The 72,089-nt window shown below is 39.2% G+C and overlaps 2 protein-coding genes across 2 annotated transcripts; one reads left to right on the top strand and one right to left on the bottom strand.

Annotated features, from left to right (window-relative positions):
* Positions 1–22,515: 22,515 nt before the first annotated feature.
* LOC142150380 (olfactory receptor 5G9-like) lies at positions 22,516–42,930 on the bottom strand. The gene is made up of 3 exons (XM_075205576.1): positions 42,826–42,930; positions 34,160–34,211; positions 22,516–23,453 (listed from the first exon to the last, which is right to left on the bottom strand). Exons 1-3 carry the CDS (start codon positions 42,928–42,930, stop codon positions 22,516–22,518), a joined length of 1,095 nt encoding a protein of 364 aa, XP_075061677.1.
* A 12,473-nt stretch (positions 42,931–55,403) lies between these two features.
* Positions 55,404–56,749, top strand: LOC142150379 (natural cytotoxicity triggering receptor 3-like). Its single transcript, XM_075205575.1, has 2 exons — positions 55,404–55,446; positions 56,346–56,749. The coding sequence occupies exons 1-2, from the start codon at positions 55,404–55,406 to the stop codon at positions 56,747–56,749; spliced, it is 447 nt and encodes a 148-aa protein (XP_075061676.1).
* Positions 56,750–72,089: the final 15,340 nt, after the last annotated feature.

The raw sequence follows: 72,089 nt of genomic DNA, 5'->3' as shown, positions 1-72,089 counted from the left end.
ACCAAAACCATCATACACGCACTCATCATCTCCCGCCTGGATTACTGCAACCTACTCCTCACCGGCCTCCCCCACTCTCGTCTCTCCCCCCTCCGCTCTATACTCAACGCGGCCGCAAGACTCATCTACCTCTCACGCCGCTCCTCCTCTGCCTCCCCTCTCTGCCTTGCCCTTCACTGGCTCCCCTTCCCCTACAGAATTCTTTTTAAACTCCTCACCACCACTTACAAGGCTCTCTCCCACTCTACTGCCCCTTATATCTCCAACCTCCTCTCCATTCACACTCCCGCCCGCTCCCTGCGCTCGGCCAATGACCGTCGCCTCTCCTCCACTCTGATCACCTCTTCCCATTCCAGAATCCAAGACTTTTCCCGTGCAGCCCCCCTTCACTGGAATGACCTCCCTCGCTCCATCCGCCTCTCTCCCACTCTGTGCTCCTTCAAACGTGCACTCAAAACTCACCTCTTTCTCAAAGCCTACCACCCATTCACTTAACCCCCATCTCCTCCGCTCATTCTCCCCTCTCTCCCTTTGCCTCAACCGACTCCTCTTGTGCCTGGTCTGTCAACCCTCCCTTAGGATGTAAGCTCGAATGAGCAGGGCCCTCTTCCCTTCTGCTCCGTGTCTATTGCATCTGCCTGCCTGTAGTTTCTGAAGTATTGGTACTTTTTGTTTATTGTTCTGTACTGTTATACCCTGTATAGTCTACTGTTTGTACTATGTGCGGCGCTGCGGAAACCTTGTGGGGCCTAACAAGTAAATGATAATAATAATAATAATAAATGTTCATCTTACACAGAATAACTTTCCCCATGTGAATTTACACCATGACCTACTAGTACTGAATTAAGATAAAATCACAACGCAGTTGATGTAAATTGTATCAACATAACTAAACAAAAAAATCTTATCATCTGATGCTAATGGGTCTTTATGTAAAATGAAAGGTCCAGCTTAAATATCGGTGACCTTCTGAATATTGTGGTTCTCTCCTGAATGACCTGAGATTGGGGACATTTAGTTCCTAATTGGGATACCTAGATCATTTATATTCCTATACCATACTATATCAATTGATTTATTATTAATATTATTATTATTATTATTACTATTATATGTAGATGTAACTTTTGGACAACTTATAAATATACTGCATTAAACTAATTTTCAGCTGTCTTTTATCAAGAGTACTATAGCGCTGCCCTCTATCCACTTTTGCTGATGTAAATCTAATACCTATAACTATAAAAACACAAAGACAATGGGGTCCCACAGATATAAAAGGCTAAAAAGATATAAATGCCCAATCATGTAAAAGGACAGTGAGTATATTGTCCTCCAGGTGATAATACACACATATAATATACAAGTTAACCTGTGCATGATACTCATGCATTCTAGTCAAATCAAGCAACTTAAGGTGTTAAAAAGGTTCTTGTCATGCATTTGGGCCATAGCCCAGGCCTCCTCAGGGGAAGAGCGTTACTTCCCGACGTAAGCGCCCTTTTTTAACGTGGTTTTGTCCACATGTCACCACCTCATCATTCTTCTCCATCACCTCATCCTTCATCTTTATCGCCACATCTATCCAGACACAGGGATCTCTCTCAGCGGTCCTGAGTATCACACTCCTCTCGCTCTGTCACCCCTGGCAACCACCAACCACTCCCCACTGTCACCCCCGGCAACCACCAACCACTCCCAACTGTCACTTCTCCTTCAAGAAATATATATATACTTTTTTTAGATCTTTATAAACACTTTTAACAATGAACAAATTAAATTAACAAATTAAAAACATCTTAGTATACCAAATCTCAGCCCTTTCTGAATTTTTTTTTTCACACACACTAAGAATTTAGTAGGTCAGTGTATAACTCCGCCCAGTAGGTGGCGCTGCAGCTTGGTTTTATTTTTTCCACACACACAGACAGACTAACACACGCCACTAAGCATTTATATTATAGATGGATACACCAATTGAATTCTTTAAGTACAGGAGAGAATGAAGCATTAGAATTACTCTCTTAATAATTGGATTCAGAGAAAGTGAAATGCTAAAATTTCCCTTTTCCCAAATTTTTTTGTAAATGAGGTGTGACTCATTTATGTATAAGAAGGAATATAAATTATGACCATATACTGTATATTAAAGATCTAGCTAACAATTCACGGGTTCAGAAAGAAATTGGTATCTGGATTTGAGATTAGTAATTAATTCTTAATATTTAAGATCTGCATAGAATATAGAAATAATAATAGTATGAACTGGTGGTGAAACTAATTAAGGATAAAGTAAAAACAATGTAGAATGATATGTTTTTATTTTATTTCATTTAATATTAGATTTTTCATTTTTAATTTTACTATTGTCATTTAATTATGATTTTTTTATGCTCATTATTATTGGGGGGTTTTCTATGAAACTACTAAGGAAGGAACTAATAGGAAGTTAGAAAAATATTTATTTACAATTATCATACATGCAAGATGAAAAATCTATCTGAATGTTCCCTTTAAATTAAGAAATGATAATAGTGAATATATTGTTCAATCCTTTCACAATTAGAGACACCCGAGTGCCATCTGAGAGGTGCTTATTTCGTTTGGTGTTATACTGAGAACTGCTGAGGTTTCATTATCATTGCTAGTTTTATTTATAGCTGTATTTGTATTTTTATTTATTCGTTTCTTTTAATTTAATTTAGCGAAATGTACTTAACAGGAATCTCTAATAATAGGTTATGCTATTACATTTTTGTGTAATACAATTTATGAAATCTACTCTCTAAGGTTATATATAAAATATTCAAATAAAGTTTTATTAAAATTCATTATAAATTGGCACATGAGTTCATGGAAAAGCTTTATAATAATGTATAGGTGTACATGTTTGTATTAGAAACGTATAAATCTTTAGAATGCTAGCGTTTTAAAAAAGTATTTTGAAAATCAGTCCAATAGAGTAATGTACACCTGTGAGCTAATTAATTACAGGAGACAGACCTTTAAAAAAGAGCCGGTGGTTAGCTGAATCATCATTATTTCGATCTTTCCTCTGATGGAATTGTAACCATACGATGAAATGCGTTAGTATAATTTGATTTAACGAAGATTATCATACAGCACATATATATCATGGACATTACAAGGTGGCACTCTGCTCTAAAGGCAGCTTTCGAGGTGAGCAAGAATTATTACAGAGACTGAATATCAAATCCACACCCAGAGAGTCTGCTAAGTCATTGTTGGGAAACATATCTCTATATATGTTACATCTCTATCCCTGGCTTATTGGATTGAGCAGAGTGTGCTTTGTATTATTTCTGCACAGAAATTTAAACTACATATTATTGTGAACATCGTGTACTATGCTGTTGTTTCATACATTAGGAAAGGAACATCATATACAATTCAACAGATCAGTGAACAGATCAGGATCTATTAGTTCTATAACAGCTGCACCAGTTCATTAATGAATAGAATGTGCAATGTTTTATTAACATATTAATTAACATGTTTAGTTTAGTTTTAATAAAGTCATTTACGTATTAATTTTTGAGAACTCATTAGGATGTGGATTGTGTCAATTGATTCTTCAGTGCTGTGTTATATAGAATATTTTATCTTGAAGGTAAAAAGCTGGGTGACTTGAAATAGAAACTGTGTAAGTGTTTTTCACATTTAAGTCTTGATAGTGCCTCCACATGAAGCTGAATTCCTTCTCTGGGTTGTGCTTCTGGAATTTGAACACTGGGGGTCGATTCAGGAGTATCACTGCCCTATACAAGACTTGGTTCCCTTCCAAAGAACACTCAAACAATATAATAGTGTAATATGCAACCCTTTGGCATGATATTTATGAAATAGGGTACTAATTTCTCCAAATGTTCTGGTGATATCAAGAGGTACTTCAAAGATACTTAATAACATTAACTTATTATTTTTGTCAGCTGAAATAATACCCAATCACTTTTCTCTGAATGCCGTTGAACAAGTAATAAAGTTGTAGATGTCTACCCAGGTTTGTTCCACCATAAATGAATTGTACAAAATAGCTTATTGTATCTACTCCATCACACTACATATTCCTCTGTAGAGCACATACGTAACTCACAAGGAAGTATGAAACTATATACATTGCTAGCAGCTAATAAATGCTTTACAAACTAAGTTTTAAGCGAATATTATAACATGCTCATAAGTTATTAATTACACTGCATCATACACTCTATAACTATGAATAGTCCTCCTCTCTGCTAATAGTAAACCTATGTATACATGGTGAAGGTTTTATCACTGTCCTATCTTTACTTCTGTCAGTGTATTTAGTATACTCTGTTGACATCTATACTTATCCTTATACACAATACAAAGCTTCTCTGTCCTCACTGAAACTGCTCATCTTCCCTTCCCATCACATCAACTGTTAGCTGACAACAACTGAGCTTTGCATAATCAATAATTGTCCTTGCTAATGCCACCTCCTTCCTTCTCTTCTCCATCAAAGCATCCTGGGAGTTGTAGTTCTCCAGTGCCTGGCTTTGCATGCGCAGTCAAAGTGCTTCCTCCGGGTTACATATATGTAAACACTACACATAGCACAACCTGCTTCAGTCACTATACTATATATATGTAAATCTTACACATAGCAAAACCTGCTCCTGTCATTATATTAGAGACGCACCTGTATGTCTATTGTCAGCTTGTTTTGCTGGTTGCAATTGTTTACAAGCAAAACTTCTACAACTTATTTCTCTCTGTCTCCTTCTTAGCTCTCCAACAGGGACATAATCATCGCCTTTGGTCTATCCCATGGTCTATCCATCTCAGTATTACAGGAGTGGTCTTCATTGGTCTCTCAGTGGTTGGATACTGGTATCACACTAGATAAGGTCAGTATTCTCTGTACTCCGAGAGCTGGTTTATCACTTGGAGTAAATGCAGGAACGATGTGCTGGTTGTATTCTAATTTATACTAGTTAGTTATACGAGGTGAAAATACAACCAGCGCAGTGTCCCAGCAGCGATTGGACAGGAAAGATGTCTGATATATCTCAGAGTGTGATATACATTACACTGGACACATAGACTGCTCTACTATCTTCTCATTGCCGCTACAATCTATTTTGCACGCTGCGGCAAGACTGATTTTCCTTGCAAATCGCTATTCCTCTGTTGAATCACTCTGTATGTCTCTACACTGGCTGCCTGTCTTCTAACGAATCCAATATAAAATACTTTTACTAACCTACAAGGCCATCAACAAAGCTGCACCAACATACCTCTCCTCTCTTACCTCAAAATATCTCCCAACTCGGCAACTCCGTTCTGCACAAGATCTGCGTCTCTCATCCACCCTCATTATATCCTTCCATTCCCGGTTACAGGACTTTTTTCGGGCTGCACCCACTCTATGGAACTCTCTCCCTCGCACAATAAGACTCTCCTCTGGTCTACAAACCTTCAAGCGTTCTCTGAAAACCTACCTATTCAGACAAGTTTATAATATTCCTCAACCACCCTCTTAACCTCACTACCTTTAGCCTGTTAATGCATGTTACACAATTTCACACAAGACAACTACCCCCTGACCAACATTGTTGTGTGACAGGATCATTTAGCTTATGAGTCACTTTTACCTTTGCAGTCTGGCTGGGCCAAGATGCAAAATGTATAATTAACCTCATGTGTCAATCTCCCATTGTCCCATAGATTGTAAGCTTGCGAGCAGGGCCTTCTCACCTCTTTGTCTGTTTTACCCAGTTTATTTATTAGTTTATTATGTTTGTCCCCAATTGTAAAGCGCTACGGAATATGTTGGCGCTATATAAATAAATGATGATGATGATGATGATGATGATTGCCCTTCTCTATAGTCAAAGGGCTAGATTTACTAAGCTGGGGGTTTGAAAAAGTGGAGATGTTGCCTATAGCAACCAATCAGATTCTAGCTTTCATTTATTTAGTACTTTCTACAAAATGACAGCTAGAATCTGATTGGTTGCTATAGGCAACATCCCCACTTTTTCAAACCCGCAGCCTAGTAAATCTAGCCCAAAGTGTCCAGCAATGAAGTCTAAGGTGAACAGACCTGTCGTATATACATATATATATATATATATATATATATATATATATATATATATATATATATATATATATAATAATATATATATACATACATACATACATACATAGAGAGAAAAAAGCTTGCCAAATACATTGCTCCTCACATAGGTTTTGCTGAACCACTATGCTGTTTATTTTCCTGTCAGGATGGATAATACAGCCTCTGGAGTGTTTCAGCAATTACACCAGACATATTCAAAATATTTACAAAGTCCCATAGCCCTAACGCTGGCTATTACAGTTAAATCCCTAGCTGGACACTGGACACTTGTTGGCACCAGTCTTCCACCCCTAGCTATTTAAGCTTACTGTAAAAGCATTGCTCTAGCTGATTCCTTACTTGATTAGGCCCAGGTGCTACACATATATTCCTGTACTGTGTGTGTGTGATGGTTTACAAAGATAGCCCTGTCTGCATCCTCAACCTGCAGATTCCCAGGGAAGCTACCCTACTTTCCTCAATTAGTATGTGGCAAAGTACCCCTATTGCCACAATATATATGTGTATATAAGTCAATATATATAATTTGTATATTAGCAATATTGGTACTTTCTTTAAGAATTCTAAAAATATAATTTTATAAATACACATAATTATAAATACATGCATAGTATATTATATTATAACATTATATTTAGTGCTTGCTCTGATACCTCCATCTTTTATTATTTGTGGACAGATTCTAGTCACTGACTAAACCTCTTCATTTGTCCAGCGACCACAGTGGCAAACCCGTGCTCCTCATTACATATATGACTGGGGATTGGCGGGAATCTCTGTTTTTGTTGTTTCTTTAGGATGGACTCATTGTAAGAAGAACAGTATTCGCCTTACTTGAGATCAAAGATCCAGAGCACTGTGTTGTCAACCTTCTATTCCCTTTGATTAAAGTCTTACAAATACAAAAAAATGCACCAAACAGTTGTCAAATACAAAGATTGAAATCAGTTGTAAAATTAAATCTTAAAATGGTATAAGATCAGTATTTAGAATGTGAACTAAATTAGTGGGACAATCATATGGATTCCATGGTGTCAGGATAAAGCTGAACTATACAATTTTGATAGTAAAATGGCTGCAGTCTACATCATCTCCAGTTTGGTTTATGTTTGTGGAATCACAGCAGACCTAGCAAAACTTCCAACTGTCAAGAAAGAAATGACACACCCGAAACTCCTGGGATTAACCATTTCTTCAGGGATATCCTGGAAGACCTAATATGAATAGGTTCCTCTGAGCTTAAAGCTTCAGCCACTTGAACTGGTTTCCTATTAATGTTTTACATTGTTAGAGTTAACTTTCCTCATTGCAAACTTCTTTCCCTTATCTCTGATTCACTTTAATATCCAGCTGTGTAGCATTTCCAAGGTGTCCAGAACTGGATATATGTCACAATTCTACTGGATACAGTCGATTCTCTGCACTGCCTCCAGTTGTGGTGAGCTGTATCAACAGCAAAAGAGTCTGGTTAACGTATCCAGGACACAAACAGACTGCTGAGTGCCATATCAGAAAATGGAAGAAGTGTCAGAACAAGCTGGATCAGCAACAATCAGAAGCATAAACTGGACCAAACAACAGGCAGAGGAGAAGTCAGGAACAGTCCAGGTTAGAATTCACTGAAATCAGCCACAAGATGTACAGGAACACCGGAGGAAAGGGTTGGAGCCTAATACTCTGGCACTGGCCTGTGCACTGAGCAGATATAAATAGTCGAGCTGATAAGTAGGGTGGGTTTCAGATCAGCACACATGACCACAGGTTCAGAGCTCTTAAAGGGCCATGCGCCCCTTGTTGTACAGAGAAGGATTGTGGCACAATATTCTGGAGCACAGGTAAAAGCAGAGGGAATGTGCTGGACAGTGCGTTCGAAAAGTAACAGCCAGACTTTGATGTGTGACAATAATGTAGAAGGTAGCACCTAATGGCCTAAAGAACTGGTTCTAATCTGTATGGCCATTTTGTTCAGAATCTGTAGAATAATGGCTGAATTTTTAATAATGTCCCTCCGTGGTCTTACAGCCCTGATGAGAGATTCATTTCAGAAGTGATGAACCAATCTGGGTCATCATAAAATAGACCCACTTATGGGAACCAATGGGATGCTGGCCTGATGATTGACCCTTTCTTGGGCAATTATTCCGGTTGAGGTGTCTTGTACATATGTGATACATGACTTGGATCTGTAAAGCAAGGATCTTGGCTGACCTAATTTCCCTAATATAACGGGGGACCTCAGAACACTAGACGTAGATATATATCATAAAGAATAGATCTTTCAGAAGTACACTGCTTAGATTATAGGGTGAAATATAAGAAGACCAAATAGTAATAATGATAATTATTTATTGGCTTGTGATTTGTTACGTCCGTAGCTATCGTTTAAAATAAAGAGTGTCCGATTCGATCGCTTTGGGTCCTAAACACATAGGTTTTATTTGCGCAGTATATTAAAACAAAGCCTGGTATGCATAAGCATGCGCCTGATAGTAATTACACAAGTTTCTATCAGAATGCTCTCTGGGGTCCAATGCCAGAGCTCAACAATTTATAAACCGTACAGCAACAGTAATGACATCACAGAGATATACAGTTACAGTTGTAAGGTCTTCATTCATTGGTTGAAGGGTCTTGCACTCTCAGGTACTCAACGTGGGATTGGTGGATTCCTCTGGTCATTGCTTAGCTGTGGACCCTCCAAGATGGGTGACTCGATGGGAATTTCACCATATGCTGTGCCCATGCATTCCTTGAGGTGGGGGTCAACTTTCCATTGTGTGACTTGGTGTCCTCATCTAGATTCGAACCTCTAGACCTGTCTAAACCACTTTTTATGATCCCCGTGTGCGGAACATTTAGCGTATGAAAAAGAGATGTTATTTATAACTAGCGTTCGCAAGGTGTGAATGCTACAGTAATAACACTGGAAACGTTCCTATGAAATTGCGAACACAATGATACCAAACTATTTGTAGTTCAAATAATGGAAACATTAATTAGCTTTTTAACCACAATATATTTTATTTTAAAAGATAGAAGATACATTGAACAAACTTATATTTTATAATAAAAGTTACGTTGCATGCAATTCTCATCGCAACTGACTGTAGTGTACAGAGATTAGTAATTTACTACCTTCGTCCAATTATTTATCTTTAACAGTTCCACCCTTTGAGAGCCCACCTAACACTCTCACCTTTCAAGATTCTATTGTAGGATCCTAATAATGCACTTCATTTTCTGTGATATTCGTCCCTCTTAATAGCATCACATTGTCACTTTTCTGGGGTCACCTCAGCTGATCGTTTACCACACTTCAACATAGCAGGAATATATCTGATACATAGGCCAATTACCATAAAGACACCAACTATAAGGATAACGAGCTTGCCTATACCAGTTACCAATTCTTGTGCCCATTATCTTGGCACAACACTTATATGTGTCATCGTACAACTCGGTAATATTGGCAATTTGTTTAGTCAGGGCTTGTATGTATTTATAACTTAGGGTTCCCTGAGTAGTCTTAGTAGGGTCCAATGCAACCATGATCTGGGATCCTTTGCACTCTGTAATTAAATTATAGCTAAGGGTTCTCCTGGAATCATATCTCTTTTGTCTCTGTGTTCATGCTGTGTGTGTAAGTATGGAGGTGACGTTGTTCTGTTAATGTCAGTAATTATATCATGGGAAACAGTCATTATTCCAGGCACTACTCCTCCTAGAAAAACATATACTTTGTACGCCCTTTGTCCACCTATGTAATATACATTATCTGGAAGGATATAAGGCACAATATAATCTGTTATACCAATCCACAATATTGTAGTAAAGTACCCCATGCCTAGCATTTCCATCTGGCAAATCTCAGATTGTATAATATTTAAACAGTATAATAATAAAAAATGTGAATAATGTGTGAAAAATGTGAATAAAAACAAATGTGAGGTCACGGATCGTCAAATGAGTATAGTTTGTTCAATAGTAAACATGGTAATCAGAAACATATAGTACTAACCAATCAAATTGATATACATGACATTAACATATATGGAACTATCCCCATAGAACAAATCACAGTGCACCGTATTATTAGTAGGTAATATTAAAAATCGATAAATGTAAAAGGGGCAATTAAAATGTTGACCCTACACCCCTAACGCGTTTCATCACAAGAAGTAACTTCATCAGAGGGAATAATAAAGTGCAACATAGACTCATGAGAGCCTTATAACTGCTTCACCTTCAATTAACCAATCAATTGCTAATTCGATTCAGACTTTTGACGATACGTGACCACATCACAAAGATGAACAAATTATAACCTTATAACCACACAGAGCTATATATCGATACCAATACTTCATTATCTATCCAGAAGTGTTTCATTACAATTAACCATTGACATTTGTGGCATTTATCAGCACTTTCTCACTAATTTTTTTGGGGACTATTCTAAACACTCTATTGCCATTTCAGCATTGGCTACAATTCAGCCAGCTGTCATATTCTATATGTACTGATTTGCATAAAAAATCTATAGGTATTGTTTTATGTTCATTATATCACAGTGCACTGTAATTTGTTTTATGGGAATAGTCCCATATTTGTTAATGTCATGTATATCAATTTGATTGGTTAGTACTATATGTTTCTTATTACCATGTTTACTATTAAACAAACTATACTCATTTGACGATCCGTGACCTCACATTTGTTTTTATTTGCATTTTTTATTATTAGATATTTTTTAGTCAGCTTAGTCATGAGCGCTGAATATTAGTTTTTGTTACTGTATCTTTACAGGTGGGTGCAGCCACCTTAGTTTTGCAGCAGCCCGACCTCTTGACTTTATTCATTTTTTTCTTTTTTACATATTCTCTATATATATCCTTAACAATTTTTTTATTTTATTTTTATTATTTTTTGCTTGTCTACTATTCATTTTTATCTTTATCTTGGTGCTGTATCAGGGGTTGTTGTGTTTTTAGTTGTTATATTTAAACCTCAGGAACTTTCCCAAGTAACATTTTCTTTTGTCTGTTAACATAACCTCGTACATGATGTCCTTCAGCCTCTTTGGTTAACAGTACTTTAATAATATTGGTGGGTCTTTCATCAATACTTGTGGGGCGGGCTATTGTCTGATCATTCCGTTCAGCTTCCCAATATTCAAGTTGCTTTGCCTGTGACGCACTTAAAGACTGCAGAGATCTGTCTACTGAGTATTGGCGAAGTTTCAAACTAGGGGATAATATTATATCTCCCTTCTATTGGCTTCTGCCCCTGTAATTCAAGTAACTCAGAGATGTTTAATGAATAATGTATTAGGCCTACATTATTTTATTCAACATACCCAGCATTCAGTTTGGTTTAAGACCTTACCAGCCAATGAATGATAATTATCTAATGGATGTCTGCTCAGGTTCAAATTATTATTAGACTGACATCGCTGGATGAACTTCCCTTCAATTATGTGGTCACAGTATGTACAGACACACTATTCTTCACACAATAGCCCCTCACACTGTCTTCGAGCTCCAAGGCTAGCAGACTTTTTCTTTACCCCTGAATTGAAAGATGTTTTAGGTTTAACTGATTGTGCTAACATATTCTCTTTCATTTCCACAACATCAGCATCACCACCCGAACCAATCTTCATCTCCTGATCACTGCAGCAAAAATAGATTGCTCTACCAAAAATAAGGATAAGAAAAATACTAGTAAAAAGAAATAACAGAAAGACTGTATCTCCATGATGGGAGTTGTTTTTAGTATTACGGAACAGCCTTCCAGTCTCATGCCTAAACTCCCACCGGTCGGCTACCTCTCTTTCTCATCCCTTCTTCCCTTCTCCCCCTTCCTCGACTCCGTCTCCGTTTCTCCCATCTCTCCGTCTCATCCATGTGTCTGTCTGTCTAACCCTCCCTTTAGATTGTTCGCTCCTTTGAGCAGGGCTCTCCTACCTCCTGTTTCCATCACTTTTAACTGCGCTCTCCAGCTACTCATCTCACCTCCTCTCGGTCCCTCTGCCCTCTGTCTCCTCTCGCTTCTCTCCGCTCCCCTCAGTGACTCTCAACCTGTCATCTGTGCCCATTCTCTTGGGCCATAGTTACCTGCCTATACTCACTTTTCCCCTCCCTCCCTCTCTTTCATGCTGTGCCTGAGCCCCCAGAGTTATAGTGCTTACTGTTACTTGTACTGTGCTGTTTCACCTTGTACTGTGCCATTGTTTGTCCCTGCTACGGATACTTTGTGGCGCCCTATAAATAAAAATTAATAATAATAATAATAATAATAATAATAATAATAATAATAATAATAATAATTCATGAGTGACAGGGTTGTAGCATCTGCCTCGGCCTTGTCTTGAACCTTCTCCAGATTGTAGACTTTTCTGCAGTGGGTGGAATGGATCCAAGTGTCTCTTTCTGCTACTTTCAGAGATGCAGTGGTGGTCAATACTTGGTACAGGAATTCCCACCTGTCTGTTAAACAACTGGAGTGTAGGAAATTGCAGTTCACAACATATTCCCAGATTCAACGTGACGACAGTTATTGTCTGGCCTATCAGGAAACAGTATTCTGAAATCCCTTTGCTACTGTCTCAACTGTTTGCCCCTCTTTAAAAGATATTGAACAGTCATTTTCTTCTTATATTTTAAATCATCTTGGGGATCTACCATTAAGTGAGGTTGTCTGCCAAAAAAAAGTATCTCAAATGGTGACAGGTTAAGAGGTGGTCTAGGAGCGGTTCTGATGCTGTGAATGACTAGTGGCAAAGCTTCCAGCCACTCCAATCTAGTTTCAGCTATCACTCAACTCAATTCATTCTTGATAGTACCATTTATCCTCTCTACTATTTACTGGCTACTTCCTTGGGTAGTTGAATCACTATCAGAAGTCCTTTTATGTGATGTCAGTGCGCTACTGGTGTCCTGCTACACATAAAGCCCCTAAGATGCCATAGAGCCCCAAAGTCACACACTATCCTACAAACATATAGTCAAACACTATCCTACAGTCAGTGTATACATTAACTGATTTACCATCTGCCAACTCACATGCCTTTCTGAGGTGGGCCAAGGGGTTCAGCTTTTATGGCACTTTCGTCACCTATATCAGTAAAACCAGTACATGTCCGTCAGTCTATGACAAATCCCATCCACATAAAACATAACATTTTTACATTTTCTAAAGGGGGTCACGTATGTCAGGTCTTGTGGTAAAAGTCTGATTCAAGTATTCTATACAATTATGCACATCTGTATACCTGCTAAATTTCACCTTCAGCTAGAGTCTCCTCTCCTTCCACCCTTTGTGCATTTCGAGGCACATTTCGCAAAACTTGCTGAGCAGACATGCCTAATTTGGGCAGAGTTTAGAAGGACAGATACTGCATGTGGTGTAAAAACCGTTGAATGGTCCAATATTAACTTTTGCCGGTACATTCAAAGGGATAATGGTGCACTTCTCCTGTACCACCACAGTTGGAACTGTTCCCCTAGATAAAAACAAATTTAAAACAGAATTTAATACACATCTGGCCATCCCTGTATGTGAGAAAAAGAAGTTTAATTAGTACCAGATATAAAACACATTTCGTTTTCTTTTATTTTTAGTTCTTATCACTAGTCAATTTAAGAATCCGGATAAGATCACAAGTGCAGCCCAGATTTCAGGCATATATTGTTCTTACAGGGTTTAATTCTATAGTATCAGTGCACTCAGGGTCAATTAGCTAGAACCATTGTCACTGTTTTCTTTTCTTTACTGCTATGTGAGGGGGTTTAATTGATGCCTGTAGTAGTAAATGTCAGTGGGACAGTTTCCCCCCCTCTATGACCTTTGAAATTATATAAGCCATTGCTGGGATTAAAACAATGTATTACCACCCCTCTTCACTAAAATTAATACATTTAAAAGGCTCACTATTTTCCCTGGCTGCACTTTGGCTACTATTCACATAAGGTGGGGGTGTCACTGTTGCTTGTTCAGATTTTAAACAATTGTCTTTATTCTCCTACGCTAATTTCTTGCCTATGAAACTTTGCCTTCACACCGCCACAAATTTAAACACGTGATATGTTTAATCCTTAATTTTCTTGAACTTAGCATTCAAATCTTATCTTTAACTGTATTCAAGCCTCGTTCATCACGCTGTGTTTCCTTCATCCCACTACACCCTCCATCATCACACTGTGCCCCCTCCTCCATCATCACACTGCACCCTCCATCATCACACTGTGCCCCCTCCTCCATCATCACACTGCACCCTCCATCATCACAATGTGCCCCCTCCTCCATCATCACACTGCACCCTCCATCATCACACTGTGCCCCCTCCTTCATCATTACACAGCAGCCTCTTTCATCACACTGTGCCCCCTCCTTCATCATTACACAGCAGCCTCTTTCATCACAGTGCACCCTCCTTCATCACACTGCACCTTCCTTCATCACACTGTGCCCCCTCCTTCATCATTACACAGCAGCCTCTTTCATCACACTGTGCACCCTCCTTCATCACACTGCTCCTTCCTTCATCACACTGTGCCCTCTCCTCCATCATCACACTGTGCCCCCTCCTTCATCATTACACAGCAGCCTCTTTCATCACACTGTGCCCCCTCCTTCATCCCACTACACCCTCCATCATCACACTGTGCCCCCTCCTCCATCATCACACAGCAGACTCTTTCATCTCATTGCAACCTCCTTCATGACACTGCAGCCTCGTTCATCACGCTGTGTTTCCTTCATCCCACTACACCCTCCATCATCACACTGTGCCCCCTCCTCCATCATCACACTGCACCCTCCATCATCACACTGTGCCCCCTCCTCCATCATCACACTGCACCCTCCATCATCACACTGTGCCCCCTCCTTCATCATTACACAGCAGCCTCTTTCATCACACTGTGCCCCCTCCTCCATCATCACACTGCACCCTCCATCATCACACTGTGCCCCCTCCTTCATCATTACACAGCAGCCTCTTTCATCACACTGTGCACCCTCCTTCATCACACTGCACCTTCCTTCATCACACTGTGCCCTCTCCTCCATCATCACACTGTGCCCCCTCCTTCATCATCACACTGCACCCTCCATCATCACACTGTGCCCCCTCCTTCATCATTACACAGCAGCCTCTTTCATCACAGTGCACCCTCCTTCATCACACTGCACCTTCCTTCATCACACTGTGCCCCCTCCATTATCACACAGCACCCTCCATCATCACACAGCATCCTCCTTCATTACACTGCACCCTCCATCATCACACTGTGCCCCATCCTTCATCATCACACAGTAGCCTCCTTCATCACACTGTGCTTCATTCATAACACTGCACCTTCCTTCATCATACTGTATTCCCTCCTTCGTCACACTGTATCCCCCTCCATTCTTTGATATAAATTCAACAATGTGCATATTTTGGGCGTATATAAACTGAAGCTCTCTTTAGATGACATAGTGTAAATCATAAGATATAAAACATATCATTCAAATTAAATACACAGGTAAAATGTCCCGAAATGTCTGAAACATTGAAAAAGGGGATCAATATTCTCAGTGTACCCAATGTCCTGTATAGACAAGCGTGTCTCGCAAGGAGCTTCTCCGATATTGTCCACAGATATAGGCGTGTTAAATAAAGAGAGAAAGAGAGACATATATGTAACCACTCTCAATATAAATGAACCCAAAGTGGAAAACCTTTAAAGAATGAGTATGTGCAGTTAGAAGGCAATATCAATATTTCTGGGGTTTGAACCCCTTACAAGCTGTTTACTTTTGATTCTTATAAGTGCTCAATCAGAATCATTCATTGTTTCTTGATTCTCAGACATCAATAAAATAAAAGATAAGGGTGCCGCCACTGGCACCAAGTATGTATTTACTGGGCTGGTGGACAAGCGGAGAAGGCAGGCATAGTGGAGCTCCTCTCAGGCATGGCGTCCCCGCCTTGCTTACCCAGCATTCCATCGGCCCTGGATGCCTGTAAGGAAGTGGGGTGAAAAAGTGCCGGAATGTTATACTGGCACATAACTCCCCACTTCGAGTACTGCACTCACATAATATCTCTGAGTGGAATTTAGTTCTCAACTTAATTAATAAATGTAGAATCAAATTAAATGTTATAATGCAGAAACAGAGGTGAGGGAAAGATGGTACATTCCACCAAATACCCCATTTAGAGGTTTGTATATTCCACTGTTGTGAAACTGCCCAGGTCACCCATGAACATCTATAGATAAAAATCCTACTCAATCTTCACGTAATGACATGATAAAATGATTTCCAAAATATTAAACATGGACTCAGAAGGTGGACACATTTTTTTTTCTTTCTTGAGAAAATAATTAACACCTTTAAGATCTGATAGAATGTCAAAATTTGTATGCAATGTAGAAATATTCATAGATTCTAACACCAATAATTCATCTTACATGGGTCATTTGTGTTGTTGTTTTTCTTGCAGGACATCTGAAGTACTCCATTGAAATAATGGAAGGTTGTTCCCCAGTGATTGCAAATTAGAGTCCACTAATTGAGGAAATGCTAATGTGACAGAGCCACTCACCTAGAACTAGATTTGTTCTGTAAACATAGAATCTGATGGGTGGATGGGTCTTACAGATCAGTCTAATCTGTCTTTGTGTGTTCTTTTATCATTTAGATCTAAGTGTTGACAATAGAAATATGTTAGTTCCATGCATTCTAGAATTCTTTTACTATATGAGTTCCCACCACAACTACTGGGAGAAGATTCCATGGATCTATTATCCTTTATGTAAGAATAAGTTATTCCTTATGTTACATTTCAATTTTACAATTTCTATCCTTAAAATCCTCTGAATTCATTTATTGAGCATATTGTATCAAATGTCATGTTAAAATCTAAATAGGTTATGTCCACTGATCTACCCTGCATTATTCCTAGACATCTGGAGACATTGACTATCTACTTTTAATTTTACAAGATCATTATGAATCTATAGAAAACAGTTAATAGAAATGGGAGGAAGAGTCACTAAGGACTGTGAATAATATGTCTGTGTATTTGTCATTACAAATGCCTTCTCTTGTAAAAATGGGTCATGGCGTTCCCAGAATGTTGACATGAATAAATGCATTTTAAGTGTATTTTAGATCGGTGTGCAACAGTATTTTTCTACATGCAGTTTGCAACATTATGTGTCTGGATCACGTAGAAATAACTTATTGAAGATATTTATTTTAATTAGGAGTGCAATGCACCTCTGCATATTATTGCAAATGTACTTATCCTTTTATATTGGTATGTGTTTTGTTTGGAAATGTATGTACTTCTAAGACAGTATGTCATGTTTGGGTTTTGCAACTGTCTCGAGACAGGCAATCTTGTGTTAAATAGACCTTTTCATAGCTCAGTGACCAAAACGTCTTTTGAGCCTGAAAGACAGGAGGAAGTAATTATATTTGCTGGTAGACTCCCTATGCAAGAGATCACAGATGAATATGAATTTTGCAAGTTAAAATGAGTTTAAAGCAAGATTATAGAAATGTTATATCCTGATGGTAAACATTCAATAGAAAACCTCAGACATAGTGGTGCCGCTAGCAGCAATGTAAAATGGTGTTAAACCCTTCCATGGGCAAGCTACGTGACACACCTGGATTGTTCACAGCGGCAGGAGGCTGGATTACATCCTGCCAGGGAATCTGTGTAAATCTGTATAAAGAGTCCACTGTTTGACCATGTATTATTATACCATCTGTATTTCTGGATATCACTAGTACCTCAAACTAGTGTATGTAACTGTACTTATTAGGACACTTGAGCTAATAAAACATCACTGCTTCAAGAATCTGCTTTGATGACTACTTACCCTGCTGTAATTCCTGTTACCTGCAGATTAGACCAAATCTAATTCGTAATCCAGCTGTTCTGAGGTTGGGACCCTGCATCCAGTACCAATGCTCTGCCCGCTACCCTGCAGCTCTGGCGAGTGTGATAGGTCAGAAGGAACCATCCACAGCAACCCTGATCTAAAGTCAAGAGATCAAGGGTACCAGTTCAGGTGTACCAGCAAGGGGTATACTAGCAGCGAGTGTTACCCAGAAGGTAGCGGTACTAAGTGCCGCTAAGGAGCCTAGTGGTGGCAGTAGCAATATCCTCTCCTACTGCGGTTCTCAATGGGTTCTGGGATTTCAAAACACTATCAACCACGTTGAAATGATCATGCAGGTAAAATAATCAGCCCCTTTATAGGCGTGTACTCTCTGTTTCTCGGGTAATTGACACTGGCTCCTTTGGGGTGTAGGGACTAATGGTCCATCTGGTTTTCACCGGAGGATCTTGCGAGGAAATTTGGACCACATGTTGTGGCCTTGAAACCAGTCTACACTAATGGCTAACAAAAGCACCAAATAACAACTGAAAAACAACCAAAGACAACTCAAAGGTCAGGGGTTGGCAGCAGTAAAGTGAATACACAAAGGACAGAACATCATAATCATCATAAACCTTTGTTTATATAACGCCAGCAAATTCTGTAGCGATTTACAATTGGGAACAAACATTAATAAAATAATACTGGGTGATACATACATACAGAGAGGTAAGAGGGCCCTGCTTGCAAGCTTACAATCTATGGGACAACGGGAGATTAAAACACAAGGGCACATGCTGCATCATATTGCACAATGGATCAGCTAGAATAGTAGTTAGGTAAAAAATATTGAGTGGGCTGTGTGATCAGTCACAGGGTAATGTTGGTCAGAGGGTTGTTGTCTTGTGTTAGCTGTGTAGAGGGTGGTAAAAGGGTAACCTAGGGAGATTAAGATGCTGGTTGAGGAATATCATAAGCTTGTCTGAAGAGGTGGGTTTTCAGAGAGCGCTTGAAGGTTTGAAGACTAGAGGAGAGTCTTACTGTGCGAGGGAGGGAATTCTGAAAAAGTCCTGCAACAGGGATTGTGAGGATGTGATGAGAGTTGAAGAGAGAGAGCAGATCTTGTGCATAATGGAGGTGTCGGGTCGGGAGATATTTTGAGACAAGTGAGGAGAAGTATGTTGATGAAATTTTGTTGACGGCCTTGTATGTTAGTAGAAGAGTTTTATATTGGATTCATTGAAAAACAGGCAACCAATGTAGAGACTGACAGAGTGGCTCAGCAGAGGAAGATCGGTTTGCAAGGAAAATCAATCTAGCTGCTGCATGCAAAATAGATTGTAAGGGTTTAAGTCTGATTTTTGGAAGACCAGTAAGGAGGGAATTGCAATAGTCGATGCGGGAGATGATGAGTGCATGAATTAAGGTTTTTGCAGTGCCTTGTAGGAGATATGTGCATATTCTGGAAATGTTCTTAGATGTATGTAACATGATATAGAAATAGGGTCAATGTGGGGAACAAAGGATAGTTGTGAGTCAAGGATTACACCTAGGCAGTGAGCTTGTGTGGTGTAATTTATGGTCATGTTATCAACAGAAATAGAAATGTCAGGCAGGAAACTTCTGTTTTGTGGGGAACATTATTAATTCAGTTTTTCAAAGATTGAGTTTGATTTGTCGAGATGTCATCCAAGATGAAATGGATAGATAAATTTGTGTATCATAGAGATGATACTGAAATCCAAAGTAGCTTATTAGATTTCCAAGAGAAGTGTTGGAGATAGAGAATAGCAGAGGACCTAGGACTGAGTCTTGTGGTACAACTGATAAAGGAAGCAGAGCATAGGTGGATCCAGAGAAATGAACACTGAAAGAATGATTAGATAGGTACGATGAGAACCAGGATAGGACAGTGCCTTCACGACCTAGGAATTGTAGTGTTTGTATGAGGAGAGAATGGTCAACAGTGTCACATGCAGCAGAGAGATCCAGGAGAATTTAAAGAGAGTAATGGCCTTCAGTTTTTGCAGTGATTAAATCATTGACAACCTTGGTCATCGCAGCAGAGTGTTGAGAGTGAAAACCAGACTGAAGAGAATCCAGTAGGTTGTTTGCTGTAAGAAAGTGTGTGAGGGGAGTGTATGTAATTCTCTTGAGAAGCTTGGAGAGTCATACGAGCTGAAAGATGGGGCAGTAATTTCATAGAGTTTGGGTCAGAATTTTGTCTTTTCAAAATAGGAGTAATCACTGCATGCTTGAATAGTGATGGAAAAATACCAGTAGAGAGAGAAAGAGATTACAGATTTTAGTTAGAAGTGGAATGAGCACAGGAGACAGGGACCTACCAATTTATGAGGGTATGGAATCCAGAGGATAAGAGATAGAGTAGGAAGATGAGAAGAGAGTAGAAACTTCCTCTACATTTGTTGGATCAAATGAAGAGAGAGTGTCAGAGGGTTCTACAAAGGAATTGCGCTGATAGCTTGACGAGGGAGATGATGCCATTTCCAGTCTGATCTAATCTTTTTAGTCCTTGAAATAGGAAGCAAGATTCTGTGCACTGATGTTAGTCAGAGGGTTTGGGGTGGAAGGATTTAGAAGAGATTTAAATGTGTTAAAAAGACGTGTGGGGTTAGAAGCCTGAGCATAAATGCGAGATTGGAAGTATGTCCGTTTTGCAGTGTCCATAGCATTTCCATTGAACTGGTAGATATCAGTGTATGTGATGAAATCATTAGAGGTACAAGATTTATGCCAGTGACGTTCTGATTTATGAGAAAGTTTTTGTAGAGCTTGTGTTAGCTTAGTGTGCCACGGTTGGCAACAAAGTCTACGAAGAGTATGTAGAGCTGCTGGAGCCACTTGATTAAGGGCAGTTGCTAGGGTTTTGTGAAAATGAGGTACTGCCGTATCAGGGGAGAAAAATGCAGAAATTTGAGGAGAGAAGTGTTCAAGAGAAAATCAATAGAGTTAATATTTCTGCGGGTTTGAACAGATAGCAAGCGAGGGTTCAAGACAGGAAGTGTAGCCGAAGTCAGCATCCATGGAACAGCAGTCTAATATATATGCACTTTTGCACAGCAAGTAACCCATTAGATAAATGAGGTTTAAGAAAACCAAACCATAACAACCTTCCGGCTATTGGTTATGATAAACCGGAAACTTGTAAATGTTGATTCCATATGAGTAAACAAAATTATATTGTTTTAATCACTGAAGAAAAATTTAAAGGTTTAGCTGTGTAAACTAAATCGTAGGACTGGCATTGGAAAACCAATCCAATGAACAGGAATAGAAGCATAAACCCACCAAAAGAACAAAACAAGAAAATAGATAATTCAATTAAATATGGAAACAATAATTCTCTGAATCCTGTCACAGTTCATATTTCTTCTAGGACTTTAACTAACCGAGAGTTTCCTGTTGTTTCCAGCGATTCTTTCATCTTGTCGTAATACTGTGTTTAACGACTTTTAAAACCTTTCAATTGAATAAATTGAAACTTAGCACTTCTATAAGGATCCTGAATCCAATATAATTCCATCTATACAGTTATATCTTAAAAGTGAACTAAATTCACCTGGATCAGTTCCTAGCATTGATACTTTTACTAGACTGAGGAATCTGGACAAACCAGTATTATCAAGTTTTCTCAAAAGGGGGGAATGGACTATACTTAAATAATCGAAATATTACAAAGAATAATTATCTCAAAACAATTTATTAGTTCTTTGATGAAATAAACATGGCCATATTCAGAGAAATGTACACAAATTGGCACCGATAGTACCATGTTATTAGTTCAAATTTATGTAAAATTTCTCTTTGTAGATGTTCAGGTCTGTCATGGGAAGTTTACAAACATCAGTATATGCAAATTTCTTGTAGTGTATTGAGTGTAATTTTCCTTCTTTCCCTCATCATTGTATCAGCACCAGCATATTAGTTACTATTATATTTATTTTACATGGATCTCTCAGCATTGACATCATTGAAGACTTAGATTGAAGATTAAAGACTTCCATGCTATCAACATTAGTGAAAGTAAGTTTTTCCTTTGGAAAGATCGTTTGACTGTGTTAGGCCAAACCAGGCTCAAAATACTGTGTGGGAAAAACAACAAAGGCCGTTCTGATCAACATCTCATCAGGATCTATCAATTGAAGTGGAAAATCAATAAAAGCATTCTGTCATTGTGTGCGACAATCAGCCAACCACACCTCTTATCTTCTCAGTTTTGGTTGACAAAGGGCTTCTCTACACAAGAATTTTCTAAAATCAAAAGGAACACAACTTGATAAAATCATGAGGAAATAGATCCATTGATCTCAATGCTATGCTACCCTTGCTGACCACAATGACACCAATGTAACACATGGCTAAGACATTAAAGCAAGAAAATTATGTTTCTTCCAAGCCAATCAATATTTTTCTTTTGTCGTCTTCTGTTTGGAACACACTGTAAAAAAGATGTACGTGGACAAGCTGAATCTTTGGTCATTTACATTTTCGAACTGCATCCATAATGACCATTTTCACCTCTTGGTTCCTCAGACTGTATATGAGTGGATTTAACATTGGTATCACTACTGTGTAGAAGACAGAGACCACCTTGTCTCGTTTATTAAAGACACTGTCAGGAGAGCGTAAGTAAATGAAGAAAATGGTCCCATAGAAGATGAACACACACATGAGATGTGAAGAACACGTACTGAAGGCTTTCTGCCTGCCCCCAGCAGATTTCATACATAAAATGGAAGAAACAATTAGAGAGTATGAGATCAGGATTGTCAACATAGAACCAATACCACATGAACATGTGAAGAATACAGCTATCATGTCACATGGGAGAGTCCTAGAGCAGGACAATCTGAGCAACGGAAGAAGGTCACAATAGAAGTGCTCAATAAGGTTTGAACCACAAAATTGTAGATTGAAAACACAGCTGGTCTGCACTGATGACTGCAAGAAGCCAATAGATGAGGCAAGGAGAACCAGACACAGACATTTTTTCTTGGTCATTACTAAAACATAATGGAGAGGATGGCAGATAGCTATATATCGATCATATGACATGTTTGAGAGTAGGAGAGCCTCAGTGGCTCCCAGGAATTCAAAGAAGAAGAACTGAAGAGCACAACCATTGATGGAGATGGACTTTTTCTTGGACAAAAGGTCAAAAAGCATTTTAGGTGTTATCACTGAGGAGTAGCAGAGGTCCACCATGGAGAGAAAACTGAGGAAATAGTACATTGGAGTGTGCAGTCTCGAGGTCTTATGGACAACAGTGCTCATGCCAACATTGCCAACTATGGTCACCATATAAATAAGCAAGAAGAATACGAAAAGGAATGGGACCAGGTTTTCATTGTCTGTTAGTCTGGAAAACGCAAAGACTCTCACTTGTGTCACATTTATCATGTCCACTGTTTCCTCTGCAGTGGTAAAAAAACCAAAAACTCATTAGTTCACAAGTCTAATACAAACCACAAAGCACATAATGTAAATAACGCCATAAAATACACAAGACAACCTGCAACTAGAAATTATGGGAAGGAAAATTAAAAGGCTGCATTATTTTCCTTTTATATAAAGCCCTCTGATCTGGTTGTAGAGTGGTGTCAGATTTATATTAAGTGTTCAGATGCGGAGTTTACTGGCTAGCATACACAGTGTCATGGTTACTGGTAGTGAAAACTCCTCTAGCAAAATTGTCCAGTGTAAACCCAATGACTAAACCAGAAAGGTGTGTGAGTGCTCACTCACTTGCAGTGTGAGGTTGGAAAAAAGTCATCCAGGTTAACTACAAACTATTAATCAGCTGCTCTCTGTGCTAAATTACATTTGCTCTGTGCCATTTTATAACCACCCCACCTATCACCTACTGCAGTGGGCAGCACGGTGGCTTAGTGGTTAGCACTTCTGCCTCACAGCGCTGGGGTATTGAGTTAAATTCATGCCTATGGCCTTATCTATGTGGAGTTTGTATGTTCTCCGTGTGTTTGCGTGGGTTTCCTCCAGGTGCTCCGGTTTTCTCCCACACTCCAAAAAAACATACTAGTAGGTTAATTGGCTGCTATCAAAATTGATCCTAGTCTCTCTCTCTCTCTCTCTCTCTCTGTATATTAGGGAATTTAGACTGTAAGCTCCAATAGGGCAGGTACTTATGTGAATGAGTTCTCTGTACAGCGCTGCGGAATCAGTGGCACTATATAAATAAATGGTGATGATGATATCTCACCCCAGTGTATCATAACTAGATACAAAATAAATACATTTGAAATAACAGTGGACAATGAATATACAAATAAAAAGAGGTAGTTGAGAGATACCTTTAGTCTCTGCTATACCCTGGCATATAAAACCCCCTCATTATCTTTGAAGACCTATTGCATCCTCATGGACAGAAAGAGGCAGGGTCCCTCCAGATGTGATATGTCAAGGAGCCACTTGGATTAACATGTACACGTTCATTAAGCGGTACAGGCTGGACACACAAACAACTGATGATGACGTTTGTTTTTTTTTGCAAGAAGCCTAGCAGCCCTATAGGGATATATCCACCATCCCCTAAGTTCTGGCTAATGCTGGAATTGCTGGAAAATGGAGAGAAAAATGTATTTAATTTTCAAATCCTTTCATCTGAAGAACAGCACAAGACTCACACCCAACAAAGCAGCAATTAACGTGTGCAACATTTTGCTTTCTGAAAAGCAATAATCTACATGAAGGAGTATTATAGGATCTATAATTAACTGTCATTCTTCCGTGTAGGTCATCCTGTACTGCAGATGAGGAGAGTGGAACTTATCCAATCATATGCTGCTGGTATAACTATATTGTAATATATTATGTAAATAAGTTTGTTTCTTCCTTTCCCAAACCCAGACACATGCACTCTAAGCACATTTAGTCAAAAGCCAATTTACCTTGGTCATTACAGAAAATATATATTGGAATTTGTCTTATAGTCTCTGTCATAGTTCTAGATATTAACAGCTGAACTAACTTTTGTAGTAATTATTAAAGTAATTCTATCGTTTTCAAATAAGCATTGCATAGGCGATTGTATTGTGTTTCCAAGGCACAAAGTATTTTATTTTAGCAGATGTAAAAAGTTAACAGTTCAATACGTGATAATTATATAATACAGTACAGTACAGCCAATACCAAAAGATACATACATACCGCTGCGTTCACAATGCGCTCCCACGGGTACCAGTGAACAGTAGTTCACTCTTGAATACTGTGGTCAGAGAATGACTGAAGCTAGTGGGAGTGCAGCTATGATTATATACATTCAGTGTTGCAGAGAGAACAATGCAGATGACGTGGCTTGCTTCTATAGGTCCAGACTTCAGGTGGGTCCAGGGTAAACAGGTCATAGGCTAGTTCAAACAACCCCCTCAAAGGCTGAGGTCAACATTCCAGATGATTCTCCCTCCTACAAACCAGTTACAACTAGTCCATTAGCATTTTACAGTTTGATATCACTCTGACTATTTATTCCCTAACATCAATAACTAGAGTATGCAATATGCCATCTTTACGGCGAAAGAACCGGACAACTGCTGATGAATAGAGGAATAAAATGATATCACGTATAGCGTGGCATACTGAGTGCAATCCCAAAACAAAACAATGTTAACCAATATACTTTCGTTCATCCAATTATATGACTTTGACAGTTCCACCCTTTGATAGCATAATAAACTATCACCTTAAAGATTTTATATGCAGGATCTCAGTACCACGTTTCATTGCTATGTAATGCACGTCCCCCTTGGTGTATGACCATGCTGTCTGTAGATCTAAACAAGTTATCATAAGAGAGAGTCTTAATCCTAAAAACGATTTCTTCTTTTACTATAGACCGTATACCTCTGGAGCTTGGGGAATGACCTTTTGTATGCCCTTCAAGGGTGCAATAAAACATGTAATACATTATTTGGAAGGGTACAGAGTACAATAGAACATGTATCAGTTATACAGAATACTCTACTACAGTTCTTCAAGTTTAACAGGTTCATCCGTCCAATGTATGTCTTTAAGCTCAGAATATATTTAAACACTTCATGTTCATCAATACCATCATCCTATATCTATCAATAATGTCATATACAATCTCCTTCAGCTTGCGTTAATATACACTTCTAATAATGTCATCAGTCCTTTTCATCAACACTTGTGGGTGGGCTATTGTCTTTTCATTCTTCCCAGTCTCCCAATACTCAGGTTTCTTTGTGCGTGAAATAGCGGTTGGCTTGCCAAACATTGGGAGACTCCAGATTAAGGGACCTAGGTGTTGTACTGTTCCCCTAGTGACCTCCCACCCATAATTTGGGTACCTCAAGAATATTTAGTGGAAAGAGAACTAGTCCTGCTTAATATAATCACTGAGGCACATGAGAGCACGCCCAGCACTTTGTTTGGTCTAAAACCTTACCCACCCAAAAATGATAATCATTATCAAGGATGCCTGCTCAAGTCCGAATATTACTGGACTGGCATCGCTGGGTGTACCTCTCTTCAACTATGGGGTCAACGTACTTACAGACATAATGCTACTAAGACGATAGCCCCTCACACTTTCTCCAAGCTCCAGGGTTTCCAAATTTTCCTTTACCCCTGAATTGAATAGAGTAATTGGCTCAAAGATTGTGCTACTAACTTCTCCTTCATCCCCAATACCTCAATATCATTACCTGAACCAGCCTCTGTCTTCTGTCAACAATCAAAAGAATTGACCGTCCTGAAAAGAGAATGTGATGAGAGAAACACAGAACAGGAAAAACTACAACTTCATGCTGGAAAACTGTCTTAGCCTTTGGCTCAGGTGCTACTAACTGCATTTGAGGTCTCCCAGAACAGATTCATGAGTGCACTTGGACCCTTCTCTAGTGTTGGCCCCTCTGCAGTGGGTGAAATGGGCACCAGTGTGTCTCTGCTAACCTTTGTCGTGATGCTGGTAGCCTACACCTGGTACCTGTCTGTCAAATAACTTGAGCCTAGGAAATTACTGTTCCACAACTTACTCTCCCGGTCCAACATCAAGACAGTTAGTGTGACTTTTTAGGAAACAGTGTTTTGAACGTTCTCAGTTGCTGTCTCACCATTTACCTTCCCTCTCAAGGTCTAAGCTAGCCTCTCAGTTACAAACTCATTCCACGAGGGGTCAAGAACATTTTAAAAATCGACAGGTTAAGAGGCAGCCCATAAGTGATCTTTGGTAGCGGGGAAGAACTAGTGGCCAAAGCTATCAGCCCCTTCAATCAAGTTCCAACTCTTTTTCTATTCAATTCGTTCTACCTAGTACCGTTACTTTATGTTCACACTGGTTTGTGGCTGATCGAAAGTATGTAATTTGATACCACTACTCATACATTATACATTTATTATCAATAACATGAATACCCTTATCACCTATTATAACTCTAGGGCTATCACCTTGAATAACAAAAGCTTTGAGTATGACATAGTAATACATTAGACAAATTTCTATTCACCTTTACCCAGACATATTTCATTGGTACACTAGTGTATACCTGAGGATCCTGCATGGTGGTAATTGGATGACGTGGATTTGTTTTACCTGGAGAAAAACCCATCTGCAGGAGGGATATGGGATGGCTCTATTCGTATCATCTTCCTGACATTCTCTCAATCAAGACAGGACGTTGCCGTCCTACTAGCTTGAGAAGAAATGTCTGGTGCACCCCAATATACTCTTACCAGCTTGCACATACCTTCTGTACCCAGCTGAGCCAGACCATGTGTTGCCTCCACTGGGTCTGGAAGATACCCTCTGGGGGCTACCGGACTACCTTGTCCATCTCTCCAGGGTCCGCCAGACTCCTAGCCACATCTCTTCACTTTCCAGACAGTTTATTCTTCAGGTAACACAAATCTTCATATATTAACCAATATGTGTATGCGTGCATGTGTGTGTGTGTGTGTGTGTTCACATTTTAAAACAAAAACAATACAACGAAAAACAAAACAAAACATTCATTTGTTAGCTGTCACATAAAACCCTGCTGTCTATTTGACAGCTATGTTCTGCCTGGTGTGACAGCCATGTATAGTTGTGTGTGTAAGTGTGGATTTTACTAGCAGCTACTTCAGTTGGTAACTGTGTCACTGTGTAATGTCCTCTATGTAGTGTCCTACTCATGTGCTGGTATTGCTATAAAAAAGATTTTTCATTCAACTCAATGTCGCCCCCTAGACTAGAAAAATGCTGAAGACCAATGTATATCAATTGATTTTCCCTCTGCCAACTCACATGCCATTCTCAGTACCTCACATTCAGCTACTTGACTAAGTGAGAAAGGCAAAGGAGTCTATTTCTAGAACACTTTCTTCAAATATAACAGTATCCAGTGCATGTCAGTCTAACAGTGAAAAATATAAAACACGAAAATTCTACATTTTCTAGGGTTTCACATTATGTCATCTCTTGTGGCAAAAATCCTACTCCAATGTTCTACACAGCGATGCATATCTGTATGTCTAACCTCCAGCAATCTCCTGTCCTCCCCACCCTTTGTGTATGCATATAAAGGCACATTTTTGTACAGGAGGCACGAAACACAAAAAAATCAAAACAGATACGCAATCTATAAAACATGAATCGTATTTCCACACGAAAAACTTTCTGCTTAACATTAGCAGCTTCTATACACATAACACCAAACCACTGACTGTTTCTGTAACTCATGTCAATCTAGTGTGTATATCCCTGAGTTTGTCTTATGTAAAAAAGAATGTCTTAGCCCCATTAATGAGACTGTGTCTATGTCTTTTCGTATCTCTATACAAGAGAAGAGAGAGAGAGAGGAAAAAAGATAGAGAGATACTAGCATAGATGTAAAGAATGAGAAAATAGGAGAGCAACGAATAATAGGAATACAAAGATTTGAATACAAGGGTTTGAAAACAAACAGACATGCAGAAAGGGAGATTTTACAACAAAAATGACAGCTGGATTGGACTCTATGGGAAAATTGCTGTATTCATTCCACTAATCCCCTTAGCTATTTGCTAAACTATGGCCCCCTCCCCATACTTGACTAGGGGGTCTTACATCAACTGTGCAATCCAGTGTCGTCCGTCATTTGTTCATTAAGAACTCGGTATCACATTAACTACATACCTTTGTAACGGACTTCCTCACTTATGACAAAGAAATAGAAAAAATTTACTTTTGGTGACTCATCTGAGATACATAAAACAATATTTTGGAGCAAAGCATGCACATACTTCATTTTTGGATAATGATTCTCAGCCAAACAAATTATCATGAGTCACTGCAGCCTAAAACAAAGAGTGTTCCAATGATCCATTGTTAAGTAGTCTTTCAAAAGAAATTTTCTTATTTCTCTATCCCACCCCTTTCAGCACTAAGTCTATATTTCTTTTGTCTATCCTTATCTGTGAGAAGAAAAACAAGATAGTTATCTTAAAACAGCAAACGAAACAAACATTTCCATTCTTTACCATCGGCCAGCGATCAGAAAAGCAAGCATGTGACAACATAAAACAAACAAGCAAAACCAACAAAGATTACTTTTTCAAATCAGTTTTTCCTAAACTTGCACATTAATACTTACCATTGATTATTACTTGCCTTGCCTGGTCCTAATTTCCTAGCTTTCGCTCTAATATTTTCTTTGCAATCTTTCCTCAAATGTCCCTTCTTAAGACAGTAAAAAACACTTCAAAGATTTCTGTTTCTTTCATCCCTTATAGTGGTTTTTATAATTCTGAGGTTGTGAATGTAATTTTCCTAAAGCCTGGATACCCACCATCATTAGCCTATCACTCTCCGCTTTTTCCTTTTTACATATATTTTTATTATGTTCTATAGCATGCTCTTTAGTTTTGTTTACCGTGAGACCTCTCCAATTAGGAAAAGACGTTTGTATCCAGGTCCTTAGATCCTCCTGGAGGCCGTCCATTAGTACTGCAACAGCTTCCTCCCTATGATGTGGATTTTCCCTTATATCTGGTATCCCTGTGTACTTAATCATGGCCGCTAGAGCCCTAGAAAAATAGTCAGTTGTAATCTCATTACCTTTTTGTTTGATAGTGAATATTTTTCCCCATTCCACTGTCACTGGGAAATATATGGCCAACTGTGTAATTATATGTCCAATATTGTCCTGATTGTCATCCTCAGTTAAGGATTTATCCTTCTCCAACCTACAATCCTTAATGAACTTTTCTATATCAGTATCGAGAGGTAGACAAGCCCTAAACACCACTCGCCACTCTTTATTAGTAGGCTCATGTGCATTACCTAAATGTCTAATGAATTTCTGACACTTGGCCAAATCTTTTCTAGGATCAGGGAAATCAGACATAATTGTAAACAGTTTCGTCCTAGTCCATGGAAAATACATTGCTACATGTTTTATGGGAACTACACCATCTCTGTCCGCCTTCCTATTGGAAACTGCTGTTGTGCAGACAGGATGCAGACTTACTAAGTCGCTACATTCTGAACTAGTTGCTGGAATTGCTGTTGCAGTATAATGAATGTCCCCCTTTCTATTAATTTCTATATTATCCTCACTGATTTCAGCCCCTTGACGGTGGAACCGTTCCCTTTCCTTGTCCGTGTACTGCTTCTTGTATGTTACTGGCATGGGCAATGGCTGAAAGGACTGTGGGTACATCTTCTTCTTTTAAAACATTACATAAGACATCATACAACTTACTCATTACATTTTTAACATTTTTGGTATTGGCTGTACCTACCACCCCAACCGTATTTGGCGGCGAGGTTGCACACGTGCTCAGTTCTCCGCGCTTTGCAATGCTCACTTCCGCTGTGCACGCGATTTGCACCACGCCAACTTCCGCTGAACACGCACTCCCTTTCCACGTGTACCCTTCTTGTTGCCAACATTTTAAACAGTCATCCTGTTCAATTCTCGTTTTTGCTGATTTAATCAACCGTACTTTATCTCTAACATTATTTAACACCTCTGAGTCAAAACTACCTATGTTTGGGAAAGGTTTCACACACTCCCGGGTCATCTTGACCCATTTGTCGCAGTATGCCGTTGCATACGCACCATATTTATTATGCATAACATACTTTGCCGAACCAACCGGCCATTCATTAGGCAGCACACAATTGGCCATGTCTTCTTGGCCCTGGACGATTTCAACAGGTACGTCCCCTCAACTCCACGCTACTGAGTACAACTAAACAATAACACGCGATTGTCAGCGTACTCACTGGAGAAACAACCTAACACAACTGGGATCAGACAAGTACCAACTTCGCAATACCCTGCTTTTCCTAGTTTGAGTACTTTACCACTGCTAGCAACCGATATCAATCAAGAATATCAGTGGTTGCAGCGTATTTCCTGCCACATCTCCCAAGTTACAATCACGGCTGCACTAAATCAACCATGCGGTCCGATCGCACCGCTTACAGATACTAACTATCAGTAAACTTTGCGATTACTAATGGGAATGCCGTGAAAACCTGATATTTTTGCTTCGAGTATACCTGCCATGTATACTCTGTGGTGTCTCTTTATCCCCTGCTCTTTGATAGAACAGAACACCACTCACACAAAGGTTTCTTTATATCCTGTTCACACTTAGAACAGAACCTTTGTTGTCAGGTCACCTTTTTTACCGTGCCCCGTCAGACACACCTGAGCCAAAGCGCTATAAATTTTCAACAGTTCCACACTGCCCTCCCAATACTCAATCACGGCCTTACCGCTCAAACTAGTTATCAATAAACATCGTGATTAGTATTGGGCACATGTGCAAAAACCTATATTACGTTACCAGTATACTTTTGTCTTTATGAGTAACATTCACATACACACACACAACCTTTTGTTTTCTGTACAGAAAATAGATTTCCCAAACAATGGTAATAATTTTCAGAAGCTTTAACAATTGATTATACTATACATATATAACAGACTTTGAAAAACGATTGTTTAACCAAGTGGCAAATCTACCGGAAGTACACATATGCAAGGCAGGACATACCCTATGTAATGCAATACCCTTTAAAACGCAAAACGACAATAAAAAGAAACATTTTTCTTTCTTGTCCCTAGATTCAAGTTAGCGTTCCTTCAGATTATGCAACAACGGACATTCGGTTTCGCAACACAGAGTGAACAACAGGTTTTGAACACATTGCGTTCTTTCCCGTATGTGACGCGTCAATCCACCCTTTGTTGAGGAACCGAAAACCGTAAGCGTTGCATACCTGTCGATAACGTAAACGCCAAACTCAGAGCCCCCAAATTATTAAAGTAATTGTATTGTTTTCAAATAAGCATTGCATAGGCGATTGTATTGTGTTTCCAAGGCACAAAGTAATTTATTTTAGCAGATGTAAAAAGTTAACAGTTCAATACGTAATTATTATATAATACAGTACAGTAGAGCCAATACCAAAAGATACATACATACCGCTGTGTTCGCAATGCGCTTCGCTGCGCTCCCATGTGTACCAGTGAACATTAGTTCACTCTTGAATACTTTGGTCAGAGAATGACTGAAGCTAGTGGGAGCAGAGCTATGATTATATACATTCAGTGTTACAGAGAGCACATTGCAGATGACATGGCTTGCTTCTATAGGTCCAGACTTCAGGTGGGTCCAGGGTAAACAGGTCATAGGCTAGTTCAAACAACCCTCTCAAAGGCTGAGGTCAACATTCCAGATGATTCTCCTGCCCAGAAACCAGTTACCACTAGTCCATTAACATTTTACAGTTTGATATCACTCTGACTATTTATTCCCTAACATCAATAACTAGAGTATGCAATATGCGATCTTTACGGCGAAAGAACCGGACAACTGCTGATGAATAGGGGAATAAAATGATATCAGACATGACACATTTCCTATAACCTGAACCTTAAATAACACTAAAGTGTACATATAATCATAATATATAAACTAATAATAAACTAAATACTATCTGCTCATAAATCACTTGTGGATCGGAATCATTTTATATATGAAATATATAAATAACTAAATGTTGTAGTGTGAGTGTGTGCGTATTTTACCGTGTGATCGCAGAATGCCACATGTAGCGTGGCATACTGAGTGCAATCCCACAACAAAACAAAGTTAACCAATATACTTTCGTTCATCCAATTATACGACTTCGACATGATCTTGAAAATTTATATACATGCTAACCTGGTCACCTCTAATGCCCCTTTTTCAATGATGACATATGCAATTTGACTAGTCTCTTGTTATAATGTAATTCCTTAACTTTATAATGTAACCCCTCCAATCCATTACCCAATATGGTTTTCTATTTTTGAACCCTCTCAAGTTCTGTCATGTCCTTTTTGTAGACAGAGGCCCAAAATTGTACCCCATATTCCAGATGTGGTCTGAAAAGTGACTTATAGAGAGCTAAATTACAATTGCACCTCATGCATCGAAATGTGCCATAATTTGCTTGTGACCAGGATTGTAAAGCTTATTATCCTTGTGCGAGTCATCTGTTCTCTGTAGGATGTTCATGGTTTTGGGGAAGTATTTCTGCATATGTCCAATGTGACATTTTTTGGGTGACAATGGCCAAGGGCTGAACTTTATAGCAGATTTGTGACTATATAGGGGAACTCTACTCAGGCAGCAGTTGATCTCAGTGCCGAAATGGAAATTCTCATACATCAATTATTCATTTATATGGTTTTCAACATTAATCTTTAATATTATTCAAAAATCATGAAACTTTAATAATCAATAATTGATAACAATTGATTCTTTATCGTGTTAGTTGTCAGTGTTGTACACACTATACATTTATATATCCACCACAGAGTTTAGAGCATTATTTCCACAAGTACCTCTGCAAAACAGGTTCTATGACCCCGAGCAGCTGATCAGATGCTGTCATTTTCCTTGTGCGATTATTACAGAGAAAGAAACATCTGACTGGTTGCTATGGGTTACAGCACAGTTTTTGCAGTGATACCTGCAGACCAATTTCCATAAATGCTCTGTAATATGTCATGATTGTAACCACTATATCAGTTGTCACAGTCATGTTTCAGTCTCCAGTTTTCTGGTTGTGGTTTTAAATATAATAAGAAACATGATTCGTGTGTTAAGAGTCTCTTACCTGTCTGACGTGTTAATTGTGAGATATCCGAGACCTGCATGATCTCTTGTCTCTGCAAATAAAGAATTGTTTTATATTAAAATAAAGTGACTCAGGAGTATAAATCTCCTGTGTCCCAAAGCATAAATGATTACTCATTGCACAGTAGAAGTAACTAAATTAATGAGTGATTTCACGTAATTGGTCTAAAAATATTATTCTATAATTAGGAATAGAGCTAGATGGTTTCATAATAATTTCATATATCTTTTACAAGTAATACTTATGTTATGGATCATGTAAAATTGTGCAATAATGACAATGATCATATGAATGGTATAAGAGATATCATCATCATCATCATTTATTATTATCAGATTGGCCAGGCATTTTTGGATAATTAATATGAGTATTACCTAAAAGTTTTTCATCCACCAACTGGAAAACTTTTAGCGTTGGGGGTTGAGGGATTAGAATATTCAGCTTTAATGTTTATTTATTAGTATAGACTTTCTTATGTATCTATTGAAAATATGTCATAAAAAAAAGAATTCTCCAATCCTAAGCGTAAAGCTTCCAACACAATGGCGGATCTGTTTGTGAGCTCCTTTTCTAAATGTTGCAGTACAAATGGTAGACCCCATTATGGTAACTAGTATACACAGCTCAGCTTCATTCTAGTGGCTAGTATACAATACTGATCCCATTCTTGTGAATAGTACCCATAAAATAATCCCATGTTGGTGATTATTGGATTTCTATTCACATTTATTTATATAGCGCCAGCACAATCTGCCTTTATAACTGAATATTATAAACAAGTGATGTAATTGTGGTTATTAGTATACTCAATACAGGGCATTCTTGGGATCCGTTTACTAAGCAGAGTGTACTCTGTAGAGACAATTTTGAAGATAGTTTGATCTAATCCCATCTAGTATCAAGCTTCTGACTTCTGCAGAGCTCAGAATTAGAGTCTAGTGACCAGCATATACAATAAAGTCCAGATATGGTGACCAGTATGCAAAGTAGAGCCTATTCTCATGACTAGTATATACATTAGGGCCAAGTTTGATGTCTTGTATATGCAATTTGCCGTTTTTACCATTCCATTGAAATGTTAAAAAAAGCACTGATAAAAATCAGTGTTACCAAAAGAAGATGGATATGAAAATAGCATAAAATTAATAGAATATGTTCATCTCGAGTGTCCAACTCTTGACAATATTTGGGCTTACACAAGTTTTACCTAGACCAATCTCTACCTGTAGCATACTGATGTGACTAGTGTAAAATACGTAATATTAATCATTTAGAATAGATCATAGGATGTATTTTCAGTAAAGACGGCCCCTGAGAAAAATGAGAAAGTGAAACATTTTTAGTGTAACAATATACATTTTTTTTTATTTTAACAAGGCCTCAATATAAAGTTCTTCCAGCACCGATTCTAATGTATCTGTGTATTCTTGTGTTTGCATTATAATTTGGGCAATATCTTGTAATTCTTTTCATTTTATATATTTTACTTTATCATTGTTACTTAATATGCTTCTGTGTAAAGGCACAAATTAAACCTGTTCTTTAGCAAGGTTATTATTACACTGAAGCATATTATTACGCTTTAAATAAAGATGATGATAATGATAATGATGATTATGTTGATGATGATGATGATAATGATGATGAAGCTTCTAGCCTTCCACATGTGCTTCACTAATCTTTATTGAAGTTTATTTGTAACAAGCATGTAGCTTGCAGAATGTCATGGTTCGATTCATAGTTTTTTTGACAGCAACCGTGCCTGCAAGGTGGTACCTGTCATTGTAGTGAACTTTTAAGATTTGAGAAGTTACTCACTCTCATGCTTACAACTTTCCTAACAACCACCAAAACAGTAAATGGCTGAGATAATTAACAATAGGGTTGTTACTTGCTATGTAATAACGTGCACTAGCCACAGACTAGCTGCTACAGAACCATTAAATCCCTGAACCACCATGGTCGTCAAGATATAGCAACATTTGGGTATTAATGTTTTGCATGGGACAACTTGCTGAGACTTGCTTTACCCCTCCTACAGTTAAAAAATAAATAAATGAAAAACCTGTGGGAAAAAACAGTTGGATCTGTTTCCATATCACCCACTGCTAAACAAATGCCAAACATCACCAAAATAGTTTAGACTGGTTTAAAACTTTAGAATGTCTTCTCCTACGGGCAGGGTCCTCTCTACCTATTGTCTCATGTCTGTCTACTGTCCATCTCCCTACTAGGCCCTGTCATGTCTATTTCTACATTCTGTGTGCAGGGCCGTCTTTCCCATTGGGCACGATGGGCAGGTGCCCGGGGGCTCAGGGGGAAAGGGGGCCCTGGCAGCTCTGCTGTAAAAAATCCTGTAAAGAAAAAAAAAACTTACCTTTTGCGGTCACCTGACCGTTCAGGTCAGGTGACGATCCGGCTCACTCCCTGGTCCTCTCTTCCGTGATGCGCTCGCAGTGAATGTCGGGCGTGATGACGTCATCACGCCCGACATTCACTGCGAGCACAGCATGGAGGAGCATAGCGATGAAGTACAGAAGAGGATTCGATGCAATGCGATTGAAAGATAAGTTAAGAGAAAGATTTGAAGAAAAAAAAAAGTGACTAATTTTATATATAAATATATATATTCATATTTGTTTTTCACACACACACATATTTACATATATATATATATATATATATATATAAAATCCTTTTTTTTTTTTACTTATATATTTTTATATAGGGGCCCGGTGCACTGCTGTGCCCGGGGGCCCATACTGTTGTTAAGGTGGCCCTGTCTGTGTGACTCCCTACAGTTTTACTCACACTATTCTATTACTTATGCCTTCTAGCCTCATGTCTTCTTGATTTTAATTACTATTTTAATTATGTCTGTATTTGCACGATTGTCTGGTGATACGGAATCTGTGGAGCCATACAAATAACTAAATAATAATCTCACACACTGCTAAAAAAAAAAAATGTTGGAAAAATTGGGCTCCTATATTAATCCTGGAGGCAAAATACTTGGCAAATCATTTTTTGGGACAGAGATTGACAATTTGAAATGAAAGACAGCAAGAAAGATGCCAACCAGGCCATAAAAGCCAACCGGCTTCCAAAAAGGACCATCTTTTATTTCATTTTCACATACACCGCTATTATATGTCATGGCAACACTTTCTCATCTGAGTTTATTCACTTGTACACATTTCATTAATTTAAAGGAGCGCACCTTTGTTTCACTGATTTCCAAAAAAAGGCAGGCCAACTTCTCCTTCCAGAAGGTGAAGATCACCGTAAGAAATGTGGTTGACATGCTGCTATGGACTAGAAGGACCATCTCTGAACATGCCAAGGTGGCCATCTGGCAGCAGATCGCTAAATAAGTGAATGCAAGTGTTCCGTTGACCTGATCTGTAGAGGAAGTCATGAAAAGGTGGCAGGACCTCAAGTGAAGGCTGAAGGACACAATCTGAGACCACCAAGGATATGCCAGAGGGACTGAGGGGGGGGGTGTTTTGGCTAGTTGGGCTTGTCATTGGAGCAGGCAGCTATGACCTGCATTGATACACAGCAAATTGATGGAATGGGTGTCATGGACACAGAGAGGCCACAATCAGAATAGCAGGAAAGCAGAGATACAGGTCATTTCTTACACTAACTTAAGCTCCCACTTGCTACACCCTCTCTCGCTCTGTGTTCTTTTCACCTCGCACCTAGTTCACCTTTGCAGACTACTATTATGGTTCATTTATGTGATGTTTTGTGCTTTATTTTACATGCACTTTGCACCCTACAATATTTAAGTAGTATAAAGCACATGGCTCATTTTATTGCCTGCCGCAAAAGTGTGTTTAAAACCCTACCTCTTTTATGTCACAAATGTACATCCTAACCTACGAATACCAATTTGTCACTTTGTATGTCTCCCAAAAGCTACAGTATGTAAGCTCATTTGTGTTACTATTAACACATTATTAAAAAAACCTGACATTTCATATGTTCTATTATGAAAAGCATGTGACCCTTGCTATTGAGGACACATCTGTCTACTGGTGGCCGGAGCTTTGTTGGCTTTTGTAGCAAATGTGTGTGGTAGTAATGTAATATTCTATGTTATGTTTAATTCCTTTATATTCTTATATTTAGGCATCAGGAATGTTCAATGTTTTATCCTTGCTTGTTCTGTTTTGTGTTAGTTTGACCTCTATGTTGAATACTATGCTCTATTACACCAATATAAGGTGTTACCTAATGTTGTGGAGGCTTTACATAAAAAAATAACTATTAAATAAATATATGAAACTCTTATCATCTTCTATGTAGTAAGTGTAAAAGTGCTTAAAACATTAGGTTGATCATTGTCTCATTGTCTTTCACTTTCATAGATGCTGCAAAGAACCCAGTCATTTAGGCCGGGAACACCGACCCAGGATGCAGAGAAGCCACCACCTCCTCCACAACCTCCACACCACTTCAACAAATCTTTTACAAGCTCCAGGGTGACAGTGTTGCAGCTAGAGATAATGCCAAGCAGCAAATTGAGCTATGAAGACAATAAGTTGAGCTGCACCAACAAATTGAGCTGCAGTGACAACACATTGAAATACATGGGCAATAAATTGAGCTGTATTGCCAATGAACTAATGGCGGCATTTCTCAAAAAACTAGTTGCACAAAGCCACCAACCAAATAAGAATTTGACCCTAGGTACTCATCTGACATGGGCTAGCCATAGCTATATTGGCCAGAGGAAACGACAAATTCCATACCTTGGATAACCAATAGCCAGGTGTCCACAGAGGTGTAATCAAATGCCTGGTTATAAAATGTACATAATCAGTCTTTATTAAGCCAGAAAAGTCTATGGGCTAGATTTACTATCAGGCGTGTTTGTAAAGCCGCCGACTTTCGGCGGGTTTGCCGGCGGTTTAGCCATCGCCGGATTTACTAACGCTAAACCCGCCATCCAAACGGCCAGAAATGATGTTTTCAAACCCGCCTCTGTATAAAGCGCCGTGACGGTTTCAACAATGCTCCACATACAAACAGCCAGATTTACTATTAGGGGGTTTATAAAGCCGCCGGAAAACCGCCATTCAAAAGACCAAAATGAAAGCGCTGCTTGTGAGCGGCGAGATTGTTCAAACAGTGTGCTGTTAGAGGTATTTGGTCAATCTGAACAGAAGGGAAAGGGCCATTTCATGTGCAAAGTTTGTCCCTTTGGGATTGTATATGTTAAAAGGCCAGTGTCTTGTAATGGCAGTGTAATTTGGGTTTCTTTTTCTCTTCTGTTTTCCCACGATGCAATTTTTTTACTAAGTTCAACATTTGTTTAATATTGCAACAAATCCCTTAACAGAGTGTAAAAGCAATTTTAACTGTACTCAATAAAGAATGGGTTTCTGGCTGATGACTCCTCTGCTGCATCCTCACACATCTGCACAGCACAAATTCAGGCACAAACCCACTAGTAGAGGTGTGTTATAGCGTACATTTGTACTTTGGTAAACCAGGTTCAGCTTACTAGAATAATCTGGTGGGGTGGTTATGTATGCACCTGAAAAGGGGTCTGATATTATCCTGGCTGGCTGTTTTATACATAATCTAGCATTACATCAATTTACCCCACCGATTAGTGCAGTACACACTGAAGCAGAAGGGGTCTGTGTCACATCTGGTGATGTGCAGAGCACAGAGGGCGGAAGGCAGATTACAAACTACTACACAATAGGAAAAACATTTATTTCTCTAAAATGTGTTTGATGTGAGTGCAATGTTTGTGACAGTCAGAGCGCAATGTGTAAATGATTTGAGTGCCTAGTTTTTTAAAACATCACTATACTCTTGTTTAATTAGCAGAAAATAAACACTGACACCATAGAAATTTAACTGCATTTATTGCAGTACAACACAATAAATAATAAAGGATAATGCTTATACAAAGTAAAAAAAGCATGAGGCAATAGTCATGTGTTAGCGCTAGCGACGCCTTTTTGCTTGCATATCGCTATGTTTTGCCCCACTCTGTCCTCTCCCTGGCCCACCCCTGGTGCGAGCACCTCTCCTTGGAGGAGTACTCTGTGCCGATGTGCTTGGCGTACTAGCGGTACTTGTGGTGGCCGAGGAAAAGGGTGCAGGCAAGCGGGCAATGAGTTCTTGCTGCAGTTGGCCTGCCAGCCGGGTCAGGTTCGCATTCCCCTCGCGAACGGAGGAATTTAATGCCTCCACAGCCCCAGTCATTTGGGCCATCTGCAGATTGGATTGCTCCCAGGCATTAGCCAGACGATTGATTGCAGCAGGAATTTGGCTATTTGTGCGGTGTATCCGCCTCAACTGGGCCGCAATTTGGGAAATGTTGTGAGTTTGGCTCTCCATGAAGACTGATTGCTGCTGCTGGAAAGCACCAATAGACTGCGCCATTTCACGGGCTGGGTCCATACTCTGAGGTGCCGGCTGCTGGTGTGCTGGGGCTTCAGCAGGGCCAGGTGCAACATCCTGGAAACCAGACACAGGGGCATCCACTGTTTCCAGGGTGATTATGGTTTGCTCATCTGGCTCAGGGGACATTTGGAGGGACTCCACCTGAGGTGCCTGGTATGAAGAGGGCCCTGTGTATGAAAATGACGGTAAGTATATAGGATATAATATGTTTGTATATTGCATTCTGAACACTTGATAGGAAAGAATAATCTTTACAAACTACAGATTGTTTCACAATTTTTGCATTAATGATTTATTGTCCTATGCTACCTGCTTAAGGATGCACATATTATCCTTTTAATACCCAGTATCATATGAACTATGTATGGTTGAGGGGGCTAAAAAAGCATAGTATTTGTAACCTACAAATATTGTGATTTATTACGCAATATCTGGCTAGACCGTGCCTTGGGGTACACAAATCCTATTTCAGTCCTCCCTCTGTGTAGTACATGCTGGGTATTTTGACTTAACTGCGTGTGTAAAAAAGTGAAGACGTTGCCTATAGCAACCAATCAGATTTGAGCTCTCTTTTTGTAGAATGCAATAAATAAAGTAAAGGTATATTCAGATTGGTTGCTCTAGCCAACATCTCAGTTTAGTAAATGTAGCCCTAAGGTCGCATAGCACACCATATTTTAATTATAAAAAATTTGCCAGCAACATTTCCACAGAAAAACAATTAACTCCATTATTTAGCACAAAAACATAAATCACACACCTGCTTGCTCTTCTGTGGCCGAATCACTGACTGAAGGTGGAGGTGTAGCTGTAGGAATGGGACTCAACTGTGGTCCAGGTGAATCTGGATGTATTAGAAAAAGCATACAATGTATTTGCAGCAAAAAGCCTTTTACAAATAATAAATCTTTGGAAGACATGTGTTTGCACATTAAAAAACAGTTATAAACAAAATTATTGCCCTTTACATACTGATTGAGTAAAAAAGACACTTTTGCAATAAAAAAACATTTTCAATATTGTTAGCTTAAAAAGGACAAATCACTCACCAACTCCTTGGGCAAACGAGGGCGAATCTGTGTCTTGCACATTAATTCCCTCCACTATTTCACGGGGCATTATCTGCCGCAGCTCCTCCTCATAGCTGGTATATTCAACGCGAAGAGGGGGGCCACCACCCGTGCGTCTTGTGGACCTCCTTTCCTGGGCCATTTTTTCCTTCAACCTCCTCTTAATGTCCGAAAATCTCTTGCGGCAGTGCGCCACTGTCCTCTTTAGTGGGCCCACCGCGTTAACAGCGTCGCACACTCTCCCCCACAATTGGTGGCGCCGCCTTAGCGGAGTCCGGGCTGCCAGGTTCCCCAAGATCACCTCGTAGCAGGGAATGATATTGTGCACCAACACACAATTCTCATCATGTGAGAAGCGCACATTCCTCCCTGTCTTGGTCTTCCTGCTCTGTCCTGTCTCCTCAACCTCTCCCTCTCCCTCCTCTGACCCCTCAACCTCCATCTCCCTCTCCTCAGCCTCTGCTCCCCTCCTATCTCTGGACATTTTTACCCAGAAGACAGAAAAACACAAAACACTGAAGGACTTACAAACACAAAGAACAAACTACACTACCTACAGACACACTCTCCACACAGTCACACACAAGTAACACAGACAGAGGACAAGTCAAATACAAAAAATACAAGACAGAAAATAAATGAGAAAATAAATGTACAAAACAGGAAAAAACCACAGGACTACTCACACTTCAATCAGATATCGCTCCACCAATCCACCAAACACCAACTCTCAGCAAACCACTATCCTCCAAACTCCTCTCACAAAACTCCTCTAAACCCTATCAGAGAAAAAAGTGTCAGGCCAGTGGTTTATATAGGGCTTGTGATGTCAAATCTCCTGAGTTTGAAAATAGCCAATAGTAACAGGCCAGGAGACAGGTGTAATTTTCAAAAAAACCGCCTTTACACAAAAGCGCCGTCATTTAAAGCAAAAGCGCCATGTTCTATTCAAAGCCGCCGGCGGCTTTGAGCATTACATCCCGCCGTTACATCGCCGGCGGCTTCAAATTGAAGCTGAAATGCGCCCATTAGTAAATCCGGCTGTTTGCAATGCAAACACGCCGGAAAACCGCCGCGATGCATGGCGGTTTGAAGCCGCCATGCATCACGCCTGATAGTAAATCTAGCCCTATGAATACATACCCTTTTGCTTTCTTCCATGGGCAAAGATTCAGGAGTATGATCATCTGGTTCCACCAACAAAATCTCTATATCCTCCGCTATAGGTACCCCGTTCTTAATGACCATGTTGTGAAATATGTCACACAGAGAAATGATGGCGCACACAACTCCAGATTGGTCAAGATACAAAAAATGGGAATGTTTCTGTTTCAGACAATATTCAGTCCACTGGCAGAATTATTGTACAGGTTATTAAGAAGTTGATGGAGTTTGACTGGTGCATCTTTCTTACTGTTCAGTGGTTTTACATATATTTTTTTACTTTAGGAAATGTGACTTTGGCTTTGTTTGATGCTGTTACCTTGTATTATTTAATTTGCGACAGAGCTATTTTCCAAATTTTAACTGAAATAGTAGCATAATTTAATTCTAAGCAATCATAGGTACTGACTATTTAGAAATAGTTATAGATAGTTCTATATAGGAATTTTGCCAATGTAAGGGCACGCCTATGGGGTTTGGTGTGGCCCCTACATATGCCAATCTCTACATGGTACAATTTAAATAGTGTTACATATACACCTCTACTCATTTAAAGACTCATGACATAAATTGGTGGAGGTATACTACTGATATTTTTCTTGGGTTATGATACTAATATGTACACTTTCACAATAAGTTCATTAGCTGAACTAATCTACCATCCACCATGATGTCCTCAAATAACAAGTTACAATTCCTGGATTTTCTGGTAAAGGTTTATGATGTAAATTGCTACTTTTGCAACTTTTTTTATTAAATCAATTTATAGGAAAAGGCCAAGAACTTAAATAAAAAATAAAAAAAAATTCCCACCCAAGAGGCAAAATGCACCAGTGTACTGACTGTGATAACTGCTATCTTGTTACAAGCGAAGGTATTCAATTGGGAGCTGCACTGTGGAAATGGAAGGATGGAAGTGATATAAGAATAAGAGTTCCAGCAGTGAGACCAGTAATAATATGTAAATTGGAGCTGCAGTGATAAGATGTCATCGATCTGTAGGTGGCCAACAACAGTGGAAGCCACTATACAGCTACTTAAATTTAAATTTATTATGAACCTGACGGTGAGTGTAACTTGCTAATAATGGGAGTCAGCTAAAGATCCAAAGGTCTGGAAGCAGTTGGAGTTCTTTTCTGTGGGGCCATGGTGTTCCTAATTAGACTGTTCATTTAAATGGAGATTCTAGCTACCTGTGAGATATCAGCTCTTATATTTTGCATGCAATATATTATAAGAGGTTGCTGTGGATTGTAGATTACTAATTGAAGTCTTAGGGCCTAATGCAAATTTGCACATAACTGAGTCACAATTTACAACTCAAAAACATTTATGCAAAAATAATGGATTTCAGCTCATACATGTCCTTTAAGATACATCCAGCTCTGCATCTGTAGTAAATGCAGCAGCTTTATGAACGGGGTACTTATATCCAGGTACGCACACTCAGAACCAGGTTGTAAGTGCACATAAAATCTTATAACATATGCATGAGTAATGAGGAAAGTAACTGGCAACTTCAGAGGTGAATTCCCCATCAGCCACCATCATCAGGTTGTATTTGCACCAGTACTTAGGCCCTACAAGATGTTGTTTTATCAGCTTTATTCTCCTATCAAAAACTAATTTTGAGTAACTCACTAAGCAAATAAAATGTATTTTCTCTTAAACTGTCAATTTACAGCCCCAACCCCACTTAAAGAATAAATTCCACTTCTCTCTTCATTACTGATGCTTGGAGAGAAATCAGTCAGCCTGGTCCCGGTACCTCTATCTTGGAAAGTTTTGTAATTAGTTTTAGTGGTTAGTGAGGCTGCAGCTATCTCAAGGTGAATAGGAACTAAAACTTTTTATTCTCATGAGAAACAACTTGAGACTTTAGTCATAGTGTAATTCTGATTGTTACTAAACTTTGCAAGGCTTTGGAGTTTTTATGTTGTGGTTGTATAACAAAAACCTTAATGTTTCACTGAAAGCTCTTCAGCTTTGTAGACAGCCTGTAAAATAGCTTCTCAATACTCTACTAGCTCCACCTGACATCCAAGACGAAGAAGTTGATCAAATCCTGGCAATGCTCTGTGAAAGTAAGGACCACTGGCAACATTGAGAGCTTGAAGTAACTAAGGGGGTGAGATGCTCTGCACAGGGATTGGAAGGAAACATCCACATGCGATATATAACAAGATATAAACCTTTAACATGTAGCATGTGGGGGTGCTGGTCCTGTTATATTAGGACAAAAAAATGATGAAATGGGGTTCATATTAGAAGGACAAATTAGCACTCCTTATGTTGATTAAAATATAACTTTTAATGATTATTGTTTAATAATGACATCCTCCCGGAAGACAAGGTGAAATATATTAAAATTACTTTCAAATACACACATACACACGTGTGATAAAAACAAAGACATCAACTGATAGGGATCTATTATATAAAGGAATAGTCTTGTGGATACAGAGAATTATCTGTATAAATCCTTGGTAGCAGACCATTTACTAGTAAGTAGTGGTTAGTAGGAAGACAGAATGATGTAAAGAGTGAGTGAGAACCGTGTCTCTTATGGTGTTGGTATTGTAAGCCTTCTAGTCACCACTGTAACAGCTGTAGCAGGCGGATAACGGAGTGAGATACTTAATCTCAGTGGATTTAATGAGGGGAAACCCCTAGCTCAAGATAGTGTTAGCTTGTATGGTGATATTTGTAGACTTAGGATACAAGGCTTGTTCTGGGTTAATAACAGTATAAAGCACTACACAATAGTGCATCTATACTGAGGCTGGTATAATTCCTGCAATGAGTGACATTGTCAGCTATAATAAATGCAGTTGACTCATTGCCAGTAACAGCTCTGTGGTACTGAAAGTTGTCCCTGATATGGGCAAATTTATATATAGTCTCCGTGGTGGACAATATTCACAGCAGCTATACATATTAGTGCATCTATAATGAGGCTGATGTAATTCCTGCAATGTGTGACCTTGTCAGCTATAATAAATGCAGTTGACTCATTGCCAGTAACAGCTCTGTGGTACTAAAAGAGGTCCCTGATAGGAGTAAACTTATGTATAGTCTCCGTGGAGGACAATAATCACAGCAGCTAAGCTCGTTTTATCTAAATGATAGAATCCCATAATATTGTGAAAACTCCATCTGTATCTATGCCTGCTACTAAATAGAAACTACTGCTCCATCCCTATTTGCAATTGGTGTTGGCGCCAAACATTGAGAGCTTACAAAGTGCAGGAATCTAATTGTCAGAGTCCAAGTATGCAAACAATGGAGAGTTGTTGAGAATGAAAACAGAGTTCTTTATTGAAAGCAAGAATCACGCAGGTAAACAACCTTATGCAGGTAATGGTTAATACTGATAGCAAATGTCCATAAGAACTACAGGTAACAGATGCAGAGTTCAATGAAAACAATAATACAATGGCAGAAGTAATTTTAACACTAGGCAGTGGATATTGGTAGTAGTAGATACAACACTAGGCAGCGGATATTGGTAGTAGTAGATGCAACACTAGGCAGCGGATATTGGCAGTAGTAGATGCAACACTAGGCAGCGGATATTGGTGGAAGTAGATACAACACTAGGCAGCGGATATTGGCAGTAGTAGATACAACACTAGGCAGGGGATATTGGCAGTAGTAGATGCAACACTAGGCAGCGGATATTGGTGGAAGTAGATACAACACTAGGCAGCGGATATTGGTGGAAGTAGATACAACACTAGGCAGCGGATATTGGTAGTAGTAGATACAACACTAGGCAGTGGATATTGGTAGTAGTAGATGCAACACTAGGCAGCGGATATTGGTGGAAGTAGATACAACACTAGGCAGTGGATATTGGCAGTAGTAGATACAACACTAGGCAGCGGATATTTTGCAGTAGTAGATACAACACTAGGCAGGGGATTTTGGCAGTAGTAGATACAACACTAGGCAGCGGATATTGGCAGTAGTAGATACAACACTAGGCAGTGGATATTGGCAGTAGTAGATACAACACTAGGCAGCGGATATTGGCAGTAGTAGATACAACACTAGGCAGTGGATATTGGCAGTAGTAGATGCAACACTAGGCAGTGGATATTGGCAGTAGTAGATACAACACTAGGCAGCGGATATTGGCAGTAGTAGATACAACACTAGGCAGTGGATATTGGCAGTAGTAGATGCAACAATAGGCAGCGGATATTGGCAGTAGTAGTTGCAACCATTAGGCAGCGGATATTGGCAGTAGTAGATACAACACTAGGTAGTGGATATTGGCAGTAGTAGATACAACACTAGGCAGTGGATATTGGCAGTAGTAGATACAACACTAGGCAGTGGATATTGGCAGTAGTAGATAGAACACTAGGCAGCGGATATTGGCACTAGTAGATAGAACACTAGGCAGCGGATATTGGCAGTAGTAGATACAACACTAGGCAGTGGATATTGGTAGTAGTAGATACAACACTAGGTAGTGGATATTGGCAGTAGTAGATACAACACTAGGCAGTGGATATTGGCAGTAGTAGATACAACACTAGGCAGTGGATATTGGCAGTAGTAGATACAACACTAGGCAGCGGATATTGGCAGTAGTAGATACAACACTAGGCAGTGGATATTGGCAGTAGTAGATGCAACACTAGGCAGCGGATATTGGCAGTAGTAGATACAACACTAGGCAGTGGATATTGGCAGTAGTAGATACAACACTAGGCAGTGGATATTGGTAGTAGTAGATGCAACACTAGGCAGCGGATATTAGCAGTAGTAAATGCAACACTAGGCAGTGGATATTGGCAGTAGTAGATACAACACTAGGCAGTGGATATTGGTAGTAGTAGATGCAACACTAGGCAGCGGATATTGGCAGTAGTAGATACAACACTAGGCAGCGGATATTGGCAGTAGTAGATACAACACTAGGCAGTGGATATTGGTAGTAGTAGATACAACACTAGGTAGTGGATATTGGCAGTAGTAGATACAACACTAGGCAGTGGATATTGGCAGTAGTAGATACAACACTAGGCAGTGGATATTGGCAGTAGTAGATACAACACTAGGCAGCGGATATTGGCAGTAGTAGATACAACACTAGGCAGTGGATATTGGCAGTAGTAGATGCAACACTAGGCAGCGGATATTGGCAGTAGTAGATACAACACTAGGCAGCGGATATTGGCAGTAGTAGATACAACACTAGGCAGTGGATATTGGTAGTAGTAGATGCAACACTAGGCAGCGGATATTGGCAGTAGTAAATGCAACACTAGGCAGTGGATATTGGCAGTAGTAGATACAACAATAGGCAGCGGATATTGGCAGTAGTAGATGCAACAATAGGCAGTGGATATTGGCAGTAGTAGATGCAACAATAGGCAGTGGATATTGGCAGTAGTAGATGCAACAATAGGCAGCGGATATTGGCAGTAGTAGATACAACACTAGGCAGTGGATATTGGCAGTAGTAGATACAACACTAGGCAGTGGATATTGGCAGTAGTAGATACAACAATAGGCAGTGGATATTGGCAGTAGTAATTGCAACCATCAGGCAGCGGATATTGGCACTAGTAGATACAACACTAGGCAGTGGATATTGGCAGTAGTAGATGCAACACTAGGCAGGGGATATTGGCAGTAGTAGATACAACAATAGGCAGCGGATATTGGCAGTAGTAGATGCAACACTAGGCAGTGGATATTGGCAGTAGTAGATACAACACTAGGCAGGGGATATTGGCAGTAGTAGATGCAACAATAGGCAGCGGATATTGGCAGTAGTAGATGCAACACTAGGCAGCGGATATTGGCAGTAGTAGATGCAACAATAGGCAGCGGATATTGGCAGTAGTAGATGCAACACTAGGTAGCGGATATTGGCAGTAGTAGATGCAACAATAGGCAGCGGATATTGGCAGTAGTAGATACAACACTAGGCAGTGGATATTGGCAGTAGTAGATGCAACAATAGGCAGCGGATATTGGCAGTAGTAGATGCAACACTAGGTAGCGGATATTGGCAGTAGTAGATGCAACAATAGGCAGCGGATATTGGCAGTAGTAGATGCAACAATAGGCAGCGGATATTGGCAGTAGTAGATGCAACACTAGGTAGCGGATATTGGCAGTAGTAGATGCAACAATAGGCAGTGGATATTGGCAGTAGTAGATGCAACAATAGGCAGCGGATATTGGCAGTAGTAGATGCAACAATAGGCAGTGGATATTGGCAGTAGTAGATGCAACAATAGGCAGCGGATATTGGCAGTAGTAGATGCAACACTAGGTAGCGGATATTGGCAGTAGTAGATGCAACAATAGGCAGTGGATATTGGCAGTAGTAGATGCAACAATAGGCAGCGGATATTGGCAGTAGTAGATGCAACACTAGGTAGCGGATATTGTCAGTAGTAGATGCAAAACTAGGCAACAAATATTGGCAATAGTAGATGCAACACTAGGTAGCGGATATTGGCAGTAGTAGATGCAAAACTAGGCAACAAATATTGGCAATAGTAGATGCAACACTAGGCAGTGGATATTGGCAGTAGTAGATGCAACACTAGGCAGTGGATATTGGCAGTAGTAGATGCAAAACTAGGCAGCAAATATTGGCAGTAGTAGATACAACACTAGGCAGCGGATATTGGCAGTAGTAGATACAACCATAGGTAATGTATGCAGTACTGAATAAATGTCAGGAATTGCTGTACGAGTAGCAGCTACAGCAGACAATGGATATAGCAAAATCCTCAGAGGGCACAGTCTATAAGTGACAGGAGCTGAGGGCTTAGAAATGTGTTTTCTGCAACTGAAGCTGCATAAAGGAAAATCCGCAGGATATAGCAGGAGACTCCACAGAAGGAGTACACAAAAGGATGGTCAGCAAGCCAGGGTAATAAACTGGGAGATCCATCAGTAACAGGTCACAGGAGTACAGAGTGTGAGACCAGGAATAGTAAACAATTGATGAACTGGCATCAGTCTGCTGGAAAAGGCAGATTATAAAGACCATTGTGAAGATACTGGGTTTTCTGGCCCAATTCCACCCATTTCATGCTGTCTGGTCACCCGTGGGTGCCTTACTATGCCAGGAATGTCTACCCAGTTCCTTCTAGGGTTCTCAGTCACTAAGGCAAATGCAGTTAGAAAGTAAAACAATACATTTATTGTAACAAAAACAATCACTAGATTATTATATACACACAGTAAATAAATGCCAGGCAGATCTGTTCAGGTTCTAACAAACAAACTTCCCTGGATTTTCCTCCCATACCCACTCCAGAGATTGTTATACTTCAAGCTCCTGTTCTAGTGGTGCCTGTACCTCCAGTTCTTGCTCCACAGATTGTTGTATTCCTTCAGCGAGCCCTGGTACCATCCTTCCAACTGGATCCAGAGGGATTGCTACCATCTTTGTCAAACACTGCTCCACTACCCAAGGAACCACTTTCTGACTCATGTTCTGAGGTGTCATTACCTGTTTCCAGTCCTGAGATGCCAGTAACTGTTTCAAGGTCCTGAGGACATTTCTGCCCTTGGCACTGGGCCCGAGGAAAATTCTGTCTAGTTTACAGTAACACAGGTGACTGTCCGGCCAAAAATGCCTTACAAGATTGCATAGTCCACAGTGCCAGAGATAACTGCCCAGTTCACAGTGACTGAGTTGATTGTCTCCAGTCCTGAGATTTAAGTCATTGCCTCCAGTCCCGAGGTTCAAGTCGCTGCCTCCAATCTCAAGGTTCAAGTCACTGCCTCTGGTCCTGAGGTTCAAGTCACTGCTTTCTTTCTTGAGATCAGTCATACCACAGATGGCTCCTACCAAGTGTGAGCTGCTACAGATGACCGCTGCTCAGTGGGGGTCCCAGAGATGACTGCTGCTTCATCAGGGTACCCAGAGATGACTTTTGCCCAGTCCATGTCCATGTTGCATGGACACCTTTAACAAAAGACTTGCTCTGGAAAGGATTCTCTATCTTACCTTCTCCACATTATCCCTGTTCCCTCTGCCCACTTTTGGCAAAGTCAGGAGTAGCTGAAAGTCTTCAACTGAGCTGTTCCCATTTCTCCTACTTATTCCTCTCCATTCTTTTTCCCCTCATTCAAAATCACTCTCACCACAGTTGGGAGAGGCAAGTTTGAATTTACAGAATCTATATATTTATTGAATGTTTTTCTTTGTTAAGTATTACTAATTATGTATCCTGTAAATGTTTATTCCTTATAATTTGCGTTTTGTTTTTTGTATGCCTATAGTATTTGCTAATTTTAGTAAAAATTTAGGTTCATATTTGTAAATGATTAATTGATAGGTAGGTTTTAAAGTATTTTGGCTGATGTTCTCCTTTATTGTTGTTACAGATAATAACAGGTGTTTTTTTTAATTATATAACAAGAATCACCTTTCACAGTGAGGAGAGCCCCATCATGTGACCTGATATTACACCATCATTTGAAACTGAACTTGTATATGTGTATTGATAATGGCTGATCAATCACTCATGAAACCTCTCTGACTCATTTTGAAGATTCTGTCCTTGAACATTCTTTCTACAGTTAATTAATTAAATCATCTTGATCACTCACCATATGTCTGTACCATGTGTACCAGCCAACACTAACTATTTATGATATCGAAGCTACAGGTACAATATAAAGTAACTGCTTGTGGTTGCTTGGGGCATTTACCATGTGTGGACACTGAGCAACAGAAATCCTGATACATAAGAAGACATAGAAACAAACATCACAGCAGAAAGATCAGCACATGATTATTTTCCACTTTGTGAACTCATAACATCTTGATAAAAGATCTGATACAATGAAGTACTTAGAGGAAAACTAAGAAATCTGAGCAGAATAAGTAGAAACCACAGTTGGCTATTTTATCTTCTAACTGTAAGAATACAAAAAGGGGAAAACAAATCACAAACTTTAGAAAAGTTAAATAATGGAAATTATCCTTGCAGGTCACTCTGCATTTCAGTACAATAATGGAAGAGTCAGACACGCTTTACACTGGATATACTTTTCAATGTCCATAGATTCCAAAATGGGCCTTGGTGTAATCAGTGATTATTAGTTTTGCAATAAAGTTTGTGATTTTAATGACTATTTGTTCCTACTTCTCTATTCATATTTAATGGCCATTGAATCGACATAGCTTCCTAGTGTAGGCCCAGCTTATGGGGGATACTGACTTGAGACTACAATATTTGTGAACCTACAAATTTATATGCCACTTCAAAGTCTAATAATAAACAAAATGCATGTTAATATGCTAAATGTAATGGGAGACATTTTGGAGCAATTAAATGGGTACATTATATCCATAAAGAGTTATATAGTAAACTGAACGAAACACTGGACTGTAAAAGAGGCACAGGGGATTTGGCTATGGATGCTTTTAGTGCCTGTGTATCACACTCTATTTCCCTGCACATACCAGGTAGTATCAATGAGTTCCTGACACATGGGTACAGGCAGCACTCATAAGGGTAGATTTATTAAACTGCAGGTTTGAAAAAGTGGAGATGTTGCCTATAGCAACCAATCAGATTCTAGCTAGAATTTGTTTAGTACATTCTAAAAAATGACATCTAGAATCTGATTGGCTGCTATAGGCAACATCTACACTTTTTCAAACCTGCAGTTTAGTAAATATACCCCATAAAGTTTACATGCACTTGTGTACCAGGAACTCAGCATACACACTGTCTGCAATGTACAGACAAAAATGTTAGTGACGCGTTTCACTTGTGGGCATTCATGTGGTACTAGTCTTAGGAGGTTTGGGTCTGAGTAATCATATGAAAATACACACATGAAACAGCACGGTGCCCATGTCAGATAACTGTCACAAACATTTTTATTTCATTGCTAACTTTGAGTAACTTACCAAGTAAATAAAATATATTTTCTGTTAAGCTGACAACTTGTTGTTCCCCTATTACATTCTCTCTTCATTGCTGAGGCTTGGAGTGAAATCAGTCAGCGTGGTCCTGGTACCAGGGCCGTCTTTTCCATTGGGCACATTGGGCAAGGGCCCCCATGGGCAAGGGGGCCCCTATAGGCGTGGCTCTGAAGAAAGCTCTGAAAAAAATAAAAAAAACAGGGAGGGATCGGGATCACCACCGCGGTCATGCAGTGGCGATCCAGCTGCTTCCCTCTTCCGTGCTGCGCTCGCACTGAATGTCGGGCATGATGACATTTTCACATTATCAGTGAGGAGCGCAGCACGGAGGAGCCACAATGCGACGGACAAGCAAGCGAGGAAGAAATAAAACAGAAAAGAAGAAAAAAAGAAGAGAAGAAGGTGATAGAAAGGTAAGTGAAGGGGGGACAAAAAGAAGACTAATGGAGGGTACAGACACAGTATCTGATATAGGGGTGGGGGTGAGACCAGAAGGTGCATGATGAAAGGGCAAATAGAAGAATAATGGAGGGCACAGGCACAGTATCTGATACAGGCGCAGGGGGGGAGACAAGAAGCATGATGAAGGGGCAAATTTACATTTTTATTCTTGTGAGTGGTTGTGTAGGTAGGGGCTCCAGTGCACTGATTTGCCCTGGGGCCCATAATGTTGTTAAGATGGCCCTGCCTGGTACCTCTGTCTCGGGAGGTCTTGTAGTTAGTGCTATGGGTTAGTGAGGCAGCAGCTATCTGAAGGTGAATATTAGAGAAAGAACTAAAACTTTTTTAATTCTCATGAAAACCAACTGAAACTCCAGTCACAGCATAAATTGTAATTTTACTAAACGTTCCTTGAAGGCTTTGGATATTATCTTTGTATGAATATGAGTACCTGTGGATTTTTAAATATATATGAATATATGACCTTGTCATGATAAGGGGGTATTCATAGTTTTATATGGTGCACGTATAACAAACATCTTGCTGTTTTCTGTGCTCCCCTCCCCATTGCCTTGGAGACAGCCCATAAAATAGCTGTTCCTCACACCACTAGCTCAACTGGCTACTGGCTTCCAGAAGGAAGATGCTGAGCAACACCTGGGAAAATACCTGGAAATTAGGGTAAGTTGGAAACTATGTGTGATAAGGGCACATTATCTAATGAGACAGTTCCAGACATATTCTCTATTTACCCAGCTGACATTCAAACTCTGGACTAGTGTCATCAGAAGAGCCAAAAATATTTAGTATCACCATTTAGTATCAGGGGGGAAAAAAATGTAAATTCAGGTCAGATAAAACCACTCCTGTATCTCTTTGTTCCTCCCCATAGAATATCTCATCCACCACTATACAATATACTGTGTTGTATATATTGCTTCCCTGCTGAACAAACATTACTCGGATTTTTCTGCGGCTCAGTTTCCATTAATTTCTTATATTATTGCACAACCTCCTATTTTACAATCAGTAGTTAGTGAGTTTTGAAAATACACAAATGCATTAAGTGGAACCTTTTAAATTGTTGATCCAGAGGAAGGAGACCAATGCCACCAGCAAGGCAGCCAAAATGTTCTCACAGTGTGAAAAAATATCCTCTCTTTATACTGGAAATCAGTTTAATTATCTGAATCAATCTCACTAATAATAGTGGTTTGTCAAATCTATCCTAATCATCGGTAGAAGAATACGTTCACACCTCACCTCAATAGCTTAAGACCATAGGTCGGCAATGTTCATACAAGACCCAGATTTGCCATCCTTAATGATCAGTGTCCAGTAATTGAGTTCTGGACAGTTGATGCCCAGGAACTAGGTCCTAGGTATGAAGGTAGCTCTGTGATTAGTCATTGGGTTCTGGGTATGTGTACAACTCAGTGTTCGGTTGCTGGGTTTTGGTATGCAGTTAGCTTGGTGCTCAGTAGTTGCATTCTATGTGATTTCTAGCCAATAATGTCTACATATAAAAACTTATAAAATAGTGATAAAATATTGATCACTTTCATCTAAGATCTATGCATCATAGATCTTAGATGAAAATATAGGAGTCCTTAGTTTGTCATGGGAAATTGGTATAGGTGTGATATTTGCAACACTTTTGTGTACTTCAATTAGCAAATAACGTTGTGTGACTCTCTATTTTAGATCATTTAGAAATTGTTATGCTGGAATTTGAAGTGGCTGCTCAAAAAAAGAGGAATGATTGGTCAACATATCCTGATTTTGCTCTTTATTACAGTTCTGCGTGTTTTGCTTAGTTTTCTTATAAAACAGAATCCTTTTTAGAAAAAAATCTCTCTGCCCGGACTGTCAAATGTTACTCTCAATATTACTCTTCATTGACCGTCTCCCGCAGCTGCAGCATCACTTTCTGAGGGGAGTGCAGTCAGTGCACAGTCACCATATCACAGTGACAGGATGGGAGCTGTGCAACTACTGCTGATCCTGGGGACCCTGCAAGGTGAGAACTGAGGAGAGTGCACCCTGGTGCAGTCAGTGCACAGTAACCATATCACAGTGACAGGATGGGAGGTGTGCAAATACTGCTGATCCTGGGGACCCTGCAAGGTAAGAACTGAGGAGAGTGCACCCTGGTGCAGTCAGTGCACAGTCACCATATCACAGTGACAGGATGGGAGGTGTGCACATACTGCTGCTCCTGGGGACCCTGCAAGGTGAGAACTGAGGAGAGTGCACCCTGGAGCAGTCAGTGCACAGTCACCATATCACAGTGACAGGGTGGGAGGTGTGCAAATACTGCTGATCCTGGGGACCCTGAAAGGTGAGAACTGAGGAGAGTGCACCCTGGTGCAGTCAGTGCACAGTCACCATATCACAGTGACAGAATGGGAGGTGTGCAAATACTGCTGATCCTGGGGACCCTACAAGGTGAGAACTGAGGAGAGTGCACCCTGGTGCAGTCAGTGCACAGTCACCATATCACAGTGACAGGATGGGAGGTGTGCAAATACTGCTGATCCTGGGGACCCTGCAAGGTGAGAACTTAGGAGAGTGCACCCTGGTGCAGTCAGTGCACAGTCACCATATCACAGTGACAGGATGGGAGGTGTGCAAATACTGCTGATCCTGGGGACCCTGCAAGGTGAGAACTGAGGAGAGTGCACCCTGGTGCAGTCAGTGCACAGTCACCATATCACAGTGACAGGGTGGGAGGTGTGCAAATACTGCTGATCCTGGGGACCCTGCAAGGTGAGAACTGAGGAGAGTGCACCCTGGTGCAGTCAGTGCACAGTCACCATATCACAGTGACAGGATGGGAGGTGTGCAAATACTGCTGATCCTGGGGACCCTGCAAGGTGAGAACTGAGGATCAGTACTGTATAGAGCGCAGCTACTGTTTTTACATCTGCAGGATACATCTGCTGGTTATTGTATGTAATAAGATCAGAATGTGGGAAGTAATAAAAATCCTTCATGTAATAACCTAGTGTATGTGACCCTATAATCACACGGTGACTATAGAATTTACCTTATTGTAAAACCTACAGATGACCTATATGTATAACTGATATTATGTTACTGACTAATCCTTATTTCACACTCTATTTATCAGGATTTCAGTCCCAGACAATCCACGTATCCCAGATCCCTGTAATAGTCACCCCAGAGGGCAGCTCGGTCACCTTACCATGTAACTACAGCATCAGTGGTGCAGAGGATATAACAATCGGCTCCTACAGGTGGTACAGACATCTGGTGAGGACTGGACCTGAGGTCTCTGATAGTAATAAGGATTTCACAGGCAGAATCTCCAGAGAGGACTTCGACGAATTCATCTATAACAGATCAGCCAGTATCACCCTGCACAGAGTACATGTCTCAGACACTGGGATGTATTACTGTGAAGTTACTTTCCAGCACGGTGGAGAAATATCAGGACACGGCACTGGGACAAACCTCAATGTGACAGGTGAGAGTCTGACTCCGGGGTTATCTTTTATAAAACCTAATATCTGAAATGTGAGAATCTCACTACAGTAAATCACTTGAAAATACAAAACCAAAGTTACCGACAGTTATTAGATCCAATCTGGTCTATTTACATCATAGGTGTAATACATGGAGACCAGTGTTTTCCTTCAGCTGAGTAGAGCAGAAATATTATCTATCAGAGAAACTTTATTAGGATTTTTTCCACCTCCTTTTATTCTATGCACAAAGTATCATGATCAATGATACTTTCATTACAACGTATTACAATTATATGACAGTTATGGCTTTATATAGCAGTACAATAATAGCCCACCGGTACCTTCCATCTCAGTCCTGCACAAGCCACCAATTCCTGGACTGATCACAAGCTTCACAGTTTTAATTTTAGCGCCAATGTTAGTTACATTAACGATATACAGTCCAGGGGATGTAAGTTTTCGATAAGAATTATATGTTGTGTTAACAGGACTAAGCAGCTGTTGAAAAATCTATAACTCTTCCACACACAAAAATGCAGTGTGCTGGGTGTACAGATGTCTGGAATCTGGATAGTCACAGACACAGATATTTTCTCCTGGTGCAATCCAGGAAGACTGAGTGTATGAGGGTCTATAAGGGCCATTTATAAGTCTATAAACATTTCACATGTGTGTTCCATACACGATGACTGGCCTGATCCTCCATTAGTTATTGGGTAAATATTGGGAAAAATGTCACTGATTTGTGAATAAAGTTCCCATTGATCAATCTCTGAAATCCAGCTTTGTATCAGGGTCGGACAGCTTGATTCACCCCAGCAGTTCTGGATTAAATACTGTATGCAATGGGAAGCGTGACTTTGGAATCCAAAAAACATACTTAGCTTCCTCCCCTAGTGGACTCTTAGTCGTTTGGTTATTTGATAACTCATTGTCAGCAAGCAGACTGTTCTGTTTGATGTTCATTTTACGCAGAATAACTTTCCCCATGTGAACTTACACCATGACCTACTAGTACTAGATTAAGAAAAAATCACAATGCAGTTGATGTAAATTGTATCAACATAACTAAAAAAAACCTTACTGATGCTAATGGGTCTTTATGTAAAATGAAAGGTCCAGTTCAAATATCGGTGAACTTCTGAATATTGTGGTTCTCTCCTGAATGACCTGAGATTGGGGACATTTAGGGCATGATTCATCAAGGAACGCAAACGCATACGCATCTGCTAAACGGGACTTGAGCTACATAAAACACCACATACGCAGCGCAAACAGAGCAAATACGGCACTCAAAGTCAACTCAATCTCAAACTCCAACGCAAATATAAGGGTTTGCGTCACTCAAAGTATGAAACACAGATGCGTATGCGTTTGCGTACCTTGATGAATCATAGTTCCTAATTGGGATACCTAGCTCATTTATATTAATTCCTATACCATACCATACTATATCAATTGATTTATTATTATTATTATTATTATTATTTCTATTATTATTATTATTATTATTATTATTATTATTATTATTATTATTATTAGTAAATGTATCTTTTGGACAGCTTATATATATACTGCATTAAACTAATTTTCAGCTGTCTTTTATCAAGAGTACTATAGCGCTGCCCTCTATCCACTTTTGCTGATGTAAATGTAATAAAACCTGTAATTATAAAAACACAAAGACAATGGGGTCCCACAGATATAAAAGGCTAAAAAGATATAAATGTCCAGTCATGTAAAAGGACAGTGAGTATATTGTCCGCCAGGTAATCATACACACATATAATATATGGATACACCAATTGATTTATTTAAGTACAGGAGGGAATGAAGCATTAGCAATTCTCTCTTAATAATTGGAGACAGAGAAAGTGAAATGCTAAATTTTCCCTTTTCCCAAAAAAGTTTGTAAATGAGGTGTGACTCATTTATATATAAGAAGAAATATAAATTATGACCATGTACTGTATATTAAAGATCTAGCTAACAATTCACGGGTTCAGAAAGAAATTGGTATCTGGATATGAGATTAGTAATTAATTCTTAATATTTAAGATCTGCATAGAATATGGAAATAATAATAGTATGAACTGGTGGTGAAAAGAATTAGGGATACAGTAAAAACAATGTAGAATTATATGTTTTTATTTTATTTCATTTTATTTCATTTAATATTAGATTTTTCATTTTTAATTTTATTATTGTCATTTAATTATGATTTTTTTATGCTCATTATTATTGGGGTTTTTTCTATGAAACTACTAAGGAAGGAACTAATAGGAAGTTAGAAAAATATTTATTTACAATTATCATACATGCAAGATGAAAAATCTATCTGAATTTTCCCTTTAAATTAGGAAATGATAATAGTGAATATATTGTTCAATCCTTTCACAATTAGAGACACCGAGTGCCATCTGAGAGGTGCTCGTTTCGTTTGGTGTTATACTGAGAACTACTGTGGTTTCCTTATCATTGCAAGTTTTATTTCTAGCTGTATTTGTATTTTTATTTATTCATTTCTTTTAATTTAATTTAGCGAAATGTACTTAACAGGAATCTCTAATAATAGGTTATGCTATTACATTTTTGTGTAATACAATTTATGAAATCTACTCTCTAAGGTTATATATAAAATATTCAAATAAAGTTTTATTAAAATTCATTATAAATTGGCACATGAGTTCATGGAAAAGCTTTATAATAATGTATAGGTGTACATGTTTCTATTACAAACGTATAAATCTTTAGAATGCTAGCGTTTTAAAAAAGTATTTTCAAAATCAGTCCAATAGAGTAATGTACACCTGTGAGCTAATTAATTACAGGAGACAGACCTTTAAAAAAGAGTCGGTGGTTAGCTGAATCATCATTATTTCGATCTTTCCTCTGATGGAATTGTAACCATACCATGAAATGCGTTAGTATAATTTGATTTAACGAAGATTATCATACAGCACATATATATCATGGACATTACAAGGTGGCACTCTGCTCTAAAGGCAGCTTTCGAGGTGAGCAAGAATTATTACAGAGACTGAATATCAAATCCACAACCAGAGAGTCTGCTAAGTCATTGTTGGGAAACATATCTCTATATATGTTACATCTCTATCCCTGGCTTATTGGATTGAGCAGAGTGTGCTTTGTATTATTTCTGCACAGAAATTTAAACTACATATTATTGTGAACATCGTGTACTATGCTGTTGTTTCATACATTAGGAAAGGAACATCATATACAATTCAACAGATCAGTGAACAGATCAGGATCTATTAGTTCTATAACAGCTGCACCAGTTCATTAATGAATAGAATGTGCAATGTTTTATTAACATATTAATTAACATGTTTAGTTTAGTTTTAATAAAGTCATTTACGTATTAATTTTTGAGAACTCATTAGGATGTGGATTGTGTCAATTGATTCTTCAGTGCTGTGTTATATAGAATATTTTATCTTGAATGTAAAAAGCTGGGTGACTTGAAATAGAAACTGTGTAAGTGTTTTTCACATTTAAGTCTTGATAGTGCCTCCACATGAAGCTGAATTCCTTCTCTGGGCTGTGTTTCTGGAATTTGAATACTGGGGGTCGATTCAGGAGTATCACTGCCCTATACAAGACTTGGTTCCCACCCAAAGAACACTCAAACAATATAATAGTGTAATATGCAACCCTTTGGCATGATATTTATGAAATAGGGTACTAATTTCTCCAAATGTTCTGGTGATATCAAGAGGTACTTCAAAGATACTTAATAACATTAAATTATTATTTTTGTCAGCTGAAATAATACCCAATCACTTTTCTCTGAATGCCGTTGCCCCCTTATTACATTAAGGGCTTAATGTAAACTATTAGATATCACTCACTAAGTGTTATAGAACAAGTTATAAAGTTGTAGATGTCTACCCAGGTTTGTTCCACCATAAATGAATTGTACAAAATAGCTTATTGTATCTACTCCATCACACTACATATTCCTCTGTAGAACACATACGTAACTCACAAGGAAGTATGAAACTATATACATTGCTAGCAACTAATAAATGCTTTACAAACTAAGTTTTAAGCGATTATTATAACATGCTCATAAGTTATTAATTACACTGCATCATACACTCTTTAACTATGAATAGTCCTCCTCTCTGCTAATAGTAAACCTATGTATACATGGTGAAGGTTTTATCACTGTCCTATCTTTACTTCTGTCAGTGTATTTAGTATACTCTGTTGACATCTATACTTATCCTTATACACAATACAAAGCTTCTCTGTCCTCACTGAAACTGCTCATCTTCCCTTCCCATCACATCAACTGTTAGCTGACAACAACTGAGCTTTGCATAATCAATAATTGTCCTTGCTAATGCCACCTCCTTCCTTCTCTTCTCCATCAAAGCATCCTGGGAGTTGTAGTTCTCCAGTGCCTGGCTTTGCACGCGCAGTCAAAGTGCTTCCTCCGGGTTACATATATGTAAACACTACACATAGCACAACCTGCTTCAGTCACTATATTATATATATGTAAATCTTACACATAGCAAAACCTGCTCCTGTCATTATATTAGAGATGCACCTGTATGTCTATTGTCAGCTTGTTTTGCTGGTTGCAATTGTTTACAAGCAAAACTTCTACAACTTATTTCTCTCTGTCTCCTTCTTAGCTCTACAACAGGGACATGATCATCACCTTTGGTCTATCCCATGGTCTATCCGTCTCAGTATTACAGGAGTGGTCTTCATTGGTCTCTCAGTGGTTGGATACTGGTGTCACACTAGACAAGGTCAGTATTCTCTGTACTCCGAGAGCTGGTTTATCACTTGTAGTAAATGCAGAAACGATGTGCTGGTTGTATTCTAATTTATACTAGTTAGTTATACGAGGTGAAAATACAACCAGCGCAGTGTCCCAGCAGCGATTGGACAGGAAAGATGTCTGATATATCTCAGAGTGTGATATACATTACACTGGACACATAGACTGCTCTACTATCTTCTCATTGCCCCTACAATCTATTTTGCACGCTGCGGCAAGACTGATTTTCCTTGCAAATCGCTATTCCTCTGTTGAATCACTCTGTATGTCTCTACACTGGCTGCCTGTCTTCTACTGAATCAATATAAAATACTTTTACTAACCTACAAGGCCATCAACAAAGCTGCACCAACATACATCTCCTCTCTTGTCTCAAAATATCTCCCAACTCGGCAACTGCGTTCTGCACAAGATCTGCGTCTCTCATCCACCCTCATTACATCCTCCCATTCCCGGTTACAGGACTTTTTTCGGGCTGCACCCACTCTATGGAACTCTCTCCCTCGCACAATAAGACTCTCCTCTGGTCTACAAACCTTCAAGCGTTCTCTGAAAACCTACCTATTCAGACAAGCTTATAATTTTCCTCAACCACCCTCTTAACCTCACTACCTTTAGGCTGTTAATGCCTGTTACACAATTTCACACAAGACAACTACCCCCTGACCAACATTGTTGTGTGACAGGATCATTTAGCTTATGAGTCACTTTTACCTTTGCAGTCTGGCTGGGCCAAGATGCAAAATGTATACTTAACCTCATGTGTCAATCTCCCATTGTCCCATAGATTGTAAGCTTGCGAGCAGGGCCTTCTCACCTCTTTGTCTGTTTTACCCAGTTTATTTATTAGTTTATTATGTTTGTCCCCAATTGTAAAGCGCTACGGAATATGTTGGCGCTATATAAATAAATGAAGATGATGATGATGATTGCCCTTTTCTATAGTCAAAGAGCTAGATTTACTAAACTGCGTGTTTGAAAAAGTGGAGATGTTGCCTATAGCAACCAATCAGATTCTAGCTTTCATTTATTTAGTACTTTCTACAAAATGACAGCTAGAATCTGATTGGTTGCTATAGGCAACATCCCTACTTTTTCAAACCAGCAGCCTAGTAAATCTAGCACAAAGTGTCCAGCAATGAAGTCTAAGGTGAACAGACCTGTCGTATATACATATATATATATATATATATATATATATATATATATATATATATATACATACATACATACATACAGAGAAAAAAGCTTGCCAAATACATTGCTCCTCACATAGGTTTTGCTGAACCACTATGCTGTTTATTTTCCTGTCAGGATGGATAATACAGCCTCTGGAGTGTTTCAGCAATTACACCAGACATATTCAAAATATTTACAAAGTCCCATAGCCCTAACACTGGCTATTACAGTTAAATCCCTAGCTGGACACTGGACACTTGTTGGAACCAGTCTTCCACCCCTAGCTATTTAAGCTTCCTGTAAAAGCATTGCTCTAGCTGATTCCTTACTTGATTAGGCCCAGGTGCTACACATATATTCCTGTACTGTGTGTGTGTGATGGTTTACAAAGATAGCCCTGTCTGCATCCTCAACCTGCAGATTCCCAGGGAAACTACCATACTTTCCTCAATTAGTATGTGGCAAAGTGCCCCTATTGCCACAATATATATGTGTATATAAGTCTATATATATAATTTGTATATTAGCAATATTGGTATTTTCTTTAAGAATTCTAAAAATATAATTTTATAAATACACATAATTATAAATACATGCATAGTATATTATATTATAACATTATATTTAGTGCTTGTTCTGATACCTCCATCTTTTATTATGTTAATATTTGTGGACAGATTCTAGTTACTGACTAAACCTCTTCATTTGTCCAGCGACCACAGTGGCAAACCCATGCTCCTCATTACATATATGACTGGGGATTGGCGGGAATCTCTGTCTTTGTTGTTTCTTTAGGATGGACTCATTGTAAGAAGAACAGTATTTGCCTTACTTGAGATCAAAGATCCAGAGCACTGTGTTGTCAACCTTCTATTCCCTTTGATTAAAGTCTTACAAATACAAAAAAATGCACCAGTTGTCAAATACGAAGATTGAAATCAGTTGTAAATTTAAATCTTAAAATGGTAAAAGATCAGTATTTAGAATGTGAACTAAATTAGTGGGACAATCATATGGATTCCATGGTGTCAGGATAAAGCTGAACTATACAATTTTGATAGTAAAATGGCTGCAGTCTACATCATCTCCAGTTTGGTTTATGTTTGTGGAATCACAGCAGACCTAGCAAACTTCCAACTGTCAAGAAAGAAATGACACACCCGAAACTCCTGGGATTAACCATTTCTTCAGGGATATCCTGGAAGAACTAATATGAATAGGATCCTCTGAGCTTGAGGCTTCAGCCACTTGAACTGGTTTCCTATTAATGTTTTACATTGTTAGAGTTAACTTTCCTCATTGCAAACTTCTTTCCCTTATCTCTGATTCACTTTAATATCCAGCTGTGTAGCATTTCCAAGGTGTCCAGAACTGGATATATGTCACAATTCTACTGGATACAGTTGATTCTCTGCACTGCCTAAAGGTGTGGCGATCTGGTATCAACAGCAAAAGAGTCTGGTTAACGTATACAGGACACAAACAGACTGCTGAGTGCCATATCAGAAAATGGAAGAACAAGCTGGATCAGCAACAATCAGAAGCATGAACAGTACCAAACAACAGGCAGAAGAGAATTCAGGAACAGTCTAGGTCAGAATTCACTGAAATCAGCCACAAGATGTACAGGATCACTGGAGTAAAGGGTTGGAGCCTAATACTCTGGCACTGCCCTGTGCACTGAGCAGGTTTAAATAGCTGAGCTGATAAGTAGGGTGGGTCTCAGGTCAGCACACATGACCACAGGTTCAAAGCTCTTAAAGGGCCTTGCACCTCCTGTTGTACAGAGAAGGATTGTGACACAGAACTCTGCACCTGGAGCACAGGGAGGAGTGCGCTGGACAGTGCGTTCGAAAAGTAACAGCCAGATTTTGATGTGTGACAATAATGTAGAAGGTAGCACCTAATGGCCTAAACAACTGGTTCTGAACTTCATCATTTTGTTCAGAATCTGTAGAATAATGGCTGTATTTTTAATAATGTCCCTCCGTGGTCTTACAGCCCTGATGAGAGACTCATTTCAGAAGTGTTGGACCAATCTGGGTCATCATAAAATAGGCCCACTTATGGGTCTTCCTGTAAAAGAGAATTTACAATTCCTGTGCACTGTTCCTCTGTGCCTGATGACTGTGGTCTTAGCTTGAAGTACAATTTATAACTGTCTCCTAAAGTATTTTGATCTCTGGGAAATATATCAGGCAAATTCTACCTTTGCTTTGGTCTGGTAGCAGGAACTAATGAGATGTTGGCCTGATGACTGTCCTTTTCTTGGGCAATGATTCTGATTGAAGTGTCTTGTACATATGTGAGACATGACTTGGATCTGTAAAGCAAGGATATGGGCCGACCTAATTTCCCTAATATAAAGGGGGACCTCAGAACACTAGACCTAGACATATATCATAAAGAATAGATCTTTCAGAAGTACACTGCTTAGATTATAAGGTGAAATATTAGAAGACCAATAGTAATAATGATAATTATTTATTGGTTTGCGATTTGTTACGTACGTAGCTATCGTTTAAAATAAAGAGTGTCCAATTCGATCGCTGTGGGTCCTAAACACATAGGTTTTATTCACGCAGTATATTAAAACAAAGCTTGGCATGCATAAGCATGCACCTGATAGCAATAACACAAGTTTCTATCAGAATGCTCTCTGGGGTCCAATGCCAGAGCTCAACAATTTCTAAACTGTACAGTAACAGTAATGACATCACAGAGATATACAGTTACAGTTGTAAGGTCTTCATTCATTGGTTGAAGGGTCTTGCACTCTCAGGTACTCGACGTGGCATTGGTAGATTCCTCTGGTCATTGTTTAGCTGTAGACACTGGGTGACTCGAAACTGTTTGGAATTTCACCATATTCTGTGGCCATGCATTTCTTGAGGTGGGGGTCAACTTTCCATTGTGTGTACTTATCTAGATTCCCACCTCTAGACCTGTCTAAACCACTTTTTATGATTCCTGTGTTCTGAACATTTAGTGTATGAAAAAGTGATATTATTTATAACTAGCGTTCGCAAGGTGTGAAAGATTCAGTATTAGCACCAGAAACATTCCCATGAAATTGCGAACAGAATGATACCAAACTTGCTGTAGTTCAAATAATGGAAACATTAATTAGTCTTTTAACCACAATATATTTTATATTAAAAAATAGAAGACACATTGAACAAACTTATATTTTATAATAAAAGTTATGTTGCATGCAATTCTCATCGCAACTGACTGTAGTGTACAGAGATTAATCATTTACTACCTTCGTCCAATTATTTATCTTTAACAGTTCCACCCTTTGATAACCTACATAACACTCTCACCTTTCCAGATTCTATTGTATGATCCTAATAATGCACTTCATTTTCTGTGATGTTTGTCCCTCTTAATAGCATCACATTGTCACTTTTCTGGGGTCACCTCAGCTGATCGTGTACCACACTTCAACATAGCAGGAATACTTCTGATACATAAGCCAATTACCATAAAGACACCAACTATAAGGATAACAAGCTTGCATATACCCGTTACCAATTCTTGTGCCCATTATCTTGGCCCACCAGTTATACCTGTATGTGTCATCGTACAACTCGGTTATACTATCAATTTGTTTAGCCAGGGCTTGTATATATTTATAATTTAGGGTTCCCTGAGTAGTCTTAGTAGGGTCCAATGCAACCATGATCTGGGATCTTTTGCACTCTGTAATTAAATTTGTAGCTAAAGGTTCCCATGGAATAATATTTCTTTTGTCTCTGTGTTCATACTGTGTGTGTAAGTATGGAGGTGACATTGGTCTGTGAATGTCACTAATTATATAATGGGAAACAGTCATTATTCCAGGAACTTCTCCTCCTTGAAAAACATATACCTTTGGAGCTTGAAGTTAACCATTTGCTTGACGTTAACCATATAAGGCACAATATAATCTGTTATATCAATACATAATATTGTCGCAAAGTACCCCATGCCTAGCATTTCCATCTGGCAAATCTCAGATTGTATAATATTTAAACAGTAACCTACTGGAACCTTCCCAACTAACATTCTCTTATGTCTATTAAGAGAACCTCATTTATGATGTCCTTCAGCCTCTCTGGTTAACGGTATTTTAATAATATTGGTGGGTCTTTCATCAATACTTGTGGGGCGGGCTATTGTCTGATCATTCTGTTCAGCTTCCCAATATTCAAATTGATTTTGTATGTGAAGCACTTCGACACTGCAGAGATCTGTCTACTGAGTATTGGTGAAGTTTCAAAATAGGGGATAATATAATATCTCCCTTCTATTGACTTCTGCCCCCGTAATTCGAGTAACTCAGGGATGTTTAGTGAATAAGGTACTAGGCCTACATTATTTTATCCCTGAGTCATGGGAGAACATACCCATCATTCAGTGTGGTTTAAGACCTTAACAACCAATGAATGATAATCATCTAATGGATGTCTGCCCAGGTTCAAATTATTATTAGACTGACATCGCTGGATGAACTTCTCTTCAATTATGGGGTCACAGTACGTACAGACACACTATTCTTCACACAAAAGCCCCTCACACTGTCTTCGAGCTCCAAGGCTAGCAGACTTTTTCTTTACTCCTGAACTGAATAATGTTTTAGGTTGAACTGATTGTGCTAACATATTCTCTTTCACCATCACTACCCGAACCAATCTTCATCTCCTGATCACTGCAGCAAAAATAGATTGCAGTAGAAAAAATAACGATAAGAAAAATACTGGTAAAAAGATAAAATAGAAAGACTGTATCTCCAGGATGGGAGAGTAGTCGTTGTTTTTAGTATTACGGAACAGATTCATGAGTGACGGGGTTGTAGCATCTGCCTCGGCCTTGTCTTGAACCTTCTCCAGATTGTAGACTTTTCTGCAGTGGGTGGAATGGATCCAAGTGTCTCTTTCTGCTACTTTCAGAGATGCCGTGCCAGTCATCAATACTTGGTACAGGAATTCCCACCTGTCTGTTAAACAACTGGAGTGTAGGAAATTGCAGTTCACAACATATTCCCAGATTCAACGTGACGACCGTTATTGTCTGGCCTATCAGGAAACAGTATTCTGAAATCCCTTTGTTACTGTCTCAACTGTTTGCTCCTCTTTAAAATAAATTGAACAGTCATTTTCTTGTTATATTTTTAATCATCTTGGGGATTTACCATCAAGTGAGGTTGTCTGCCAAAAAATGTATCTCAAATGGTGACAGGTTAAGAGGTGGTCTAGGAGTGGTTCTGTTGCTGTGAATGATTAGTGGCAAAGCTTCCAGCCCCTCCAATCTAGTTTCAGCTATCACTCAACTCAATTCATTCCTGATAGTACCATTTATCTTCTCTACTACTTACTGGCTACTTCCTTGGGTAGTTGTATCACTATCAGAAGTCCGTTTATGTGATGTCAGTGCACTACTGGTGTCCTGCTACTGTCATAAAGCCCCTAAGATGCCATAGAGCCCCAAAGTCACACACTATCCTAAAAACATATAGTCAAACACTATCCTACAGTCAGTGTATATATTAACTGATTTACCCTCTGCCAACTCACATGCCTTTCTCAATCTCATGAGTTCAGCTACTTGGGCTGAGTGAGGTGGGCCAAGGGGTTCAGCTTTTATGGCACTTTCGTCATCTATAACAGTAAAACCAGTACATGTCCATCTGTCTATGACAAATCCCATCCATATAAAACATAACATTTTTACATTTTCTAAAGGGGGTCACGTATGTCAGGTCTTGTGGTAAGAGTCTGATTCAAGTATTCTATACAATTATGCATATCTCTATACCTGCTAAATTTCACCTTCAGCTAGAGTCGCCTCTCCTTCCACACTTTGTGAATTTCAAAGCACATTTCGCAAATCTTGCTGAGCAGACATGCCTAATTTGGGCAGAGTTTAGAAGGACAGATACTGCATGTGGTGTATAAACTGTTGAATGGTCCAAAATTAACTTCTGCCGGTACATTCAAGGGATAATTGTGCACTTCTCCTGTACCACCAGAGTTTGAACTGTTCTCCTAGATAAAAACAAATTTAAAGCAGAATGTAATACATATCTGGCCATCCCCGTGTCTGAGAAAAAGAAGTTTAATTAGTACCAGATATAAAACACATTTTGTTTTCATTTATTTTTAGTTCTTATCACTAGTCTATTTAAGAATCTGGATCAGATCACAAGTGCAGCCCAGATTTCAGGCATTAGCCTGCTGACTTATGTACCCATTACATGGCAGCTTATGTTATATATCGATGTTAATCTTTCTCTAGTCTTTTTTCAATTATTTGTCACTTTTCTCTATCCCCCGTTACATTGTTCTTATTGGGTTTAATTCTATAGTATCAGTGCACTCAGGGTCAATTAGCTAGAACCATTGTCACTACCCAATGGAAATCTCTCTTTTACTACTGTGTGAGGGGGTTTATTTGATGCCTACAGTAATAAATGTGAGTGGGACAATTTTTCCCCCTCGCTGATCTTTGAAAATATATAAACAATTGCTGGAATTATAACAATGTATTTCCATCCCTCCTCTAAAATTAATACATTTAAAAGGCTCACTATTTTCCCTGGCTGCACTTTGGCTATTATCCACATAAGGTGGGGGTGTTGCTGTTGCTTGTTCAGATTTTAAACAATTGTCTTTATTCTCCTGTGCTAATTTCTTGCCTACCAAACCTGAGCTTCGCACTGCCACAAATTTAAACACGTGATATGTTTAATCCTTAATTTTCTTGAACTTAGCATTCAAATCTTATCTTTAACTGTATTCAATATATCAGGTTCAAAACTACTAACATTAGTAGAATTTTTCACACATTCAGCAGTTATTACTTTTTTCTTTTTCCAATTCTCACAATACACACTTGCTCTAAGTCTATACTCATAATGTATATTATAGATCCTTACGGTCCTACCATATACTTATGGTCTTATGACACTTGGGTAGGTTAAAAAAGACCAAATTATTAACCAATACAGGTCTCACATGATTTGCGCATCTGCGGAGTCGTTAACGTTACTAAAGCGACATTTCCTCACTCTTCACACTGGGAACGTTTTCTCCCAATGAGGAACCACTTCCTGACTGGAATTTTATTTTCCTTTGAGGTATTCCTTTCTGCTTAGAAAATATTTTTCTATCTATGTGAGGTATCCAACCTCCCACGAGGAATCTAACCTTCCCGCTTAAAAACTTGTTCCTGCAAGGTATCCCTTCCCGTTTAGAAAATATTTTTCTTTACGGGGTAAACTCTGTATATATTTAACACAATTAGATTATAGTATAATATATTACAATACAGTTTACCATGTTCCAAAAGGTTTTAATTGCTTAGCTGGATGATACCATTAATCATCCGCGTTGTGTACCAATCATACGCTAGGCCGGAGAGTACTATTAACCGCCTGCATATCATGCCAATACATATGCGAAACATGAGGCAGTGTCATTAACCATCCGTGTTGCGTGACTATACAGTGTAATCTCTTCGCTACACATACGTGCACATTCATAAACACACTTTGCTAGTAAAATTTCCTATTGTTGGCAATCATGTATTTTTAAATACGTTTAACAAATTACTTTACTATATACAAACAAAACAGAATTTCTATTATATCTTTATGCATAAATCTGTGGCAGTATAGAAACGTAATATGCACTATTAAAACAAACGCTGTGCCTAGCACTCGCAAAACAGGACTATGAAACAGAATATGTCCTTCGTCCCTATGTTCGCTCCAGCTTCTCCGAAGAGACTCTTAAACCAGGAATTTGTTTTATCAATACAAGAGGTAAATTAAAAAGTATAGAACATTAAGCGTTCTTACATTCTCTGGTGCGTCCACCCTATGTTGAGAAACTAAAATTCATATGTCTGCGAGTCCTGCAGTAGAGTGGATTCCTGCTCAGAAGATAAGTCTAACTGTCTATTTTAATTTCATAAATTCTTTGACTCGTGACAGTTTCTGTGTGCCTGTGTTTGGGTGCATCAGGAAATCTTTCAAGAACCTTTTTCTTTAACATAAATTAATTGCAATCAATTCAGCAAGACAGAGACCTAGTAAGTGATCTTGGAGTACTGATTTAAAGGGCTGATGTTGAGTGCTGCTGTAAATGGAAATTGAAGTCGACACTTAGAGAAATATGAAGATTTCTGTATTGTTCATAAAAGGTTGAGATAAGCAAGGTCCTGGCATTAAGATAAACAAATATTGATATAGAAGCTCATTGAGGGTGGACAACACTCCACACCACATCATTCAAAGGACAAATAGTGAGGTCACTTTTACTTTGCATCCTACAAATCCTAGATGCAGATTGTTTTGTGTATTTCCTAACTTAAAATATTGTATTGAACCTTTGTGGTTTGCTTTAAACTTGTAAATTAAAATTATTCTGTATTTTTTAACCATGACAGAGAAAGAAATCAGTGGACGGCATCAAGAAGACACAAGTTAGCATCTTGCTTTCCAGACTAACAGAAAATTAAAACTTTTCCCCATTCCTCTTTATATTTTCATCATCATCATCATCACCATTTATTTATATAGCGCCACTGCTTCTGCAGTGCTGTACAGAGAACTTATTCACATCAGTCACTGCCCCATTGGAGCTTACAGTCTAAATTCCCTAACATACACATACACAGACCGAGAGAGACAAAGGGAAATTTAATAGCAGCCAATTAACCTACCAGTATGTTTTTGGAGTGTGGGGGGAAACCGGAGCACCCAGAGGAAACCCATGCAAACAAGGGGAGAACATACAAACTCCACACAGATAAGGCCATGTTTGGGAATTGAACTCATGACCCCAGTGCTGTAAGGCAGAGGTGCTAATCTCTTAGCCACCGTATTGCCCCTTGATGTTCCATCTGACCTGACCACTGATACCTCTAATCAGTGAGAGCAAATAAACATCTTGCTTCAAAGACCTGCTTGACAACGTCTTCAATATCACTGTAATCCTGTGACCTGTCGATTAGACCCTAAAATCTAATCCGTTCTCCGGCTGATTCTGAGGTTTGGACTCATGCTTTTCCAGTACCACCGCTCTGCCTACTACCAGCAGCTCTGGTCAGTGTGATAGGCCAGGGAGGATCCATCCACAGCAACCAGGATCCGGAGTAAGAGGTCCCAAGTACAGGAGTACACTTGCAGTGACAGTCACCCAGAAGGAACGTGGTTCTGAGCGCCATAAAGGAGTTCAGTGGTGGCAGTATTATAAGCCCCTCCTACTGCGGCAAGAGGGCGCATTTGGGATAACATAAGGGAACGGTGGCAAAGTAAGCCCAGACGGTTTCCAGCAGGAACAGACAGAGTGGCATAGGCGGTCCATCCTGTCACAGATTTCTGGAATCTTGGAGTACT

This window comes from Mixophyes fleayi, chromosome 4 (genome assembly GCF_038048845.1).
Source record: "Mixophyes fleayi isolate aMixFle1 chromosome 4, aMixFle1.hap1, whole genome shotgun sequence".
In the NCBI taxonomy this organism is placed as follows: domain Eukaryota; kingdom Metazoa; phylum Chordata; class Amphibia; order Anura; family Limnodynastidae; genus Mixophyes; species Mixophyes fleayi.
The sequence above is the reverse complement of the archived record's forward strand: the minus strand, read 5'-3'. Positions and strand labels throughout refer to the sequence as shown.

Coding starts and splice junctions, on each gene's coding strand:
- LOC142150380 (XM_075205576.1), bottom strand. CDS start 42,930: ATGGTCATTAAGAACGGGGTACCTATAGCGGAGGATATAGAGATTTTG. Junction 34,212..42,825: donor CCATGGAAGAAAGCAAAAGG/GTATGTATTCAT, acceptor CTTTATTTGCAG/AGACAAGAGATCATGCAGGT. Junction 23,454..34,159: donor ACAATTAACACGTCAGACAG/GTAAGAGACTCT, acceptor TTACCACTGCAG/AGGAAACAGTGGACATGATA.
- LOC142150379 (XM_075205575.1), top strand. CDS start 55,404: ATGGGAGGTGTGCACATACTGCTGCTCCTGGGGACCCTGCAAG. Junction 55,447..56,345: donor GCTCCTGGGGACCCTGCAAG/GTGAGAACTGAG, acceptor TCTATTTATCAG/GATTTCAGTCCCAGACAATC.